Here is a 65,910-nt window from a genome sequence, read left to right as displayed (position 1 = left end):
ACATACAAGGCTTCAAACAGGTCCGCAGACACAGAGCCGGAGGGAATAGGAGGAAGGGGCCGGGGGGTGTCAGGTGACAGCCAGCGTTGCCACAGGCGACAGTGAGGGAGAAAGAGACGTTTTCTTGAACACTCGGACCACTCAGGATTTTTCACAATAAAAGTCTCCAGTGGAGCTTGATGTATGGAGCGACACCCTCTCTGACATCTCTCCCAAGGTCACTGAGGGTCCATACTGAATCCATACTGCGACACACATCGAGAGAGAGAGAGAGAGAGAGAGAGAGAGAGAGAGAGAGAGAGAGAGAGAGAGAGAGAGAGAGTTTCATTTTGAAACTGCTTTGGCAATGTAAATGTGTATTTTATATGCCAAAAAAGCTTTTTAGGTTTTAATTGAAATGAGAGAAAGAAAGAGGAAACATTTATGTATTTTACACATTGAAAAGACTACTGTAATGTTTGTTTGGAGGAGAAAAGTAGATGACACCAATAAAAGGGGGAGGGGGAGCAAGACACAGGGAGGGAGGGAGGGAGGAAGGGAGGGAGAGAGACAAGGAGAGAGAGACAGGGAGAGTCCATCAGATCTGCATTTTGAGGCTGTAATTAATTATTAACGCTATGCAGATCAACCAGCGAATGAAGATACAATGACCACCGCAGGGAAAGAAATAGAGAGAGATAGAGAGAATGAGCGAGAGAGAGGGAGAGAGAAAGAGAGAGAGAGAGAGAGAGTGAGAGAAAGAGAGAGAGAGAGAGAGAGAGAGAATGGGAGAGAGAGAGAGAGAGAGAGAGAGAGAGAGAGAATGGGAGAGGAAGAGAAAAGTGTTTGTTCCAATTGTAAGCAGAAGGAAAGAGGGAGAAAAAGATAGAGCGAGATCGAGAGAGACAGAGAGAGAGGGGGGAGGGGGGGCGTGGACGAGGATGAGTGGGAAGTTGAGAGAAAGTAGGATGATGCCCTAGATACATGAGGATTGTTCCTAATGGAGAGAGGGAAAGGACAGAGGGACAGTGGGGAGAAGAGAGAGGAGAGAGATGAGATGGAGGACGGGGGAGAGAGGAGAGGAGTGGTGAGAGAGAGGAAAGGAGGGAGGAGGGAGAGGAGGGGGGAGGGAGAAGGAGGGAAAGAAAGCGAGAGAAAAGAGAGGATTGGAGGGATGGCCGAGAGGAGAGGAGAGAGGTAAGAGGGGAGGAGAGGGAGGGAGAGAGAGAGAATAGAGTGGACCAGAGAGGTGAACTACAACCCTTGTTGACTAATTAGACCGTCATGGCCCTGGTCAACCCTGAGAGGGGAAGACATGTTAAGGTGAGATGTTTGCCTCAGATGCAAATTCTTATAACAAAGTCCTGTCTAACTAAGCTGGTAAAGCAAGGCATTTACACTGCCGGGGTTAAGAGCTTAATTTCCCTTTTTAACTCAACTGGTGGAGCAAGGCATTAATACTGCCAGGGTAAGGGGTTTGATTCCCACTGGTAGATGAAGGCATCAACACTGGCAGGGTAAGGGATGTTATCCCACTGGTAGATGAAGGCATCAACACTGGCAGGGTAAGGGGTTTTCTCCCACTGGTAGATGAAGGCATTAACACTGGCAGGGTTAGGGGTTGGAATCCCACCAAGCCAGACTTGAACATGGCCAGGGCTAGGGGTTCGATTCCCAGTCGTAGAGAAAGATATTAACCCTGCCATGGTAAGGGGTTTGATTCACACTGAGGCCACACATTCCAAGAATGTTTGTTCTCAACCATGTCTCCAGCAGACACTTTGGATTAAAGTGTCCACCAAAAGGCATGTTCAAATAATAATTAAACAATAATTACAGATGAAACAGCCGACATGGGAACACTGGCCTGATCTTCAGCCGCCGGCCTGGTTTCCAATCAGCCCACGAGATGCATCTGTTTCTTTTGTTGCTCATCGCAGTCTCCATCTCAAAGGGCTGAACAGCCAGGATTACACCCCCTAACCCTGGAAGAGAGCATCCCCCAGCCCCCAGAGTGGAGAGGAGGCACACAGGGGGGCCCTCACTCCAAGGCTGGAGAACACCGAGGGAGAGCGGGAGGAAGAGAGAGCGGTTTGAGTCAGAAAGAGGAGGCTGCTTGTGATGCAAGCCGTGAAGGAATAGTCCAGAGCGCTAAATATCAGAAGCCATATAAACAGGAGTGATTGGCTTTCCCCGGTTTGTTGTATTTTTCGAACGGATTGAGGCGTAGGAGAGATTTCCGCTGGATAAAATGGATTAAATGTCAATCATTATGTTCCAACAAGCCAAAAACTAAAGTTCAGACAGATCTGCAGAAACACACCTGTCAGGATCAGGATTTCTGAAGAGGAGCATGGCCCGTCTCTGTATCCAGTCTAACCTCTACCCGTCTCTGTATTCGCAGACGAACCCCTACCCGTCTCTGTATTCAGTCTAACCCCTACCCATATCTGTATTCACTGTCTAACGCCTAAACGGCTCTGTATCCACTGTCAAAATCCTATACCTGTCTCTGTATTCACCTTCAAACCCCTACCTGTCTCTGTATGCACTGGAAGATATTTTGAATTAAAGGGTGTCCAAATGGTTGAGTTCTAAATGAATGCATCGTAGCTGGGAATACAAGCCATGGATCCGTCTGTAACATTTCAGCAGTGTTGACCGGGTGGGCAGACTGAAGCCAGACTGCAGGCCAGAGAGAAACCTAATATGTTGTGACCACTTCCTGTCAACCTCAGATGGACCTGGCAATCCCTCGCGAGACACGGCCTCCGTGTTTCGACTTCAGCATCACCAGCACCTCTCCCAACGTGTCAAGAGCCATTTAAAGGCACGGCGAGCTGAAAACAGAGCAGGATGTGTGCATGGCAGCCCTGAACCTTTCCTCTCCGCGTAGGAGTTTGGCTTGAGTATGAATAAATGTGTTGTCAGGGACGACAGTGTTTTTGAGAAGAGGAGAGAGTTTGAATAGGAAAAAGAAACGTGTAAATTTAATAGACCGAAATACAGATATACAGATGGACAGAGGAATAGAGGGAGGGGTGGATGGGGTAGATAGAGGTATAGAGGTAGAGAGGACAGATGGATGGATGATAATAGATGGATGAATGACTGGATAGAAGGATAGATAGAGGGATGTAGAAAGGCTGGATTGTTTCTCCCTGGGGTTTACAAGTAGAGGTTATGCATTGCTTGTGGAGGTTGTGGGTGTGATTTCGAATCAACTGACGAAAGCAAGGACACTGCTGGAGTGGGCGAGAGAGAGAGTCATAGTGAGAGAGAAAGACATAAAGAAAGAGAGCGCGAGAGAGAAAGCGTGAGAGAGAGGATCATGGCCATTAGCTTGGATCAAATACGGTTCGTTTTCTGATTAATGGTCTTTGTTTTGTGACTTTGTATCATCACCACAGGATTCCAAGAGTGTGTGTGTGTGTGTGTGTGTGTGTGTGTGTGCGTGTGTGTGTGTGTGTGTAGTACTCAACAACACAATGAACAGTACTACAGAAACCCATTAAGTACAAACAAACCCAACTAAGTCCTGCTGAAAAGACTGTCCACATAGCAGCGTATCAGAGTTTGTCTGTGGAGGGGAACACACTTATCTGTATTTCTCACCACAACAAGACACCCACATGCACAGGCTGTGTGTGCACGTACCTGAGAGAGATGTTCTGTTGATGAGGAGAAGTTGGTTTATTTCTCTCTCTCTCTCTCTCTCTCTCTCTCTCTCTCTCTCTCTCTCTCTCTCTCTCTCTCTCTCTCTCTCTCTCTCTCTCTTCCCTTCTGCCACACCATCTGCGGTTGGGAGATGAGCCCAAAATTCATTAGTAGAGACCATAGAGAAAACAGAGAGATGAAGAGATAGATGGCCAGAGAGAGATGGAGGGAGCGGTGGAGAGTGGGGGTGAAGAGAGATGAAGAGAAATAGAGAGATTTAGAGGAGGAGAAGAGGTGGAGAGGGCAGCAGAAAGGGTATTTGTAATGTCCATTAGTGAAACCTCAAACCATTTTTTTTTTTTAAAGAAAAAATCTGAGCGGAGTGAGGGCAAACTCACAAAGAGAGAGAGAATATGAGAGAGAGAGAGAGAGAGAGAAAGAGAGAGAGAGAGAGGAAGAGAGGGATAGAGAGGGAAAGAGGGAGAGGAAAAGAGGGAGGGACAGGGAGAGGAAGAGAGAGAGAGAGAGATGGGGGAGGGAGATAGCGATAGAGAGGGTGTGTAATGGAGAGAGGAACATTTAGGAGAGAAAATGCAATTTAGAGACAGACGGAGAAAAGAATCGAGCCAATGACCCGGGAGAGGGAGGGGGACAAAAAAAAGACAGAGGAAAGGATCTGGATCTAAACACAGAGAGATATCTCTCATATGCACAAAGATAAATACACCCACACACTCATACTCGCACACACACACACAAACACACACACAGACATGCACACACACACTCAGACACACACACACACTAAGACACACACAAATACACACACACACACACAAATACACTCAAACACGCACATTCAGAGACGCACACCGACACCCAAACACACACACACACAATCAGACACACACGCACACACACACACACACACACACACAATCTGACACACACAAACACACACACACACAGACACGCACACCCACACACCCACACACACACACACGCACAAACACACACTCAGACAGGCACACATACACACACACACTCAAACACACAATCAAACACACACACACACGCACACACACATACACACAATCAGACAAACACACACATACGATCACACAGGCACACACACATGCATGCAGCGGGAAAAGGAGGAGAGGGAAGGGCAGAGGAGAAGAAAAGCAGGGAGATGAAGGAGGAGGGGAGGAGAGGAGACAGGGCTTAACAAGCTAGGGAGTCAGATGGGGTGAGGAGTAGGGGTCATAAAGGGAGAGAAGGAGAGAGAGCGTCAGACAAGTGAAGAAGATAGAAGGAGGGAGAGAATGTGTATTCTGTGTCTGAATGTTTAGATATGCATCAGTTTAAACACACAGGATTTAGCTGAACACTGCTTCAATAGGGACTTACACATGCACACTTATACACAAAGCCACACGCGCACACACACACACCCACACACACACACTGAACTACAAACACTCACACACACAGGCACACACACAGTACTCATACAAACACATACACATGCACACAACCATAGACACATACACACACACACACACACAGTCTTTCTCTCACACACACAAAAACCCAAACCAGACACGGGCAGACAAGCTCTCCTCCCTCTATCTCCTCTCTCTCCTCCCCCTTCTCCCCTTTCTCCTCTCTCCTCCTCTCCTTTCTCTATCTCTGCAGGGGACAGCGGCCCAGTGTCTCATCCTTAAGCCCACAGCCCCTAGAGCACTGTTCATATTTGTAGCACAACCCAAAAGAAGAAAGACAGAAATGGAGCACAGTTGTTTTTTACGCAGCAAAGCTCAGGCAGCGTGAATGTAGCAGCGGTGTTTTTAGCTTTCTTCGAATAAGTGTATTTTGCACGTGGAAATTCTAAAACATTATTTTGCATTCGTCCTAACATGGCAATGAGCTTCGGGCTGTACCTCGTTTATTCTGTAGACACACGCATTCACACACATGCAGACAATTTCAACCACACAAACACACACACACACACACACACACACACATAAGTAGAAACACTCACGCACACTCACACACACAAACATATAAGTACACACACACACACACACACGCGCACACACACACATCGATTGTTAAAGTTACCAGCTGCTACAATCAGACACTAAATTATACATAATGACATGTTGCCAGGGGTGATTGTTATTTTTTGCATTGTTATTATTGGATGATGTGGTTGTTTGTCTAAAAAGAAACACACAGCAAGGAATACTTTGTGATTATTCTTTGCACAAAGGAGTTTGTGATGTCATTAGTTAGATGTGAGATCATCCTGGAGGTGTGAACACAAGCAAATAAACAACACATGTTTTTTTCACAGAAAGCTTTGAAAGATTTTGTATGCATGTATTCATGGGTTCTGTGTCCATGAATGCACATCTGGCTTTGTGACCAACCTGAAACAACAGCCTAATGAATATTGTAATATTGTAATATTGTAATATTGTAATGCTTAACTGTTTAGTTGATGCAGATCAATTAACAGGAGCAAGGGGTTTGTCTGGATTCTTTAGTTTTAGTCAAACTTAGTTTCTGATTGTTTCGGTTTTCCTTTATCGCTTGAATAAGCCTTTAAAGGCTAAGTATACCCCAAAAACAACATCAAGAAAGGTTTGTGAACATTTCCATGATACCATGTTATATCCAGCTAAGATTTATATCATTATTTAAATGTGCTGTATGTAACAAATTTGCTGTACTAAATAATACAATTACCATATGTAATCAGAGATTAAGGAAACACAGCTAAATTAAAATAATGGCTTCTTCAACAACAAGTCAGAATGTTTTCCTTTGAAATTTCCGTTCTGGCGAACTGTTTGTTTTTGTTTTGGCCTGTGTGCCATGATTTCCTATTCTCAGAGTACCCCATGTTGCCAGATATGACACTAATTGTCACAGAAACACAGCATGCAGCAGACATGAAGGAAAGCAATTCAACTGGATCAACAGAGAATGTACTAGATTCTACCTGATCTAAAAAGCCTCAACCTTTTTTGAAAAAACTCCATGACAAGAACCGTTCTGAAATAGAGGTACATCTTTGCGTTGCATTTGAAAGACTGAGACAGCTTAAAGCCCATAACATATGAGCTAGTTCATTATTTAAAGTATACATTAGTGGATCAACTTACAGTGTAGGCTAGCCCAGACAATTCTAGCAGTCCAACATTGGACTGCAATGCCAATTTTAAACACTCAGTGTCATTGGTACATATTGTACCCTTAAAGTAGAGATGGCAGTTTTTTCTGTCTTCATCATAGTGGGCATGGTTACCTTGGCTACTATGACAGAGCTGTTTCCATCTGGCACAGTCAGACAGACAGACAGACGGACAGACAGACAGACAGACAGACAGACAGACAGACAGACAGACAGACAGACAGACAGACAGACAGACAGACAGACAGACAGACAGACAGACAGACAGACAGACAGACAGACAGACAGACAGACAGACAGACAGACAGACAGACAGACAGACAGACAGACAGAGACAGAAAGTTGATCAATAGATAGATGCAGCTATCAATCAAAATAATACAAGATGTGTGACCTTACACACAAACTAAAAGTCATGATATTGAGACACAAACTCACAAATACACACATAAATACATTTAGCAAACGTTACAGGTGCACACACACACACACACACACACACACACACACACACACATAGACACACACACACCCACATACACACACACACACACACACACACACACACACACAAACACTAACACACACAAGCAGTCTGCCGAGCAGGTGTTAGCTGGGTTAGCAGGTGTTGGCTGGGTTGGGGGTGGGTGGGTCGACTAGAACCGTGAATTATCCTGACAGCGGCCCATCCCGGGGTCTCTATCTCTCCCACTCATTCTCTCTTTCTCTCACTCTCTTGCTCTCTCTCTCTCTCTCCCCCCTCTCTCCTTCCTACCCCCCTGAACCAAATAACTTCCTGCCTTCACACACTCTGACACACACACACACACACACACACACACACACACACACACACACACACACACACACACACACACACATACACACACACACACACACACACACACAAGCATGTTGTCCAAATTCCCTAAACAGCAGCGTCTGCTAACTGCTGATTGGCTGAAAGAGAGGGTGATGGATGGAGGAAGGGAGGACCCATAAAGGGGCAGAGATGGAGAGATGAAGAGACACATGCAGAGAGATGGACCAATATTCCAAGATAGATGTAGGAACAGAGCTGTTGGGGTAGAGCTAGAGAGAGGAGGGAGAGAGTTTGAGAAATGAAGGTGGGGATATAGCATGGGAGAGATGGGGGACTGAGATAAAGTCCATTTCCGAGATAGAGCTGGGAAGAATGGGTGGAGAGATGGATGGGCCCAGAGAGCGATGCACAGAGATGGAGAGATTGAGATTGTGAGATAGAGGGGAGAAAGCTGCATGCGTAATTTCTTTGTACTGTCTCTTGTTTTTATTGGTGTAACGCTGCAAACAAAGGAAGTCTATTGATGGCTGTGTTTAGATTGAAGCTCGTTAGTTTGTCAGCCACTAATTACAGCTATTCAGCTCCCTTATTAACTGCTGCTATTACGCTGGTCGCTACCCTTCACACTTACCATATTTCAACGCAGGTTACATTTCTTACACAAAGTGAAGAGGACAATATGCAGATTACCTATTGATGATGACCTCAAAGCTTCCATTACTGTCTTCATACAAAAGAGGTTCAAACAAACATATCAAACAACAGCAACCAATACTTAACTCAATTAGTTGTAGTGGACCTTCGCCAATAGTTCACAAACTTTATTATACACCATGTATTTAACCCCAACTTCCAGACTAAAGTCAGATCAAATATCCCGACTAAGTTGCTCTGACATGACATTCAAGTAGTTTTGGGTGTTTTAGGTTGATGACCCAGGAAATTAAGTGAAAATTACTTTGATAACATTTGGCATTATATCCATATTTAAATCATATCCAGCGGTTGTGTTGGTCTCTTCTCGATTCAGACTCTCAACTCTGTGAAGGTAACAGAAGGCGAAGAGAGTGTATTTCTAGCCTCTCCTTATTCTCCATCTGTCATCACGGTAAGATAAGATAAGATAAGATAAGACAGTGCTTTATTAAACCCAGATGGGAAATGCTGTGTGCCGAAGCAGCAGGTACAGGAGTAGAATAAAAAATAGCTAACATTTGAAAACAATAAAACTCAAAACTCAAAAATATATGTACAGAAAATATGTCTACAGTAACAAAAGCACGAATAAAACAGTATCGGTTGAACAACTTATTGATTTCCACTGTGCTGTACGAAATAGTATAATAGATGCAGCTATGTAGAACTAGATCTATTTATATACCGCTTGATACAGTGTGGGTACTGAGTGCTTAGGTTCGATTCCCCTAATAAACACAACTTGAAAAACCCCAGTTTGTTAATTTCTGAAGCTGAAGCTTTATTTCTTAGAAACCATAACGGTAGTCAAAAACACCAGTTACCGTTACCGTATAAATATATACTATTATACATATTATCTCTGCTCAAAGAGAACATACGATTATATTGTGACTGTTTGTTCACTTACCAAACCATATTTGGATCTGTGTGTGCAATGTGTGTTTTTCGCTTTTGTTTATCTATTGCCATATTATTTATGTTCTGGCTGAGCTGTAGTTGAGGTCAGATATCTCTTGGTTTCCCGGTGCTTTTGAATGCAGGAGAGAGTTCGCGTTTCACAGTCGAAATATAAGGTGTGGTAGGATAGTAAACAAAGAGAAGAAATTACAAATAAGAATAAAACAACCAAAGCATATACAGAAGCAGCTACGTGGGCGGCCTGGATGTTTCCTTTAGACACCTACAGTCTGCAGCCTTTCTCCCCCTGACCTTCAAATGCCAGTGAGGTTCTTCAAAATAAAATCAATGTGAACTTCAAAATAAGAGCCTTGGTTAAACTCTGTTACTCCAGTGTAAACAACGAGTTTCATCACAGAAGAGATAGAGTCAAAACAGTTGGACCACCACCACCCTCACCTCCTCCTCCTCCTCCTCCTCCTCCTCCTCCTCCTCCTCCTTCTCCTCCCATCTTAGACACCCTGATGCCTCCTGCTTTCCCCTCATCAGACCCTCAGCTCCAGAGGAGGAGCCAAGGGTTCCCCTGAGGGAATTCAGGGGAACATAGGCATGAGAAGAGGAGGGAGAGAGGAGCAGGTAAAAAGGGAGGAGCGTGGAGGTGGGGATGAGGGAGACAGAAATGATGAATTTGAGAGATGAGAAGAGAGGAGGAGATAAGGAGGTGAAGAGGAGAGACACATAGACGAGAAGGGATTAGAGAGGAGGAGAGAAAGGAATTATAAGGGAGGGGAGAAGGAGAGAGGAGAAAGGAGGGGATAAGGAGAGGAAGAGGAGGAAAGAGTTGTTTGTTGTTTAAGGTTTAATCCCACTGCATACACTCCCACTGAATATTCACACAGACACACACACACACACACACAAACACACACACACATCCCACAGTGTGCCTGAAGCTGAATGTGATGGCAGTCCTTGGGTCTACATCACCAGGTGCTGAGAGGAGAGTGTGTGTGTGTGTGTGTGTGTGTGTGTGTGTGTGTGTGTATGTGTGTGTGTGTGTGTGTGTCTGTGTGTCTGTGCATATTTAATTGGCTGCAGTGCATTGCTGTTAATTATGTGGCTGATCTTTTGCTGCCGTTTCGCTCTGTACCTGCCGGCCGTCACGCTGGGTCCAGAACAACTCCTCATACTACTGCAGTACAACCCTATTACAACAAACAGTTGTAATAACTCTAATTGCAATACTAACGCAATTCTTATACCACAACTTCAATGCTATAGGGTTACAATACCAGTACTATTGTACTTACATGGGTATAGTACCACGACTATAAAGAGAGCAGATACTGCCACTACTACTGTTAATAGGTGTGTTGTTATACTAAGACCAATAGTTAATGATAAAATTTGTTTTTCAAAGCTCCTCTCCTCCTCCTCTTCCTCCTCCGCCTCTGCTCCTCTTCCTCCTCTTCATGTAGCCCACTAGGACCCAAAAGTCCCAGTGTCACGTCTGCTCCATGTCCGGCCTCTCTGTCCTTCCCCCTCGTCGTCGGGGGGGACGCGGCCCGCAGAAGGAGCGAGAGCTGTGATAGGTCTGCCAGCAGCCCGAGTGATTACAAGCCTGGCGCGTGTACCGCTCGATAGAATACAAATCACGACATCGGCGTCTCGCGGGCGCTGTGCTGTAGCAGCGCTGCCGTGCTTTGTTTTGTGTTTCTGATGAAAGACAGAGAGGCAGGGAGGGAGGGAGGGAGGGAGTGGTGGAGGGAGGGAGGACGCAAGGGAGGGCTGGAGGGAGGGAGTGGTGGAGGGATGGAGGGGAGTTAGACGATACAATGACAGGCTGTAAACTCATGAAATGTTTTTACAAACGAAACAAATCAGGGACACGTGGCTCTGTCACAGGAGCACTTAACACCCCGCCACATGATATACTGCAGAGTGTCTGGGTGTGTGTGTGTGTGTGTGTGTGTGTTTGTGTGTGTGTGTGTGTGTGTGTGTGTGTGTGTGTTTGTGTGTGTGTGTGTGTGTGTGTGTGTGTGTGTGTGTGTGTGTGTGTGTGTGTGTGTGTGTGTGTGTGTGTGTGTGTGTGTGTGTGTGTGTGTGTGTGTGTGTGTGTGTGTGTGTGTGTGTGTGTGTGTGTGTGTGTGTGTGTGTGTGTGTGACAGTCTGTAGTCGTATACTGTTACGGCAGCTGGGACACAAAGGCATTGTGTGGGTCCGACTACACATGCTTTCTTGGTCATTATTCCCCCACGAAAACCCCTGACACCTTAAAGATTCCAAAATCCTGAGCTAACCCTAGCCCGTGTGACGCAACATGTGGCCTTTGGTAGCCACGGTAACGGGGAACAAGCTTTATTCTATCTAACAAGGCTTCAATCTTACTGAAAGGGCTGCATGCTTTTGGCATCCAACTACACTAATTAATCATCCAATAGCAACTATGTTTTCTCTGGTGTTTCCTGTCTGGCGAATGGCAGGTGAACTCATTAAACCAGCGTAGAGAGGCTTTTCCACTATTTTACTCTTCTAGAACATGATGTGTTCCTTTGACAGCGAGACAGCCCAGGAGGACACTAAATTCAACATCAAGCACATAGTGCATCCACACCCACACTGTCCCACTCTGCCTCACACTCTATCTCACACTCTGCACAAACTACCCACTCTCTATATCACACCCTACCTTTGGGTCAGTTCAGTTTGCTTGACTTGCTGTCTTCAAGCGGCATTCGTGATCAAGAAATCTAAATCGAAATGTGTAGTTTTAAACACAATTTCAAACTGCCATTCAATGAATGTCAGTTTGTTTCTTGTTGTGGTCATCTGCACCTCTTTGATAAAAACGTCTGTCTGCCTATGATTGGCTATCGGCTGTCCAATCTGTCCAAAGGCTGTATCTTGGATGATGACATCAACGCCGACAACTGACTGAAAAGGGATCATTGTTTAGTTTGGTAATGTCCCCCAGCCATGTAATCGGAAAACCTTTTCGACAAGCAGCCGATAATAGAGCTGCTAATAAACGCTCTCATCTCTCTATGCAAACAAACCACTAACACATAGCCTCTTCAAAGAAAAAGCCCCCTGACGCCGCTCGCTCAGGTTAGGGTTGTTATGTGAGCCCGGCCGGGCTTTTGCCAGGTGCTGCGCTGGGTTTTGAGTTGTTTCCTCCGAGTTCCTTTCATAACCTCACGGTTATTAATGCTGCAGGCAAGAGCAAATCCCTCCGATATTGAGGTCCTTTAAAGACAAAGGGACGACCGAAGAGAGAGAGACTGGGCGAGAGAGAGAGAGAGAGAGAGAGAGAGAGAGAGTGAGAGAGAGAGAGAGACAGAAAGAGAGAGAGAGAGAGTGAGAGAGAGAAAGAGAGAGTTTGAGAGAGAGAGAGAGAGAGAGAGAGAGAGAGAGATGGTCAGAGAGGGGGAAAGCAAGAGAGGGCTGGCAAAGAGATGGAGAGAGAGAGAAGAGATAGAGTAGAATTGTGATGGAGACATTTATCTGATACAAGCCTTTATTGATAACTGACTGAGATATGAGCAAGATATCAAAGTGCCCCTCCTCTTTATTCATCACATGAGTGTGCCTTTTAGAAAAAACATTGTATAATAATAATATGAAGTCTATAAATATAATTATAGGTAAATAAATATAATAAAACAGTGCTTGGGGCTGTTTTCTTCAGAATGCACCATGTTTGTATTTCTTCTGGTTTGTATTTATATTGTTCAAAGGCATCGTGCTGTGTGTATGTGTGTGTGTGCGTGTGTGTGTGTGTGTGTGTGTGTGTGTGTGTGTGTGTGTGTGTGTGTGTGTGTGTGTGTGTGTTTGTGTGTGTGTGTGTGTGTGTGTGATAATGAGAACAGGGAAGAGGAGTTCTTGGAGCGTGAAATGAAGGGACAGCATCTCGTCCTGCCTACCAACACACACACACACACACACACACACACACACACACACACACACACACACACACAGCCAGTCTCAGCAGAATACAGGATGGAGAAACTACATTATATTGCTTTACAGGCCTTCCTACATCTCTACTATAGTGTTTCCGTCTCTGCTACATCTCTACTATAACTCTGTCATACTGTTTCTGTCTGTACAGAACATCGTTATTATATCTGTACTGTTTCTGTCTCTTCTACATTGCTACTACATCTCTACCAGAACCAAACTGTCTCTAGTACATTGCTACTACATCTCTACTATACAGTCTCTTTACATCTCTATTATACTGTCCCTTCTGTCTCTACTACATCTCTACTATACTGGCTCTACTCCGTAGCCACTTTTTCTCTACTATAATGTCTCTATTGTCTCTACTACATCTACACACATTGTTCTCTCCGAAGAACAAAATGTACTGAACTTGTTCTTTACGGTTTCTACTGCCCTCTACTCCAGTCTTCTGTTCTGTCCTGGTTCAATCACCTGCTGATTTTCCTCTATTAGAGAAAATGCTGACCATTCCTCCTCCTCCTCCTCTCCCCTCTTCCTCTACTCTCTCTCTCTGACCCTCCTCCTCCTCTCCCCTCTTCCTCTACTCTCTCTCTCTGACCCTCCTCCTCCTCCTCCTCTCTAGGCTCCAGTGCAGCAGATCATGGCCACCTGCCTGACAACATCACTGTGTTGGAAGGAGAGAGCGTCATCCTCAGGTAACACAAACACCTGCACCCCCCCCCCCTTTCATCTGTCTCCCTCATGGCTGTTTACCTTCAGTGTTTCACTGCAGTCAAACTGTCAGCCATCAAACAGTAGGACCTCCGGGGGCATCTCTGCAGTTACCCTGTTGGTTGCCGGGGGTGACCCTGGCTGTTGCCAGGGGCGACCCTGGCTGTTGACAGCGGCAACCCTGGCGGACTGTTCACGATGATGATGATTATGATAGGTCCATCCTGGCGCCAGGCCGTTGAGCGATGATGTCACAGCAAGGGAACATCCCATCATAACAAGATCTAGGATATGAGATCTGAGATTTAGTGTGTGACTGTTCCTCAGAGACCTGGGAGAGATGTACATTAAGACAGCAGAAGTTTCCAGAAACATCGGTCTCTCCAGAGGCAGATCTCAGGCATCTTCACTTCTTATTTATTTTCATCCTTTCTAAATCTGTTGAAGGGAGAATAATCTGAGAGGGCAGAGGAAGTCAGATACCGTTTGTTGTTGCCTGGTCTGCAGAAGTTTCCATCGAAATCTGTTAACACAAACAAATAGCAGGCCTCTCTTCATAGGTCATCAAGATGAGATGCCTGGCGGCGGCTCCATCGATCATAATCCTAGACAAGCTGGTGGTTAGCTCCGGTAGAGGTGCTTTATTAAGGCTCAGGGAAATGGTTGAACTGTCTCAGGTGCTCTGCTCAAGATAGAGAAACACAAATGAAAAGAGAGTATGAATAACTAGAAATAAAGAGAATAAAATAATAAAAGATTTACACAAATATATGGTACGGGAAAACGAAAAGATAAAAGCATAATACACACACAACATTTACAAAAATTATTGCTCAAAGATGAACTATGAAGTGGCTTATATGCTATAGGTGTTTGTGGTGACTTTCCAGCTCTTAATGTAACAGCTTTCAACTGCAGCAGAGTTCAACTGTGTGAAAAATATGACAGTTGTGTTTGCTTTTAAAGTTGTGAACGAAGATGTAAGCCCTATATTATGATAAATAAGCTACGATTATAAGATATAAGCTATCCGATTATCGTGTTTACCATCTGCCTTAGGGCTCAAAAGGGCTTCACACATAAGCCTGAATATAAAAACACAACTTGAATTACCGAATGAAATTAATGTCCACTTTAGTTTGAAATCTGTGATTGTGAGCGATGCGACGTGTGATTTGATCGTTTGGTTGTAAATTCTGATGGGTCGATGAGCATTTGGCACGTATCAACAAACGCGAAGTGCAGGTTTAAACGATCAATAATATGATAAAGCTATTTTATGAACGGCTGGAGTGCAGCCCAGGAGCCTCTGCTGAGGGGCCCCTCTGCAGGTCTGTCTTACAGTGGCTACACAATGTAATCGTACATTCATTCTGTCCCTACATGGTGCAGGCTTGTAGCATTAGATGAATAGCAGATTGTGGTTTGTTGCTCAGAGTTGCGAGGCCACACTGTGTTCTGGATTGAGGTTAGAGAACGTCTGGTTAATGGTTGGATTGCTCCTGTGGCTGAGCTGTCCAATCCACCACCATGTCACCGAGCTGACTTCCTGTAGACAATGTGACGTAACTACAGCAGGCTCTGTGGAGTTGAATAGCATTAGATATTAGTTTAATATGAGAGTATTTCTGGAGCATGAACCATATGTTTAGTTTAATATGAGTGTATAAATAGCGCTAAGCACAAGATTTATTAATTAAATAAAAGGTTAAATAGCTCTGGATTCTGACAGCCATCACTGATAAAGCATTTGGTTGAAATACATGGGTCTCCCAGTCCCTCTGCTCTGCAGTAAACAGGAAACCAATGTTCTGGTATGCTGCTCCCACCCCCACATTAACTGGCAGACGGCTGGATTTCCATGTTGACTGAGAGCGGTAGAACAGGCAAAGCTACAGTTTCCAGCACTTCGAGGAACGGCTAATAAAAAACGCCAAAGAGAAAAAAGGGGCTGAATAAAACGAGGAGGTAGCTGCCAGGAGAAAGAGCCAGGAGTCCTGCAGGAGGCGCGTTCATGTGGTGACGTGGGAGGAGGTGGGGGAGAGGAGAGGGCTACCTGCAATAAAACGGACAGGAAGTCAGCCAAGCACGACATCGCTTACAGCGCCTTAAATAAACTATTAGTAGATATTAGTTTAATATGAAAAATATATTTTTTCTATTATCTGTACCATCGGCCATAACAAATTATTTTAATGAGAGTATTAATCAACTCTTAGTAGATATTAGTATAATGTGAGAGGCATTAATAAACCATTAGGAGATATGAGTTTAATATGATATGTCTATAATCGGTAGCATCAAGCATAAAATATTAGTTTAATATAAGAGTATTAATAGTTAGGAACATCATAGGAACAAGAACCCGAGGATTGCGACTAGTAGCCACCTCAATAGAACTTGTTACAATATTACTCGTGAGAAATCAGGAGTTTAACAAGAGGAACTATTATAGAGGATGACATGCACCCAGAATTTTGAGGTTTTGATTTTGATTTTGATTGATTTTGAGGTTGACGAAGGTGAAGCAATGAGTACAATATTATTATTAATGAAAAATAAAGTTTGAACACAAGGGAAGTAGGCTTTTTTATTAGCGCCAGTCGAGTGCACAGCAAGACTTAGTGCATTGCAATAAATTGGTATTTATAATAAGTATTTAAAATTCAGTTTCAGTTTAAAAAAATCCATTTTAGAAATTATCTTTATTCCATTATATTCAGAATCAAACTGAAAACACTATAATTATAACACAACATTAGTTGCTATAGCAAAAAAAAAAAAAAAGCGATTCAGTCTTGCTCCATATCTACTTCGCATTGTTGTTTTTAAATGGCGTCCTAAAAAACACCAAGTAAACGCCGGACAACTGACACAGATGGGACACCCCAGGGGTCAGTAATCCATCCCTATAGGAACCATGGTTAACGTCCAAAGGTTTCTAAACGACTTCATTACTGGACTAGAGGAGGAATTAGGCCATTACCACCAACCCTTTGGACTGTGTAGAACTATCCACACTGTCTTCAGCAGCAGAGGTGATGGAGTAGCTGGTCGTTTAACTCTCACACTAACGTTTCTCGTCTACTCCTGTCTAATACTCACCTCTCAGGCCCTGTTGACATCCTGTAGAAGAAGGAGAAGCAATGTAGTATTAACAAATGAATATCCTCGTTGTTTATTCACCTTAATATTACCAGAATAATTAATGGTTACTAAATAAAATTGTTGAAAGAATAAAACAAAAACTCACTGATTGGGTGAAGCATCATGGGACCACAGGTCTTGAGACCATGTGAATGGTATGTACTCCACCACCTGAGTAGCCGGAAACAAAAGCACTGCAACGTGCACTAAATCCTCACCACGTGCACTTAAGCCACATTCACTTTATCACCCTCAAGTGCACTATATACCCACCACGGAACATATCTGATCAATGGTTGACGCTATATTAATGGTGGGAGTATTTCAGAATGTACAGCAGGTTGACTGGCAATCTTAAGGTTGCTGGTTCAATCCCTGGCTCCTCCTAGTGATGTCCAGGTGGAGAGCAAGAAACCTACCCCTATCTACTCACAACTGTCGGTGTATTGGGCAATTTAATGTGTGTATGAATGGTTGAATGTGAGGCCCTAATTATAAAGCGCTTTGAGTGTTAAAGGTCAGAAATCGCTATATAAATGCAGTCCATTTACCATTTAATGGCCCCTCTTCCTGCAAGAGAGGAAATTACATCAGCACATCCGCACACACCAAGTATGTACCAACAGAATTATTGCAATGTTGAATATCGTATTATAAAGAATTTATCAGTCACCCTCTTATAAGTACTTTTCCAATAGAATGACAGATTTAGCAATGGAAAGAAATGCTCAGCACTCGAAACATGTCCAGGCTCTTTGCTCTTCTGAACTCAAACCATTGACATAAAGTCGAGAAGTGGATTTAAAAGTTTTGCAGTGGATCATTTTTTTCTTTGTTACCACTTTGGCATCTGTCTGGTTCTAGTTTATTATAACACATGTTACAATGATGAAGTACGTACCAACAGAATGAGTACAATATTTTGCAATATGCAAATATGACAGAATATTTATTTATTACTCTTCATAAACTGTATAGAGGCATACCTGCATGCAGTGAAGGCAAAACATCAACAACTAAGTTAACTTAACATCACACTCAAGTATGAGGAGTGTCAAGTCTAGCTAGTAAGCTCATCAGTCACTGCTTACAAGGCTGGTATAATGCATTAAATTACATAAAGGATATGATACTTAGATCCTTAAAAGACTATAACAGGCACATAACTACTAACAAAATATTTTATCACCACTTAGTTCACCACATCAATGTTGTCACAATGATACAAGGAGCAAGGGTGAGAGAGGGAGTGTGAGAGAGGTTGAGAGAGGGTGAGAGAGGGCAAGGGAGACAGAGCTGCATTTCAAACTAACGTTCCTTTCCAAAATAAAATACTAGGCTACGTGTTTAGGAAGGACTGAGTTTTCCTCCTGCTTGAGGGACCTGATCAGCAGACAGAGCGTTACCTTCGATGGCACAAAGTTCCATTGTTGTCCAAAGAAACATTGTTAAGTGATTGCAGCACAGATAAAGAGGACACAGCCCTGAATACGTTCAAAGAAGAATTGTTATTTCAATATCTGCCTAACAATTGCTTAACGCAAAAAATATCAAAATAACCCTTAAGGATTGATTGTGCAAAACAAAATAACAGGGTGTCTGTTTCTGTGTCTGACATGCTTTAATGTGCTTTTGGACAACAGTGCAATTCTTCAACACTGAGGAAGCACATCTTATTTTCAGATCTCAAGACGCTGTGTTTCAAAGGGAAAATAAAAAGCACAATGCAGTTCAAAAACGTCTATGGACAGCGGCAGAGGTTTGGGTTTCCAAATGTGCTTTTGTGCATTTGGAGCAGGGGCGTAGGAATGAGTTTAACATTGGGGGGGACACATATCGGAAACCTGACAGATCCGGTATAATTTTTAGGTGGGACAAATGTGCCTGTCTCCGATATTGGAGGGGACACGTCCCCTCCGTCCCCCCCGGTTCCTACGCCCTTGATTTGGAGTAGTATTGCAGTAGCATAGTTTGGTTTATTATATATACTTAGGGTACCTAACAAGGTCTAGACTTTAAAGGAACAATAATTAGGGGATTAAGGAATTTACTGATAAAGGAGAAGACTTTAGGAGATTAAGGAAATATTAAGACATAAGTGGTTATCCACATATTGATGTTTGAAAATATTTGCAATGCGATTACAACAAATATCATGTTTGATTCACATTTCAGCAAACCAATTTTATTTGGATGCTTTCCTGGCAATATTTCAATGGAAAATGAATACAAATAACTCTATGCCAATCTGTTAATACCATTCTGTCTTTCGAAAACGTATATCAATGCCCCGTCGATTCATTTTGAATCACTTCACATGAGTAATTACATTACATAGCACATTAATATTGCTGAATTCCCTTTCGAAAGCATACCAAAATAACATATTATTTCGGATTCAGCCCTAAACCTCCCATTCCAATAATTTAAGGTTCACCAACCTTAGCAAGCTAGCAAGCTACATTAACACTGGCAGCCAAAGTCATGGGCATAATGTGTTCCTGTATAGCTATGGTAACACTTTTCCGTAATTAGGGTGTTGTGGGTTGGAGCAAGCACGTTATAAACAGTGTCGGCGCTAAGGTGGGGCATTTGGGGCCCGTGCCCCCCCTAGCGGTCATTAATGCCCCTCCTACCACAGGTCATGGCGTGGCCAAAATAAATCCCTTTAAGTTATTCTTTTAATATTAAATATGAAAACTGAAACTTAAATTAAATGAAATAAATGAACGGGGAAATCGCATCATTTTGGTAGTGCATGCATAGCAGGTCAGACTGCTTGGTCAATGTTCATTGGTTGCTGAGTAAACGTGTTACATTTGATTCAACATAACGTTGAGCTGGTTTGAATCGAAAATAATATGGTAGACAGTTTGTCCGCCTATATCATAGACAGTTAGCCTAATTATCAACAAAAAATGGTTTTACGAAAATTGCTTAGCCTTGACACGCAAATGCACAAGCGAATGGAAGGACACAGTTCTTAGACGTTGTTCATTTCACTTCTTGAAGCCAGCCCTGGCTTTCTGTATATGGCCATGTGTCATTTCTGCCTGGTGCGTGGCTTGTCCAATAGGCTACTTGCTACCCGAATACGTGACTAGCGTCAGCGAAACTGTTCTGTTACGTATGTTGTCCAGGGTTTTTTTTGTTGATTGTGGAGGCTGTTGTCTAAGGTTTATAACCAGTGGCAGGCCTACTTAATGTTTGTTTTCAGGTGCATAAACTGTTGAGAGGTGAATAAACTATTTCTGACATATCAGAGTTGGGTGAATTGCATTTATTTGCGTTTAGCCTCCACGACCGCCCTCCGTCTTTTATTTTCGTCTTCGTGAGTGTGGCTGCGTAAACTTTGTGCATAGGGCTACTACCACATAGCCTCGACAACAACAATAACAACATATTGTTGCTAAAAAAATAATTAATATTAGCCTAATAATATAAAGAGAAATATGTTTCGTTTTTAATAGCATTTTCTGCTGTGTTTGACTATGAGGTCACCACTGAGTTAAAATATTTCTCAAACGGCAGTGCTCCCCCGCTGGTGACCCATTCCCCTCCAGTAGATCTGCTCTGGCGCCGACTCTGCATAAACAGAAATATTATTAATTTATCTTGCTTTAAGTACGATAAGAGGACACCTAGTGGTCGGGGATGTAAATGACAAGTCCTAACTTCTGAATCAGACACTATTCAAGTTTTAAGTCCACGCCCAGAAACATGACGGTTCCTTGATAAAGTTCCTGACATGGGCAAAACATGAAAATCATCACAAAGTTTAAGATATGAGTTTGTATGCCTTGAGAAGGTTGTATAGAAAACAGGTATAAAGTTATTATTATTTAGATAAACTTTTTTTTGTCCAAAACACACATAGTGTGATCATATTGTTAAATATGTTTGCATCTTTCATTTGTTTCTTTTTGTCATCTCACTTTACCTCACCTGTATCTCACCTGTACCTTACCTGTACCTTACCCGTACATTTCCTGTATCTCACCTTTATCTTACCTGTACCTTACCTGTATCTCACCTGGGACACACCCATACCTTACCATTACCATACCTGTATCTCAACTGGGACACACCCATATCTCACCTGTACCTTACCTGTACCTCACCTGGGACACACCTGTATCTCACCTGTACCTCACCTGTATGCATCTCACCTGTACCTCACCTCTATGCATTTCACCTGTACCTCACCCGTATCTCACCTGTACCTCACTTGTGTCTCACCTGGGACACACCCGTATCTCACTCGTACCTCCCCTGTATCTCCCCCGTGTCTCACCTGTGCAGGTGTAAGATCGACGAGGAGGTGACCCACAAGGCGTGGTTGAACCGCTCCAACATCCTGTTCACGGGGCGGGACAAGTGGTCGCTGGATAAGCGTGTGTCGCTGGTCAACAGCAACACCAGCCACTTCTCCATCCAGATCAACCCGGTGCATGTGGCCGATGAGGGGCCCTACACCTGCTCCTTTCAGGCCAACAACAAGCCCCGCTCTTTTCCTGTCTACCTCATAGTACAAGGTAGGTACCTGGACCCCCTAGTACACTGTGGCTGTCACCTCTTCATAGAACGAGCTGTGAGGTAGCTCATGAAGAGAAACCCATACCTGCTCCTTAGAGGACAAGCAAACCCCAACGCCATGTATACTGTAGATTGATTTGCAGAAGATAACTCCCTCTCTAGGTCTAACAGATGCTATTGCATGTATAACCGCTCATTGGCTGAGATGGTAACTCGGTCTCCTAAGCCGTTGATACAACACACTTGTCCTTTGCTTATTGTACCTGAATTAAAGAGAGGTGTTTCCAGTGGTAGTTCTGCCCAGGAAATGAATAAAACCTGAAAGTCTTTTTAAAAGGCAGGGTCAGGGGGGTTGGTTCTGCTTTAAAGACCGCTCTTTAGTGGCCGCATAGTTAGCAGTGGGTCTGGGAGGAGATGAGAGTGTAGCGATGCATCCATGATGTCATATCGCTCTGGGACACGAGATCTGTCTGGCGGAAAGTCTGAAAATCACAATGGCTCAAAGAAATAGGTTGTTCGATTGAGGGATGATTATATATATATTTGCCTACTATCAGCTGGCGTGTCTACCGACCCGTCTACAGTCTGTCAGTGTGTCCGCGAGATGGATGTTGTGTATTCTTCAGCTCTGCTGCAATCTCACATCCAATCACGACGCTGAGGCAGCTGCTTTCACCACTCTGACCGCATCAGACAAGAGAGGAGAGGATTTCTGATACGGATGAGGAAAAGCGATCTGGGGTCAAGGCTCATTAAAAGCAATGATAATCGGCCATTTAAATTCAATCCAACTTGTTATCAAATTAACGAGCAGAAAAGTGCTCTGATAAAACAGTGGAAGTTTCAGGAAAACTATTCATAGTTTCCATTAGGGGAAGGGAGACGGTGTTATTGATGTTCCAAGTGGAAGCTCCTGAAGGACGCATATTACATTACCAATCCATTAAATGCATCTGGAGTACCTGATTGGCCATACTGCTGCACACAGACGCATTCATGCACGCACGTACACTCGCACGCACGCAGCCCCCAAACACTCGCACCCACACACAAACATGATTCATCTACAGACTTGGCTTTCCCCGCCTCTTGTTCCAAACACCAACGCCGGGTTTTAAACAAGTGCGGCAGACCCCATGAATAATTCCTGAGTGAATCAGAGGGTTAAAGGTTGTTCTCTTGTCTCCCAGTGCCGGCGCGAATCGTCAACGTTTCCCGCGATGTGTCGGTGAACGAGGGCGACAACGTCAACCTGTTCTGCCTGGCAGTTGGACGCCCCGAACCCACGGTCACCTGGAAGGACCAGAAGTGTAAGGAACCTGCTTCCTGTCTCACTCTCTCACCCTCATGTTCTCGCCCTCTCGTCTACCCATCCTCTCATGCTCTCATGCTCTCATTATCTCACCTCACAACTTCTCGCCCCTAATCTTCTGATCACCTCTCCCTGTTATCCTCTAACCCTCCCAGCTCTCATCCTCTCAGCTCTCCTCCTGCCATCCTCTCATCCTTTTGTTCTTTCACCCTCTTAACATCTCATCCTCTCATCCCATTACCTCTCTTCCTCTCACTCTCTCACCCTCATCCTCTTATCGCTCATCCTCTCACTCTCTTATCCTTTCACCATCTTGTCCTCTCACCATCTATCCTCCTATCCTCTCACTCTCATCCTCTCACCCCTCATCCTCCCCTCCTCTCACCCTTTTCAGCTCTCATCCTCTCACCCTCTATTCATCTCAACCCTCATGTTCTCCCCCCCCCCCTCATCCTTGTGTTCTCTCATTCCTACTTCCTCTCACCCGTTCACCCCCTCCACCTTTCATCTTCTTATGTGCAACGCCCACAGCCTCTGGATGACGCGTGGCAAGTGAGGCGGCCAAATTATTTCCAATGGCTCCCCGTCACACTCCCACCCTCGTCACAGTGTATGTGCCCATACTGCCTCTATACCGTTTCATAACCACGATACAATCCCAACGTGTTTTCCTCCCACGCGGTGTGCAATTATGCCCGGGCGTCGGCGGTAATCGTCAGCATCTGTCTTCGTCCTCGCCAGTCGACAGCCACCACAACGCCTGGCTGGCCCACAGCCACGTTGTCACTGAGGCCGTTATTTATAGTTTCCATCACCGTCACGCACTATCTGAACTGGACCAGTGCGTGATAGATGAAGAGGAAAATGTCTGCCTCTCCCGCACCAATCTTTATTCTATTTCTGCCTCCCCCCCTCCCAGCTGTCTGTGTGTCTGCTGATGTCCACAGTCAGTCATCGGAGGCGGGTATGGCGCACGGCGCGTGCTAAGTGCTGCGGTTTATGAGAAAGTAACCGTGCAGCCTTGGAGATGGATGTGTCAGGTTGTTAGCCTGGCTAATTGGTAGATATTGGATGAACTGCTGCTTTATGTCACCCAGCCTTTCAACGCCGTGCTCCTCGGCTGACGGGGGGACCTTGAGTGGGATGTTCTCAATAAGAGCCATTTGTCACATTAAATCACAGCCCCGTCTTCTGCACAAGCAGTGGTAAGGGTGCAGACGCTCCATCCAGACGTCATCAAACGGTCGAACATGTGTACTCCCTGGGGTGATTTAGACCCCAGTCAGGGCTGAATGTTGTAGCGCGTTAAAGACCAGAGTCGACACATTGGAACCGAATGATCTAAAGGAGGCCAGAGCCAGCATTGTGGAATCCAAAGGAGGTTGAAGCCCCGAGCAGGCGTATGAAAACCAGAGAGATGTAGAGCAATGAGGCCTTCACCTCTACACCACACCTGAGGTCTGACCAGGCTCGACCTCACATGCACGTTTGATGCAGATTTAAGTAGGGCTTTAAGTTTGATTCTGTATTGTGATATTTTGCCTATTGGGTGCTGGATTGTTTGTAAGCCATTTGGTAGGTTGTTTCGATGTTTGGATATATGGTTTGTTGGTTGGTTGGAAGGTCAGCCAGATTGTTGATATCTTGCTTTGATGTGACAACAAAAAAAACACAAAAATATAAAGTTACTAATATTAATATATTACTATATTAGTTGTAAAGTTACGAATGTGACTAGTCTTTCCTAAAATAAGTACTTACTAAGAGAAATAGTTACACATAGCTAGTCTATGGTGGATTCTCTGAGAGATATGTAGTAACTCATGTAACTAGACTCTGTAGTAGATGTGTAGGCTAAGATTCTCAGCAGCAGATGCTTAGTTTCTCATGTAACACGCTTCTGTAGTGTTTGTCAATGCTAAGTAATGTAGAGAAACTTATGCAACAATAGCCTCTGTTGTGGGTGTCTATGCTAAGCGCTGGCTGGGTTCCGGTGAAATGAGAGAGAGATCCATCTCCTTGTACTGTCTAGCTGTTACACCATTGATAGAAGCTACACACACACACACACACACAAACACACACACACACACACACACACACACACATACACATGCCCAGGAAGCACATAAATGACAATTCGGCTTACTCTTTAACAACCACTCACACAAACACAAACGCATATAAAAACACATACACAAACACCTCTGTGCTGTGCCTTTAGCAAATTGTCCTATGTACAAAAGCACACACACACACACACACACACACACACACACACACACACACACACACACACACCAAACACATACCTTCACAAGCACACACACAGACACATATTTCTCCGGTATCAGCAGTAATTCTCACCTCGCACATCTTCCAACAACCATCCCCCTCCCTCTGCTCCTTCTTCCCTTCCCTTCCTTTCTCATTCCCTAGAACATCAGAGAGGGAGAGAGGCACTGAGGGAGGAAGAGAGAGGGAGAGAGGCACTGAGGTAGGAAGAGAGAGGGAGCGCAAAGGAGTGAAACAGACACAGTTAAATAGAGAGAGGAGTTGCTGCGGTTTCCATTACACTGGATCAAAATGTGTGTGTGCGGAAGTGTGTGTATGTGTGTGTGTATGTGTGTGTGTGTTTCTGTGTGTGTGTGTGTGTCTGTGTGTGTGCGTGTGTGTGTGTGTACGTGTGTACGTGTGGGGGTGTGTGTGTATGTGTTTCTGTGTGTGTGTCTGTGTGTGTGTGTGTGTGTGTGTACGTGTGTGGGTGTGTGTGTGTGTTGCAGCCATCTGTTCTCATTACTCAGATGACTATCCACACACACATCTACACACAAACCAACAGCCACGTAGACAGTCATACTAACTCCCACAACCCTCCTGCCTCACTCAAAACAGTCACATTCGAACATCTGTCACTCACTTCAATATTAAAAAAAATATGAATTCCACGAAGAGGATAACTTTACATGATGTCTGACAGCCAATGCCTGTCAAGACTAAATGTATTTAAAATTTTAAATCAAAGATTTTTCCTTAAATATTGTCAAAATGATAACCCTAACCCAATCTCAAACCCTTTTTCCTACTCACTCCTAAAAATAGGGATCCATTAGTAAAGTACAGACTCCCATGGTATTGAAAGTACGCTAGCGCTCTTTAGCTCAGTGATGGTTAGCCCTGTGCTAGCTCTTTAGCCATGTGATTGTTAGCCATCTGCTAGCTCTTTAGCTACTTCCGAACTGGAGTTATCGCGCCCGGCTAGGCAGTTCTTGCAGTATTTAATTAAAAGTATTATAGTTCACCATTTGAAATAGCTGTTCCTCAAATGGCGCAGTAGGAAAAGTAATTTCCCGCTGCGACTGCCTTTTTTCCCGCCATTTTCCCCAGCTCAGCGGTCCTGCTAATAATCCTCCCGTATAATCTCCAATTAGCTCCACGCGCTAATCTGTGACAGGAGCTAGCGTCGCGTTAAGTGTCTTCTTTATGTGTGCTCGCGCCGGTGTCACTAAAAAACTCCCGCCTGAGTGTCTGTGGGCAGGAGGTGAGGCGGGTGAGGACGTGTGAGATGGGGGTTATTTTAAAAGCAAATCGTAAATGTGCCGGGTTTCCTTGTTAGCGGCGAGATTACGTATTGTGTGGCGTTCCACAGCCTGACTCCTTTAATAGGCTGGATGAGAGCGGGGAGAGGGAAGCAGAGAGAGAGGAGAGAGGATAGTGAGTAGAGGCAAGAGAGAGGAGAGGCTGGTAAGAGAAGAGAGGGAGAGAGAGAGAGAGAGAGAGAGAGAGAGAGAGAGAGAGAGAGAGAGATGAGGAGAAAGGAAAGAGAAGACGGCGGAGAGAAGGAAGACTTAATGGCTTCACAGGCGACGAGACAGCTCGGAGCAATTCTCCATTCCTCTTCCTTACTCCGCTCACTCTCGTTTCTGTGGTTTTCTCTCTCTCCATCCCTCCATCCTGTCACCCTAATAGCCCCTGCGGCATCCTCCCAGACAGCACCATAACTCCTCCCTGGTTCCCCCACCCTGGGCAATGTGGTAGAGCTAGCTGGTTCCCTCATGGGCTCTGTGCTGGAGATGGTTACTTAACCATGGGCCCTATGGTAGAGCTGGCTGGTTCCAGCTCCATCAGCCCTGTGGTGGAGCTAGCTGGTTCCCTCATGGGATCGGTGCTGGAGATGGTTACTTAACCATGGGCCCCTGTGATGGAGCTGGTTCCCTAATGGGCTCTGTGCCGGAGATGGTTACTCAGACATCGGCCCTGTGGTGGAGCTGGTTCCCTTATGGGCTCTGTGCCGGAGATGGTTACTTTTACATGGGCCCTGTGGTAGAGCTAGCTGGTACCCTCATGGGCTCAGTGCTGGAGATGGTTAATTAGACATGGGCCCTGTGGTGAAGCTAGCTGATTCCACCATGGGTTCTGTGCTGGAGATGGTCATTGCCATGGGTTCTGTGGTGGAGATGGTTACTTACCCATGGGATCTGTGGTGAAACTAGCTGGTTCCCAAATGGGCACTGTGCTGGAGAAGGTCATTTTGCCATGGATTCTGTGGTGGAGCTAGCGGACTCCCCCACCATTGGTTCCTTAGTGGAGTGAGCTGTAGTCTGGCGTCGGAGGAGGAAGAAATGTACTTCCATTCCAATGCGCCAGACAAAGAATTCTCATCAGGGACCCCTGAGAGTTTGTCAACACCAGACACCAGACTCTTATTCCACTCCCTCCCCCCTCCCCTGCCGAGTCACACCTGTTAGCTACGCTCTCATTTCCTGTGAGAACGAGCCGGTAATTATGTTGTTCCTGTCAATTCACTTTGTCCTCATACTGTCACACAATGATTAAATACATTTGCAACACCCACACACACACTGACAACACGATATATTGATAGAATTGCTGCAAATACAAAAATGAAGAACCCCACAATGATGATTATAATAATTATATATATAAATAAGTAAATAAAAATAAGCATTGTATTTATTACCACATATATTTATACCACTCAACATCAAACAAACGCACAGGTATAGTAGGGATTGGCTCTGATTGGTTGTTGCTTGCTTGGGAATGTATCACTGTACTGATTGGTCTGTACCTATTGGGAAAGGTGTCTCTGTACTGATTGGTCTGTGCCTATTGGGGAAGGTATCTCTATACTGATTGGTTGTGCCAATGGGGGCAAACTCTTGGAGAGACTTGACATTTCAACTCTGTGTTTTCACCTTGTCAACAGTTAACAGGACAACACTAAACCCAAACCATTTTAGATTCAACAAATGATGTTTGATGTAGAACAGGACATTAGACATAACTAGATATTAGATGAGTATGTTGACCTACCATGGTCATGCTGGAGATCAGAAAATCTATAACAGCAAACAAGATGTCTCTCTCGCTTTGTCACTTGTGGAAAAGAGAGAGAAAAGGATTGTGGTAGCGCTGTGTACCCGGTTCATACATCCATGGGTTCAAATCAGCCATCCAATCATCTGAATGACCTCTGCCGTGACCTGTGACCTTGTGGTGAATGCTGCAGACGGCCTCGTGAGCGAGGGGGAGTTCCTGGACATCACAGAGATCCAGCGGCAGCAGGGCGAGGACTTCGAGTGCATCACCAACAACGGCGTGGCCCCGCCCGACCGGCACAAGGTCAAGGTCACCGTCAACTGTGAGTCACTCTCCACACACCGTCGCACAACTAGGACATAAGCTAGCTTCACATGCACACTGACAACACAAGCACACACCGAGAACACACACACACTAGTTAGATACATGCACACTAACAACACAAACACACACTGAGAACACACACACAAGTTAGACACACAAAACCAAACAACACAAACACACACTGAGAACACACACACAGACACACTGGTTAGACACACAAACACACTAACATCAAAAACAGACACTAACAACAGACACACACTGAGAACACACACACACTAGTTAGACACAAACACACAAACAAAACAAACACGCACTGAGAACACACATAAACACTAGTTAGACACACACACACACACAAACACACACTGAGAACCCACACACACACTAGTTAGAAACACACACACAAACAACACAAGCACACACACTAGTTAGACACACACACACTTACAACACCAACACATACCGAGAACACACAAACACATTAGATAGACACACACACTAACAACACAAAAACATACTGCAACACACACACACACACACACACACACACACACACACACACACACACACACACACACACACACGCTAACAACAACACCCCTGGCTGGGCTTTGACCCAAAAACACAGACCCAATGTGTTAATGAAATATGCTAATCATTATGCTAATGACTGGATGTCCTCCTCCTCCATCGCCAGACCCCCCCTCCATCACGGAGGTGAAGAACACGCCAGCCCAGCTGGGCAAGATGACCGTGCTGCGGTGTGAGGCCATGGCCGTACCCTCCGCTGCCTTCGAGTGGTACCGCGATGAGCGCAGGTGAGCCATCCAAACCCAGCGACGGAGCACCTGCAGTCAGTTTGCGCAGTGCTCACTATGCTAGTGAGCACTAGCATACATGTCAATCACGTGGTACTAGCACTAGCAGTGGGCGGTCGATACCTGCACAGCAATGGGGGCAAGCTAGCATCGACACTTGACGTATCGACACAAGCCAACGGACAAAACCCGGAAGGGTTGTTTATAAACGGGGCTCAATCATGGACATAAAAAGAAGGCTCAATCCGTTTTGGTTTTGATTTCATTGAACGCAGCCTGTTCTTTCGCACAAACAAAGCCATTGGAAACACGTCTAAAAGCACTGATGAATGCATATGTAACCCAGTTCCTGTTAGGGACTCTTATTCTGAATGACGAGAACGGAAGTGTCTGCGTGTGGGTCGCTGTTTTGACTCTGTGTTGGGAGCGCTGGAAATAATGTGGATTGCCCCGTTCAGTGAATGGAGTTAACCGATTCTTCTTTCATATATTACCCAAGTATAGGCAACAATAAAACGCTCGGTTACGCTTATATTTTTGTTTTCACATATGTTAAAGTAATTATCACCTACAAAACTAATCCTATATTGATGAAAGCCCCCCCCCCCCCCCCTTCTAACGTTTATTAGCTCACGTTAGCCATCAATCTAAAGCCACAAATATAATATATCATATAATATATAATATCTGATCAATCTTTGTTCATTAGATTATAATTCATAAATTAGAAAACAAAAGGACATTGTAAATACTCGGGAATAGCATGGGAATGAATGAAACGCGCATGCGCATTTAAAAGACAGCGTTTTGAGGAAGTGTGTCATTATTGCACATCTAGGACCCCGAGTCGATCCAGCAGCCGAGTCAATCCGGTACCCACAACGGCATAGCATTCAGTACTAGCAATGATAGAATAACATCCAGTACTACCCCCTAGCATAGCAATGAGTACTAGCATAGCAGTATATACCAGCATAACAAAACACCAATAGTGTAAAATCTTAGCCTATTAGAGAGCACTAGCAGTAAATAATTGCACTTTGCACCAGCACTAGCATAGCATAGCGGCCGGAGTAGATATATAACTAAAGGCTTAGTTATGGTTCCACGTCGACGAAACACAAGGAGGTTTCCGCACCCCCTTGCATTGGGGACTGACGTGTGCCTCCCAAAAATGTTATTCTTGCAGCAAGGGCTGTGATTGGTCCGCTCACTAAACGCCGAAGCAGAACCAAAACAGGTTCACGACTGCGTCGAAGCGTCTGCATGGGCATTGTGTTGCGTCGACGTGGGACCATAACTGAGCCTTAACCCTCCCCCCCTCCCCCCTCAGGCCGGTGGAGGGCGACAACACCCTGAGCATTAAGAACGACAAGACGCGCTCCCTGCTCATCTTCAACAACGTGACAGAGAAACACTTCGGGAACTACACCTGTTTTGCCTACAACCGTCTGGGGGCCAGCAACGCTAGCATGCTGCTATTCAGTACGTATACACACACATTCAAACACACTCCGCAAGAACAAATACACAGACCCATTGTTCTTTACTTTTCTTCTTTTCTCATTGTTTTGTCTTCCCTCTCTGTCCTCTCTCTCTCTCTCTCTCTCTCTCAGGGCCGGGGGCGGTCTACGGTCGAGGGACGGTCCACCATGTTGGTGGGTTCAGTGTTGGGGTTGCCGCGGTGATCACCTTCTCCATCTCGCTGCTCAGCATATAAACAACCACACCCTACTCACCCTTACCCCCTCCTCCTTCTCCTCAGCCTATACCTGCCCCCCCCCCTTACCTTAATCCTGCCCCTCCTCCCCTTAACCCCGGCCCTAAACCCCCCCCGCCCCAATCCTCTTCTGCCGAAACTCAAACCCTCACCCCGACCTCACCTCCTACTCACCTTTCCCCACCCCCCCCCCTAACTCCACCCCTCACCCTTACCCAACCTCCTCACCCAGTCCTCCCTCCTCCCAGTGTGAAGACGTCAGGTGAGAGGGAGGAGGTGGAGGACGAAGAGGAGTTGTGAACCCGTCACTGTGAACTAAGAGAATATAAGAATATGCATTAATCCAGGAGCCATCAAAAACATCGCTACACAAACTATGAACCTTGACACCCACCTGGCCATTGTGTCACCTGGCCCTTGTCTCACCTGGTCTGGTCTCACCTGGTCTGGTCTCACCTGGTCTGGCCTAACCCCAGATCAGCTGCACCAACTGTCTCTCTCTCTCTCTCCCTTTCTCTCTCACTTCATACTTTTTGTCTGTGTCTTATTTTGGCTTTTTGCTCTCCATCTCTCTCTCTCTCTCTCTCTCTCTCTCTCTCTCTCTCTCTCTCTCACTCTCTCTCTCTTTCTCTCTTTCTCTCTCTCTCTCTCTCTCTCTCTCTCTCACTCTCGCTCTCTCTCTCACTCTCTCGCTCTTTCTCTCTTTAGTTTTTCCACTTGTGTCATTGTTGTCGATGTGTGTAAATTAATGATGATTATTGTGTTGTTGATCAATGAGATAAAAGATATTCTAACACCCACGGGCCATATGTTATGTAATATAATAATATGAGATGATGACCTGATGTACACTAACTGACTTCCATGCTCTGCCTTATGGAAATGATACTTAAAGTGGGCGTGGCCTCCTCTGATCACATCAGGTCATGTGACCTCTTGGAAGCTGTCCCATGGCCTGCCAGGCCACACACACACACACACACACACACACACACACACACACACACACACACACACACACAGACATGCACACAAACACACACACCCCCAACCGAAACAAACCAACACACATACATATACAAATAAACACATACATATACATGTATGCACGAATGCACACACACACACACACACAAACACACACACCCCCAACCGAAACAAACAAACCAACACACATACATACATGAACACACACACATACATGCACACACACACACGTGCATGTACACACACACCTCATGATTCTGGCTATAGGCCGGTGCGGTACCACGCTGCTGCCAATGATGTCAAAATGTACCGAGAAGGGGGAGAGGGGGGAAGTCAGCACCCTGTCAGAGGAGTGGTGGGGGTCGCATGTGTGGCGGACCCCCCATCACCACCACCACCACCCCCTCCCCTGCCTCGCCCCCTCCCCTCCCTCATTGCTTGTGGTCCCTGTTCCTCTCCAATGTAAATATGCACAGTTCACACAAACAACATTACCCATAAGTCTCTGCTTCCCCCACCCCACCCCGCTGTGTGGCTTGTTGATAGCATGTACTGGTTAGAGATGTCGTGGCCCCTCACCAACCCCTCACCCCACCTCATCCCCCTCTGTGTCTGTTTGTTCTCTGCAAGATTAACTGCTTCTTCTTCGTTGGTGTGAATAATATTGATAATAATACTACCATGACGACAAGGACGATGATGATGATGAAGATTATGGTGAAGATGATGATGATGAGGATGATGATGATGATGATGATGTGTGTCCATGAAGTATTATAAATGAGTAACTATGAAGAGTTCATCTGTGATTGTAACACGCTTTGTGAGGCAGGACAATAGCTGAATTTTTTTGTACTTTTTGCTGAGGAGGCTGTGTTCTGACGTGTGTGTGTGTGTGTGTGTGTGTGTGTTCAAAGTGATGTGTATCGCTCTTCCTCTAACCACACACTCCTCACGCTTCCACAGACTCAACTCTTCTTTTTTTCCAACACACCAGGAACCGTCACTGAAGGTGTACCGTATGATTTGTAACGTTTACTGTGTTTGACTTTCCCGGGAGCGTTTGTTTCGTGCTCATGTCGTTGGTTCACTTCCGACAAAAAACCACGTCCAGCGTCCGTCGTCTGTCGATCGCAAAAGGCAAGCAAATACCTGGGGTTGCCCCCGACGACCAGCGGCAGTCGAACTCAGACCCCGACCGTGACGCGACCCCCCCCCCCCTCCCCTCGCTGCCCCGCCCATTCCCCTCGCATAGTGACACTGGCGTCCCCGGGGTCGTAGGTCCCGACCCCTGATTGACCCCTCCGACGGGGGTGTGTTCAGACGACTGGACGTGTACCTGTGTGGAATTTTATTTTCTAAAGCAGCAATAACTCCTGACTCTGCCATGCTGGGACCCTGCTGTGGTGTCTGTACTCTGAGAGCTCCCTTTCTATTGGCTGCCCGGGCGGCCAATCACAGCGCGCTTGTGCACGTATCACCTCGCTTCATAGATAAGGATGGATCCAAATACTCCAAGCACAAGAGACATCCCTGCTCTCCCCCTCTCGCTCTTTCTCTCTCTCACTCTCTATCTCTCTCTCTCTCTCTCTCTTGCTCTCTCTCTCTTGCTCTCTCAGTGTGTTAATGTGTATGTACATAATCTGTCCCTGCTGTCCGTTCTCCTGTCGCACGTCAATGTTATGGTGGATTTTAAAGAAAAGAAACAAAAACGTAATGTCTGGAGTCCTTGTCGATGTTCATGGGGGGACGGGGGTACCCAACCGAGGACACACTGACACGCACAAGCACAAATGCGTACACGCACACATATGAACAAATACACATATCTGCAACGACACAAATTTGATCGAAAACACATCCGCACGTCCAGATGCACACACACACCTGACCTCCTTTTCTACCTGACCTGATAAACTGGTCAACTGAGGCCGAGAAGTTCTGAGAAGGAGAGGGAGAAGAAGAGAGGAAGAAAAGGAGTGAGGCAGGGAAAAACAGGGAACACAAATCTCGCAGCTCTTCCTAACTATCGGATACGAAAGCCCTCCCCCAGAGACACTTGGTAGCCTGACACCCCTAGCATTAGCATAGCTGAGATCACAAACACAGTTTGGCCTACTTAGCGTGTAAAAATAACGTTGGGCTGCTGCAAGCTGCGTTAACAGGAACATAATGAACCCTCTGTGGCCTTACAAGAGTGTATTGAAACAAACCTGATAAACGATGTTCTCTATACTGAAGACAGCGTCATGATGAGTTAGATGTCAAAGGTTTCTGTTTGAAAAATATTGTTTCCCCCCCCCCCAAGAGAGCTTTGATAGGTTGGTCTGGTTTAGATATCGATAACGCAAGTCTGCAGTTTGCCAGCCATGAATGGAGGCTGTTGGGATGAAGAATAATAGAGAAATCATTAAAGTGGTGGCGGGTGTTTCATCATGTATATAAGCAGGGATTGGTGGGAGAGAATAGCCCTTAATGAGTGCCCAGTGTGCTGAGGGCTCTGGGTCTTTCACTAGAGATATAATGTGATTAGAAAGTCTTTTAGCCGCCCCTCCTTCCCCAGCAGGGAACAATCAAACGCTGAATCACGTCTCTAAAAACAGAGCCGGGGTGCGATGCTGGTCGATTTAAAACACGCTGGAATGCGGGTCTCTCCAAAAACACCAGTGACACACGTTCAATTCAAAATAGAACGGGTAATCGATACCTTCGACTGAACAGTTTCAGAACAGAGCAATTCCTCCCTGCTGGCTTCGAGCAAGGTTCCCAGAAGCGATTGATCGGAGTGTCTATAGCTGAGCGGGGAGGAGCGATCCATCATGGCTGATACACCACTCCTCTAATTGTCAATCGATCGCTACAGCCTTCCCAGGGCTCCGGGAGCTAGTGGTTCCGCCAGGACCGTAAACTGTGTGTTCTCTGACACACAAGCAGGAATAATTACGACACCACCACTCCGCGGTGTCGCTCATCTCCGCTCACACTGCTGTATTTACTCCCAAAACAATCGATTTATTGGCCACACTGTGTGGCATCCTAAACAGCACTTAATGAAATGAACAAGATGATCGTGGGATGATTTTAGGTATTCACAGAGTATCTATTGATACCTATTGTTATTGTAAGGATTATTATTCTTATTATTCTAGATTGATAATGCCTATAGTTAACCCCTTGACTGCACTTTTGGTCAACCACATTTCATATTCCCGGTAAGGAAGTCTTCGAAACGTTTGAAACCATATTGGATAATAGGGGCTGGTATTATTCGCAGTCAAATTCAAAGAATACTCCCCGATGGAGGAAGATTCATAATGAACAAAGACTCAAACAAATTATGTCCTTGGATAGATTTCTCTGTAGGCCTACAGTGAGAGTTTTGGGAAAACTTCCAAAATCTTCTTCTAAATGACCACACGTAAATGACACACAATTTGTTACACATGCTCTTACATTAAAACTAAAGCGGGTTTCAAACCCAACACTTTTTAGTTAGAAAGGTACTGATTTATTTTTTTGATTACTTTTTGTATATATATATATCTTTTATTTATTACTTTTTGGGTATTCCTTTTTCAGGATCACTTTTTTATATAACCTTTATTGGGATAACTTATTATCTTTATTATTACTTTTTTTGTATACATTTCTCTGTTACATTCTTTGATAAAAAAAAAAGAACACCCTCATTATGTGTTTTTCATAGATCTTTTGAATTATCTAACTCTAAATAGCATCCACTGAATCTCTGTAGTTTAAAAAAACTGATGTTTATAAACTAAAACTGGTAAAAATGCTTTTAGTATAAAAGGAATAGATTGCTTTTCGGATACATTTTTTTGACTACTTTTTTTTATCCTTATTTTGGATAACCATTTTAACTAAAAGGGACTATGCATCAACAAGACAGAAAACCACCAGACAGAAAATTTGGTTTATAATTGGGTATTATAGGAAGAACAGTGTATTTTCACTGTATCTCCAGAGTTGTTCCTTCTAGCTCAACTGGTTGTGCAAAGCATTAACACTGCCAAGGTCAGGTGTTTGGTCACTGCTTTCTTCAGGAGACTTATGAACATCAACCAAATTTCATGGAATACATTTCAACTAAAGTAAGTTTCAAACAGATTACTTTCTAGGGTTAATCTTTTGCAACAAAAAAAAAAAAGACAACTTTTGGGGCTAACTTTTTAGAATACATTTTAGGATAACTATTTTTTGGATCAATTTTTATTTTATTTATTTTATTTTTATTTTTTATAATTTTTCGAATAAAAAGATAACACCCTCATTAGGTGTTTTCCTTTTAGATGCGTACTATTAACGCGGCCAAGGTCAGTCGCACTGTGTTTTTGACACAAACAAGCATCAACCAGATTTTTTGTGTTAAAAAAGTAGGTTTAGACCAAACACACTAGACCATGGTCTAAATAACAATGAGGAACATACTAATCAAACCTCATGCATAGCATTAAAACTATACTTAGTTTAAAACCAAACAATGATTTTAGTTCGAGGGAACAGATTACGTTTTGGATTACTTTTTTGGCAGACTTTTCTTATTTTTTTTCCAACTTTTTAGATAATATATGGGGATCACTTTTTGGATACATTTTTGTGTATACCTTTTTAGGATTACTTTTTAAATTACTTGATACAATTTTTTTTTTGTTCTGTTATATTCTTTGACAAAAAAAATTGTGTTTTCTTCATATTTGCTCAGTGATCCCATCCAGCTCAAGATTTCTCTGTACAGTGAATGTTCTGGGAAATCTTCAGAAATCTTCTAAATAACCACAGATGCAAATGACACTCAATCGTGGACACTTTTCCTTTGAACTTTCCTGATTCATAAAATGGAAGAGATTTTTGATTAAACAACAATATGGCTGAGTTATGCCAAAATCAAAATACGGGAATTAGCAAACATTATTATATTAATCACAAGTATGCTTAAGAAGATGCCAGAAATACCTCAAAACTTATCTTGAACATAGAGAACATCTCCTTTAACAAGTGTAGCAAGTTTTGTGGCAATAGCTTGATCGAGCTATCGACACTCAGTTATGCCAAAATCGAAATACGTGAATCAGCGAACATTATTACATGAATCAAAAGTATGCTTAAGAAGATGCCAGAAATACCTGGAAACTTATCTTGAACATAGAGAACATCTCCTTTAACAAGTGTAGCAAGTTTTGTGTTGATAGCTCAATTGATGACGTAACAGTGTCAATTACAAAAAGTGTTCAGTTAAGTGGTAGGAACCACTTGGCCTGCAGGGGGCGCAAAATGTCACATAAACACCATGTGCTGTAAAACTGTGACCTGGATTCACACCATATCCTTGGGGAATACTTATCTCATTGCCCTCGACTGATGTGCCTCCGCACATTGCGGAAAAGGGTAGTCGCAGCGGTGAAGATTGCTAGCTGTTCTAATCTTTCTCAGATGGAAGTTTTAAAGACTGTAAACCTTTAGTGTGTGTTTGTGTTTGTGTGTCTATGTCTGTGTCAGTGTGTGTGCGTGTGTATGTGTCTGTGTATGTCTGTGTTAGTGTGCGTGTGCGTGTGTGTGTGTGTGTGTGTGTGTGTGAGCAACTTGTTTGGCTCCCTCATGAGGACTGCAGACAGGAAAGGGAAAATGGCAAGGGTTAAATCTGTGACCAACAGATAAGGAAATAAACTAATGAGAAGGAGATGGTGATGAAAAAAGGACTCCTCCCTTTCGTCATGACATAAACGCCACCAGACGACGACCATCTCTGTCAGGGTGAAGATTATGATTGGCATAATTGTAGATAGCCTAGCTAGCCCTTTAGACAGACAGACAGACGGCTTAAATGTCACACCGCCCTAATTATTGCTTGCTTGGGTGTGCACTGCATTGTGTTTACTGTGTATGTGTGTGTGTGCGTGTGCACAAGTGTGTGCGTGTGAGTCTCTCACAGGGTTGGCATGCCGCAGCTGTAGTGAATACCAGTACACTTTGCCACGAGCCCTGCCAACAGCACTTCAATAGATAATATGTGGATAGGATAGATGGATAAGATAAAGATGGATGGGCTGCGTGTGTCACTCCTGCGACAACAACATCCATACAACAACATAAACGTGTGTTCTGTTGACCAGAGAGCGCTCGCTCCATCCAGCTCACCTCCACAACAACACCACAGATGGTGTGGCGCTGTCAATCACAGCGTCTCACTGGAAACGAGCGCGGTGCCAATCAACGAAGGCTCACTTCCCCCCAGCCTGCCAGTGGTTGATCGGCGCTCCGGGCTAGCCTGATCCCACCAGACGACGGCGGAGGAGGCGTCCCCCTCCGCGCACATGCTTGCTGCTCGGTCATTACGCTCCGAACACAAGCCCACGCCTGTCCCCCCCGCCGTCACTCAACCGCCCCGTAACTATCAGTTGTGTCTTAGGCGACTGGAAACACTGGGCTGCAGGGGCTGGGCATCCTGCCATGCTCCCAGCAGGTAGAGGGAGAGGGGGTCTGGGGGGGTGGGTGGGGGAGGAGGGAAGGAGGGGAGGAGGGGAGGAGGGGAGGAAGGAAGGGGGAGGGGGGGAGTTGAGGAGAAGAGGAGGGGAGAAGGAGAGGAGGGGAGGTGGGGAGAAGGAGAGGAGGGGAGGGGGATGAGTGGAGGAGAAGGGGAGGGGAGAAGGAGAGGAGGGGAGGGGGGAGGGGGGGAGTTGAGGAGAAGAGGAGGGGAGGAGAGAAGGAGAGGGGGGAGGAGGTGAGGGAGGACGATTGGAGGAGAGGGGGGAGGAGAGGAGTGGAGGAGGAGAGGGGGGGAGGAGGGGAGAAGGAGAGGAGAAGGAGAGAAGTGTAGAAGGAGATGGGGGAGGAGGAGAGAAGGAGAGGAGTGGAGGAGGGGAGAAGAGGGGCGAAGGAGGGGAGAAGGAGAGGGAGGAGGTGGAGGAGAGGAGGGTGTAATGGCTGTGTGAGGTGAAGCTGGGGTGGCGGCGTACGGAAGGCGGCTGTCAGCTACGGGACCGCCCAACTCCAAACACACTGAGATACAACCACCAGAAAACATATTCTGCTGCGGTTGGAAGCCGACAGGATGAGCAGTAGAGCAGAGCCTGATGCTGATCCTGTCGGCCTGTCTGTCCCTCTCTCTGTCTGTCTGTCCATCTGTCTGCCTTTCTGCCAGTCCATCTGTCCGCCTGTCTGCCTCTCTGTCCATCTGTCTGCCTGTCTGTCTGCCGGTCTGTCTGTTTGTTTCAGGTACTAAATTATTGTATTAGTCTCACATTCACCCACGTAGGCAAATACATTCACATCCTTTGAAAAATACCTAACTACTATAACTAACTACTATAAAATATGAAATTATTTCATTCATTTCTCGTAATTGAATCAAAACCTGATAAAGAGCAGCTATACCCGATCAGGTAGCAGGTACAGAAACCCTGACGACAGCATCCAGCTAGGAGAGCACCAAGCGCGGGATTGGCTGACTGGTAACGACTCGTGTTTGGAGCCCAGGATTGGCTGAGGATGCTCAGGATTTGCTGAGCAATAACGACTTGTGTTCGGGGTACTGAGTGATAACGACTCGTGTTTGGAGTACATGATTGGCTGAGTGCTACCCACTCATGCTTGGAGCACAGAATTGTCTGAGGGAGCTCACCCAGCACTCACCCACCCCTGGTAATCCATGTTGGATTCTGGGTATTATATCTGTCCTGAACCACGACCAACTGCGGCGTCAGAACCTTCTGTTGTTCTCTTGGGCCGATGACTCTTCTTCACATTCCCCCCCTCATCTGTATTCCCCACTCCTCTGCATTCCCCCCATACCCCCCCCCCCCCCCCCTTTCCTTAGCCATGTGAATTCGCCTCCGACTTCATCTTTCTGCCCGAGTGGCTTCATGACAGATCTAGAAATAATCTCACGCAGCGTTGCGATCGATCGCTCCTTGGGAAGAGAAAGTCTGCAGAAAACACCAAGAGAAATATTATGTGCAGGCTCTTCATGCGGAAGAGCAAGCTTCCTCTGCCTGGTCCGTGCTCCCTCAACTCCACCCCACCTCAGTCAGCCCCCGTTCTACCTACATGACCACGATCCACCTCCATCATCCCCACCCCACCCCCTACATCAGCGCCACCCTTCCATCTTCAACCCCACCCTACCCCACCCACATTCCCCCGAGCTAGCTACATTTCCCCCTCCCTATCCACATGACCCCCACCCTACCCACATGACCCACTTCCCTCCCCTACCCTCACCCCCCCCCACTCTATCTACATCACACCCACCCTATCGACATCCCCCCCTCACTATCAAACTCAACCACGAATCCCCGACCTCCACCCCCCCCACCTTACATATATCACCCCCACCCTGGCTACACCACACCCACCCCGACGATATCACCCTCACCCCTAGGGGGTGTTAGGGAGGGTGGGTACGGGGCCGGGGTTAGGAGGGTGGGGTTGGCAAGTGTAAGTGAGGTAGTGAGGTGTAGGTTAGAGGAAGGTGCAGCAGCAACTCCACTCAAGGCTGAACGCAATCCTGTGGACCCTCTGAGCCGTCACAGGGCTGTACAGGTGAAGACCTGAGATCCTGGATACAAGGACCAGGACCACAGGGTCAACGAGAACACAGACCACCTCCAGACCTACTCTCGACCTCTAGTCGTCGACCAAAACAAACAAACACAGGGGCGGTTTCCTCTATTGAAGAATAAACTTACCGGCAGGTCAAACGTCAGCACTCCATCTTAGTCTCCATGGCGACTCCTCGTGACCTGAACCAATGTTCCTCCGAACGTGTTCGGACCCTTAGAAACACACACACACACACACACACACACACACACACACACACACACACACACACACACACACACACACACACACATATAATCAAAAGCACACATACACACACACACACACACACACACACACACACACACACACACACACACACAAACATTTCATACACAAAAAAAACAATTCTATTCCCTCCAACCCACACACCCACACAGGAAAACAAACACACGCAAGCCGTTTAATCACTCCTCCACTTGTCTCGACTGGCCCTGGTTATTAACAGTAAACATTGACCTATCACAACCTTCCAGGAAGTACAAGGTTAAATATGATGGAAAACAAAGAGCGTTTGTGTATGTGTATGTGTGTGGGTGTGTGGGCGCATATCTCACAAAAACACACACACATACACACATAAACACACATATATAAATGTATGCATTCATTATTACATTTGTGCTACACCCGCATACTATAAGGAATCTGATTTGTAAAAGAGGTTGAAGAATAAAAAGCCTTTCAGTACCTGAGATCGTTGGAGTGAATTCCTCTACAAATATCGGCTCATGAATTCCTTTTCCGGCTGTTGATCGTGTTGTTTGTTGTCAATAGTGTGGGTTGACACAATCTGCTTTAGAGGAGACTTTCAAAGTCAGTGAAAGAACCATTGTCTGCTTTCTTTATCCGTTGTTTGTTCAATTCCAGTGCCATACAATGCTGATAGAATTAGCAATCCATCCAGGGTTTATAAAGCAACCCTCTCTCCAGCACAATGTGCACATTATTCGTCCTACATGAGCTGTAGTTTTGGACTTTGTAATCTAGAACTAGTCTGGAGTAAATCAGCGTTACAGAGACATATCTCTTAAACCAGGACTAATACAATTTGAAATACTCTATAACATTGAAACAAATTTCTACCGCAAAACAGGCCTTTGTCTTTTATTTGAAGTGACTTGTAAATTTCATGAAGGAGCAGGTAGGGGTAAAGGCATCTTGCTCTAGGATGACCACAGGCGAGACTATGGGGTTCAAAACACATAGATACATATACACACATACAAACTAGTGCCATGATGTCTCCATTTTGATGATAGAAAATAGAATAGAATTTAATTTTCATTCCCCCCCAGGGGACTTTATCCTTCACATCAAAAAGGTGAAAAATGTAAAACAGCAGTTCAGTCATAAGAGATACAACAAATGTCCCATACAAACCCCTAGTACACAGGCAGACTGTACACCACTAAACTAAACAATATCCACGTAGAAGAGAAGTCCGCCCTCTCTCTTGTTTTATTTTGTTTTACCGACTCACATCCATTTAAAGTCCAGAAGATATCGATACTTAGCAACATTCAACGCTGTAAGGTGTATGTAAAAGTGGATGCAGGTAGATTAAGGTATTTTAAGGTTTGTCTATGTGCACAAAATTGTTATTTTTTTCTGTGCTAACGGATGAGATTAGAAATTGCTCTATTTGCGTGGAGACTCTGTTTGTTGGCCCCTTGACTCAACTTTGTAACACTATTTTGTAAAGACAAATATCATCTGTTGAAAAGCCCATTCAGAGATGTCCTTAAGCAAGACAGTCTACGAGTGAATGGCTCTATGCACGTTTACCGCTCCAGTTAAAACTCAGATAGCACCTGGAGAAGTCCAATTCGAATAACTCTTGTTTTGACGCGTCGATTTCCATTTTCTGTGTCTCTAATCTTGGCAGGAAGTTACCCAGCAGATTATCAGGCAAACATGTAGACCTGTAAACACACAATGCGCCTCAATACAGGTGTGATACCTTCTCTGTGACGTGCATTTCAACAAACAGGAGGAAAAAAGTAACTTGTCTTTTCCCAACCCTTCAGATAGCATCATGACAGCGCTAAGATAGTGCCAGATAGCTTCAGATAGCGGCAGACAGCGTCAAGGTAGCATCGGATAGCTTTAGATACCATCAGATCCCATCAGATGATAGCTTCAGCTAGCACTAAGATAGCACTGAGATAGCGTCAAAATAGCATCAAGATAGCATCCCGATAGCACTGAGCTAGCTTTAGATAGGGTCAAATAGCATCAAGATAGCATCCCGATAGCACTGATTTAGCATCAGACAGGGTAAAATAGCATCAAGATAGCATCCCGATAGCACTGAGCTAGCTTTAGATAGGGTCAAATAGCATCAAGATAGCATCCCGATAGCACTGAGTTAGCGTCAGATAGGGTCAAATAGCATCAAGATAGCATCCCGATAGCACTGAGCTAGGGTCAGATCGGGTCAAAGAGCATCAAGATAGCATCCCGATAGCACTGAGCTAGGGTCAGATAGGGTCAAATAGCATAATGGCTGATAAAATTGTGCTAGCGGCTAACCCTAACCCTAATCTAACGTCAGATAGCGCTCATCTCCTCCTGTCTCTGGGCGTTCTCCGGGCAGGGCGGTTTCCTGCGGCTCCAGGGACACAGGCTGGCGGAGCCCGCCCAGCACCCGGCCAGCCTTCTCCTGGCCCCCTGCACCACGCTGCCCACCACGCCCCGCAGCGCCGCCGACGACAGGTAGAAGATGAGCGGGTCCAGGCAGGCATTGAAGGTGCTGAAGAGCAGGGCCTTGTCGCGCCAGTCGGGGCTCCGCCACGTGACGAAGCCCACCAGGTGGGACACGTTGTAGGGCACAAAGCACACAGTGAACACCAGCAGGGTGCCCAGGGCCATGCCGATGGCGCGCAGCTTCCTCCGGCGGCTGATATGCTGCAGCCGCGACAGGATGCGGATGAAGTTGATGTAGCAGAAGCTGCAGATGAGGAAAGGGATGCAGAAGAGCACCAGGCCCAGCTCCAGCCTTACCGGCAGCAGGACGTTTAGCTGGACCGGCGTGAAGTTCTCATAGCACACCGCCTCACTGCGGTGGAGCTCCAGGAGGCTCGAGGGGTCCTCCTGGAGCATCTCCAACGCCCAGCCGCCGCCGCCGCCGCCGCTGCCGCCGCCGCTGCCGCTGCCGCTGCCGCTGCCGCTGCCGCCATCGCTGCCTGTATCATTGAGGTTGCTGCCGTGGGTGGTGTTGCCAGCGGAGGTTCCCTCGGTGCCAATGAAGGGCATGATGAAGACGATGCTGAGCTGGACGATGGAGAAGACCCAGAAGAAGAGGCTGGCCAGCACGGCGTAGAGCGGCCGACGGCGCAGCGTGTGCTGGATGGGGAAGGCCACGCCCAGGTAGCGCTCCACGCTGACGGCGGTCAGGAAGAAGGTGCTGTTGTAGATGGTGGTGTAGAAGATGAAGCCCGAGAGCGGGCAGAGCGCGTAGGGCATCTCCCACATCATGTTGTTCATCACCTCCTGCATCTTGAAGGGCAGGAAGAGCAGGAAGAGCAGGTCCGAGATGGTGAGGTTGAGCAGGAGGATGTCGATGGGCGTGGGTTTCTTGAGCACCTTGCGGCAGAAGGTGTAGAAGGCAAGCACGTTGATGGGGAAGCCCGTCACGAAGGTGATGACGTAGACCGAGAGGCACACCCCCGTGTGGCACTCCTGCATGGCTGCGCTGGCGATGGGTGGTGGCTGGGTGCTTGGGGTGGGGGGCGCGTCGCATTACATCACATCTGCCCCCCCCCCCCGGAGAGCGATGGGGGGCGGTGGAGCGCGGCGTCCACGTGTCACACGGCCAGCTCCTCACGCCGGTCAACAGCGTGGAACAAACGGAGACGGGCAGCGCTGGGGTCCCCCGTCACTGCTGGTGAGGCGGCGGCTCGCTAGCTGCCCCGGGACGGCGGCTCGGCTGATGGAAGAGAACGGCGGGATTAGAGCGGGAGGGGGAGGGGCCAGATTACGGCTCTTCGCTTCCCCAGCAGCCCGTGTGTCCAGGCGAGTCATTTGTGAGCTCTGCCGCTGTGTCGAGCCGAACACAAATGTTGGTCTGGATGTGTGAGTCAGGACTCAGAGGGGGGCGTCAGAAGATGTTCAGAGCCACCTCTATCAAAGAGGGAGGCTGCCAGGGGCGGCCGGGTTTGTACAAACACCGGCGCCGCTTATTGCTTCCTCGCTGCCATAAATACGGAACAATAAGGCCTTATCACAAATGGCCGGCTATCTCCTATTTACCGACAGCGAACAGGTTGTGGAAATAATGATCTTCGTAAATGAAATGACGACTCACACTCAAACAGCTGTTATTGACTGCTGCCTTTTCTATTCCGCCCCCCCCCCCCCCCCCCCCCCCATCAGTCTTATAATACGAATGAATAGTTTAGATTACTCCTAGAGTATCAAATATCTATTTTTCACTAATATGAAAACGTTCAGGAGGATAAAACAGTAACACCACAAGGGGCTTTAATATAAGTTCATTCAGCACGAACTAAATGGGTATACGTGGGACGTAAAGAGGTGAACATTAAGACAAATGTTAATTAAGACTTTCCTTTATCAGACAAAGAGCCCTTCTTCAACCACTATAGGAAGAGTTGATCTGAACCTGGCACACATTCATTCTATACCTGCATACAAACACCTGTATTCACCAACTCTTCTCACTATAAATAACTCAAACACTTCGTACATACATCCCATGATTCCCCTTAAACATACACACCTTGTACTTCTCTAATTATAAGAACATGCTCGAGAAAAGTTGTGATGAACAGAATTAAATTAAAGTACCTTGTGGCTCGGTGAGAAGTAACACATGCTGCGAGACGCTCGCTCCACCCTTCTCTCTCTCTCTCTCTCTCTTCGGCTGTCTCTGCGAGGCCGCTGTCTGCACCACTCCTGTGTGCGCCACTCCTGTCTGCACCACTCCTGTGTGCAATACTCTGCAACTCGGCTTCCGTCTGCTTGCTCGCTAAAGCGATGCTAATTCAAACGTCCACTCCAGATAACGGACACCATCGTTAGGGGTGTCACCGTCACCGTTTATCTCCCACCGCCGTCAGAACAGCAGTTTCCGTGGTAACGAGCAGGCGGTCGCCTCCCGGGCTGGCCTGGTGGTCTCCGGTGGGTACGTTGGTGCAGGTGGTGGATTTGGCGGACTTTATTCAACCATCTGGTCGCTGGTGGTCGGTTCTCGGGTCAGGGATGTACGCTTCAGGCTGTACTACCGCGGTATGATAGACTGTATGCTGCCGCCCTATGTGTATGCGTGTGTGTATGTGTGTGTGGGGGTGGGGTCAGGAGGCCGTGGTGCAACAAGACGAACACGGCTGTGCTGTTTGCTGGCCATTATGTTGAGCCTTTATAATCTCCGTTACGTCCGGCCCCCTTGCGCCTATACGGGGTGTGCCCAGCGTCTCTCTATTCTATACCGTCCGCCCAGAGTCAATTTCCTGCCCGGGAAATGACCGGTGTGTGTGTGCGAAGTGCCACGATTGTGTTGGCACAGAGGTCTTTTGAAATATGGAGTGAACTATGCAGATGGGGTCGAGGAGGAGTGATTGCAGGAGACTCTCTGTGTTCCGTCAAAACATTGGATATGATTTTGATTACACTGTGTGAGGTCACTCGGGGACTTAAAGGAAGTTTTGACACATCATCCCTTTGATGTTTGAAGAGCCGGTTCCTATCCCTCTCCTTTCTTTCTTCGCCTCACCCAAAGGTTTTAACAATGAGCGTTATGTAAATATATATATATATATATATATATATATATATATATATATATATATATATATATATATATATATATATATATATATATATATATATATAATGAATCACAGCTCGGAGGAGGCGCGGCGGCGGCGAACAGAAACTCAATTAGAGAGCGTTCAAATATTTATAAGGAGCAGGACTCCGGGACTGAACTAACTAATTTACACTTCTCAAAACCACATTTCTGGTTAAATATTAAATAAGTGTGTTTTATCAGAAAATTTACCTCAACTTATTTTACAGGGGTTCAAGTGGAGTGATGACCAAGCCTCTCCACTGAAACAAAACATCTCCATCTCCAAGGCGGAGATGACAGGTGAATTTCTATGTTTGGTACATTCACAAAAGATTAGAAGTAGGGAGTGATTACAGATACAGGTCACTGAGGAGCAGGTAGGGGTTGGACAGTGAATGCACTGACAGGTCACTGAGGAGCAGGTAGGGGTTGGACAGTGAATGCACACGGGTCATTAAGGAGAAGGTAGGAGTTAGACATTGACTAAAGAGATAGGACATTAAGGAGCATACAAAGGGTTAGACATTGGGGAAACTAGACATTAAAGGAAACTAGAAGTTGCCACCTACGGCAGAGGTGTTTGTGGTTGACAAACTCATCCATGCGTCACACATCGCCTGACATTTTGACCTATGAAAGAGGAAGGACATTTGATTTCCCCGAGACAGAAGGTGGGGGCTACAGAATGAGCGAGGGAGTCAGACGGAGATGGAGAGAGAAAGAGAGATAGAGTGGAGCAGTATGTATTCAATTTGATCCTCGCCGTTTTGGGTAATTGAAATCATTTTACTGTGAAAATGTAATCACTGCACTTATTGCGTTGGAATTCTCCAATTTAAAAGTCAGGATTCAAATGTCGGGACCGAGAAGTTAACTGAACTGACATGTTCAAATTTGTTTGTCGACTGGGACATTAAATCAGAGTCATTTGGCTTTCTCACCACTGCTGAGTTGTGGTGGACCACATTCTAAATCAGATAATATCCATCATTCAAAATCAGATAATATCCATCATTTTATTCACCCGCGCTAACTGGAACGAGACAATACCTCAGGCTGATTGTTTTGTCGTGTTCTAACCTGCTCTCGTCAAAACTCAGGAGGCAGTGTGGTCTGTATTCTACCGCTGGTATCGACCGTGAAACGCACTCGGAGATCTGGGGGGGGGGTGAATCCCAAACACGGCGCTGTGTTTGTCAGAATATCGTCTAACATGGTTACAATCCCGCCGTTAAACCTCCGTCCACGGAACCACGCACTGTTTGTTAACTGAGCCGAGAGAGAAAGAGAACCAGGCTCCTCAGCCCGTCAGTGGCGATGTTGATCGTATTTGATCCTACCGTTGATGTGTGTATGCACCTAATGTTCTCCTAGCCCTGGGAGAGCCGGAGAAGAATCATCACAGGAGGGGGACACCTCCCTGGAGGGAGCCCTCTTCTACGATCCGTCTCTGTGTATCTTCTGGGGGAGTTCTTCCTTTGAGTTCTTTAGGGGGCTTAGGGTTACTAGGGGACGTCGTATAGCACAGGGGCCTGAGAAGCCCCTTTGAGAGAAGCCAACTATGATTAAGGGCTCAAGCGTACAAATAAAAGACAACTTAATTTAAAGGATGGAGAGATGAAAGGCTCTCTTTTTACCCCAGACGGCCACCCCTAAGAGCAGATAGCACTCTGCAGTCATGGGAGACGTTCACGTTCGCTCGCGTTCACTTTCGACGGATGCGCTGCCACGTGGAAGACAGGATCGTTTTTTTAACTACGCCTGTCCCTTTTTTGTTGTGTTGTTGTCCCAAGTCAAAAGGTCAGCGGGCAATGGGTCCAGATCGACCAATAGGGAGAGAAAGAAGTGATGTCATCCCTTGTAAATCGGGCCAATCCAACCCGAGGGGATTGAGGCCAAATCACACGTTTGAAGAATGGATCCTGTCAGCGGTTATATCGAGTGGGATTCCCACAGGCGCCTGAGAGCTAAAGATCAGGGGAGTGTTTTGAGTTTACTTTTACGAAGAGACGGGAAAACATGGCAAATGTTTTCTGGAGTTAACTGGGTTACCATGAGACACTGGTGTCCTGACTCCACCCTGGCACAACACGAGCCAGTCAGAGGAACAACAACGTGCAGTGACCTCCGTTAATGACCTCTGCGTAGAAACTCTATTGTCAAACTAATCGGTGACCTTTACGTACAACCTCTGTGAATAAACAAATGGCCTTTACGTAAGACCTCTATCCTCCACCTCCTCTGCCGCCCGCAGCTTCAAATGCGGAAAAACGTCTGCCAGCGAGAGAGAGAGAGCGAGAGGATGTTTTTTAACTACTGTGATATCGAGTGATTGACAAGAAAAGCCCAATGTTGTTGTGCTCCGGGATCAGAGACGAGAGCTGACTGGAGGAACACCACTAAGAGGAGACACACTCTCAGCATCTTCTGTGCCTCCCGATAAGCACTGTGGTGTCTTTTAACATGCTTTTTACAACAACAAAAATGTCACTATTTTACATCAGCCTTTGCCTTTTTTTCTATAACCACGTCAGAGCCTCAGCCCAGCACGGCAAATATTCCATCTATCAAGTGAAGAGTAAACAGCTAAGGGAGATAGCGTGCCTGTGTTAGCGAGTCTGCTGACGCTGTCAGAACAGAAAAATACAGCTGATTAATTTTCAAGTCACCGGCAAAATAAATAAACAAGTAAGCAACTGGGCAGCACGTTCTGTATGGTGAAATGATATTATCTAGATGGAAAGTTGATAAAATATTAAAAAAGCTACTTTGCAGCGCAAATGCGAACTGAATTCAAATGAGAGTCGTACAGACAGTTTGGAGGTAAGTGCAACACGTACACACACACACACACACACACACACACACAATATTCAAAGTAAATACAGGAAGATTGAATTAAACTCTGATTGAGGACAGGTTACCAATAACTTAAAAGACGTCACCACATGAACACGTTTTTTGCAGGCCCCCCCGTCTCTTTTTCCTGGCTCATTTTTCTTCTTTATCCGTGAACGCCTTAGATGAAACGTTCAAAACGCCATGAGTTTTCTCCTCTGCCGCTGTGACATCAGAGGGATGTCAGCAACTATTCCAATTACGATTTTTATACGTTTGTTACATTTTCACCCCAAAATACAATTCCAGACTAAAAGTGTAATGTATTCCTAATAAAAAGTGTTTATTTTTTCCATTTGAAACAAACATGTCAAACCATAAACACAGCAGAAAAAGCATCTGACATCTGGCTGCCACCATTTTCACATTAATAGAAAATGTCGCTTTTGAAGACATTTCCGTCCGGAGCGCTTGTCCTCATCAGACACCGCAGAGCGGGATGAGACAGCCCCGTCTCCAAATGTCAGCCGGCCTTACAGAACACTGCAGGCCTTTCTTCTAAACGTCCGTCTGGTTAGTCGGGATTAGGCCCGGACAAGGATGCAAGGATGGGAAAGAAAATGGTTGATATATTTAAAAAGCAAGAAACATTTGTGTCTAGTGCTGTCTTGACTGTTTATCTAGGAACTTTCTGTACGTTTGTCTTAACAAACATTAATTCACTTTAGTTTGATCCACTCTTCTGTTAAAACTAAATAATGTTCCACAGAAAGTCTTCTCTCTCTCTCCTTATCCTACCTCATATCTCTATTTAGCATGGACCGAGCACACCTCATCATAGACACTAAAGGTATGCTCAGATAAAACAAAGTCTTTAATAATATGTGCAAATCAAAATTGGTTCCTTTAATGAATTAATGTATATTTGTTAGTGTAGGTGTCTAATGTGACTTCATTGTATTTATTTTATGATTAGGTCATATAACTAGAATATATTATGTAATTATATAACATATGAAACTACACTTTTCCACATAAACTCTTAATACTGTTTTACTCAACACGTGATCTGAGGAAAATTGTTAATCTCTCGCAGATATATTTTGATATGCATCCTGTATGTGCTTGTGACAATTAGGTTGTCACAAGCACACTTGAATATGAATTTGAAGGAAGTAGACAGAAAGAGGAGGTGATGTCAAGTATCTTGTGATCTTCTCTAAACGTCTTCCTTGAACTATGCGTGTGTATTTATAACCCGTCTTTATGTCTCCTTTCTTGTATATAAAGACAGACAAGAGGACTTAAAACGAGGACTTAATAAGGGGTTTACCGGCTGGGATTGATGTATTATGTACAGTCTTAAATATAAAATATTTGAACAGAACTTAAGGGGTATTAATAGCCAACCGTGAAGTTTGGCACATCCTTCATAAAGGCTTAGAGTTTGCGGACAGTTTCAATTAAATCTATTATATTCATATATATTATTATATTATATCAATTAAATATATAAATATATAGTCTAACATATAGAGATTAACATTCAGAATATAAATATTTGATTCTACTAGTATCACTACTGTGAATGGTGGTGTATTGGTGTTATTTTGTGTGTGTGTCTGTGTGTGTGTGTGTGTGTGTGTGTGCGTGTGTGTGTGTGTCTCTCCATGTTTTGTGTTACGCCTCAAAGACTCTGGCTAGCTCTCTTGAACCCAAGTGTTCATGAGCACCAGTGCACTGCTAATGTTGGAAATCTAAACGAAAAGGGTTTATTTTAGCACAGCTACGTATGCTACAGTAAATCTGTAATATTGTAATTTCCACTCAGCGGTAACGTAGAACACAATGTAGTGAAATACAGTGAGAATATTCAGCAGAGTGACATTACAACCAGGAGGTCCTCCATTGTGGATGAGCTGTAATCATACACCAGGGTCCCCTACACTCTGATATAGAATTATGTTTGCCTTTCATTTGGAGCTCCGAAGGGATGCAAAAACAATCGCCATTAGTCACAGTGGCCGCGTCGCCACACAGAGACACATCTACATGCTAATCAGAGGCAGGGGCCGCTTGCACGTAAAGCCAACGCGCACACACACACGCACACACGCGCACACACACACACACACTTTTTATTTTTCACACTATGAACGGAAATACCAAACTGATGCCTGTACTTATTCGCACATCAGCAGAAGATCTAGCAGAAGTGGCTGTCTGTTCATCTCTTACTATCAGAGGTGTTGAGAAACGAAATAGCACATGACGTGTGAAGGACAAATAAGAGAAGGAACTTTACAGAGAAGATGTGAAAAAGTCAGACTCCTGTTTCAGAACAGAAGTTCAGACGGCTTTATTAGGTATTCTGTATGTGCAGACAGAGCAAGTCTAAACAGATCATTTGATTTCTAAGGCTCTTGTTCTTCTAAATAGTCCTGTGAGGCAAAATCCTATACAGACCATAAAATACATCTTAATTAAAACCCATCAGATATATCTATACATACACACATACCTAGTAACCCAGTAACCCAGTAACCGGCAGCATTAGCACACTTATGATTCTGAGAGTGGCCACTCCCTGACAGCAGATAGTGATCTTAATTCCAGCTCCTCTGTAGCTCAAACTAGTCTTTCTTGAATACTGTACAAACAAACACACAAACAACAAGCCCGCCTCCAATATTATTTACCCCCACAGATCATTTTAGACGCATAAAAAAGGAATTATAATATATAAATAATGTCATCGTTTTGTTTCTCACCAGATAACATAAGGGGGGCCCAGTGGTGGTTTTAGGCACGGGCGAACCAGGCAGCCGCCCGGGGCGCCATATTTGTAGGTGGTGCGAAATCACATGGGGGGGCGCCACGAGCAGTAAAAAATAAAAAGTGTAAGTAGTACATAACATCGTGTGGGGAATTGGTATATTGGCGCCCCCTCTGGCTGCAGGCGCACACCTGTTCGTTGAGAAGGTGCCGTGCACGGACGGAATAAAACCCCCACTGAAGTCCGTAGGGTCATGATACCCCCCCCCCCCCCCACCCCCTTGGAGGAAGTCTTGCCCGGGGCGTAACTGGATGTAGAACCGCCACTGGGGGGGCCAATAAGGGCCCAGCGTTAGTAAATAGTTAATAGGCCGGGCGCAGGATAGCATTGACATTGGCAATCGTGTAGCGGCAGCCTATGCCAACACTAAATGCAAGTAAATGGCGACTCAAATAACTCTCCTTAGACCGTGGGTTTTTCAATACCGCAGAGTTCAGTATTTTCTAAGTGCCATCTATTTTTAATGCATATCGTGCCCTGATGCATAGTGAGTTTCCATTGCGGGACGATAAAATATGAGCTTTACGGGTTGCGGTTGCGTATGTAATGCATCTTTTGGTTATCGTTTGATTAAATCCCTCACACTACAGAGAAGGCCCTCATTGCCCAGCTGTCTCAACAACTTCGAGAGGTAATTGGGGGATTTTGGATGTTACTTATCGTACTCTTGACATTCAAAAGTTGTTGTTTTTTTGCCAAAGAAATTATTGCAGTTATTAAAATGCTTGCATCCATTTAAATGTCATATAAACTATGTCCTACATGTCATGGAAGAGATTTAAATAAGAATAGGGGTTAACGTTAAACCGATTATAAAACCTCTTTGTTCACTCTACAATCATTCCCTGAGAGTAAACAATCACAAAGAATGGCAGTAAATAACAAACGCTAAATCACATTCCCTGTGTCTTCCTCCCAGTGTCTTGGTGCGTTAACCACATTTATTTCCCATCCGGTCGAGGCGGTGTTACGGCGGGTGACTCCGTGGCGACCCCATGCTGTGATTACCCAATCATTTAAGAACCATAAAAAGGGATTAGTTAACAAGCGCTTACTGTTGGCCCCTCCCGGGCCCCTCTGCTGAGGCCCCGTAAAAGCAGACCATTAGATAAAAATACTTCCAGGTAATAAACAGCCTCGGTCGTACCGTAACTCCTGTGATCATGTCCTCCTCTTCCTCTTGAAGCTCTTCCAGTATGTGTAGTTATACCATGCTTTGGCCAGGAGGAGGCCGGGGATTGGAGAGGCCTCTCCTCTGTTAGGTCATGTGATGCATAGCTCCTGAGGGAAAGCCCAGGAACGACCACGCCCTTGTGTCACACACTGCTTACAACGCCTCTTAAATCAACTCTCAATAGTAGCATTAATACTCAACAGGACAGGACAGGCTAAGAGGTGGAGACGGGTCTTCCTGCCTGATCCGGGCCCCTGATGTCACAGGCCCCTGGAGTAACGTGGCCGTACACAGGGACATTGTTCATCAATGAGGCCTATCTCTGCGAGTCTGGTTCTGGAGAAACACAGAAGAAGAAAGCCTGAGTTAGGGACACGTCATGGTTGACAAACTGCTCTGAAATGCCACTTTAGCAGCACCGTCACCGTAATCACCATCACTGCCATCACGACCACCACTAACAAGTGAGAGCATACAGAAGAGTGGTGGAGGCTTTGGCCCCGTCCCATTACTCCCCCTAGCCCTAGAATTTGCTCATTCCCGCGGAGGGGTAGGTTGTTCCAATACTTAAGGACCAAGAGGAAGTGCCTATTTCCCCTTAAAGTCATCCCTTGGCAGCTATCCAGCTCGGTACCTCACTTGCAGCTAAAGGAGTAGCACAAATTACCCAGGATACCTTGCAAACTCAGCAAGCGGCAATTTTTCCATGTTTCTCAATTATAGATTATGTTAAATTATTTAACCATTGACCGGATTCAACTATACGATCTGAATGTGTAGGTCGTCTTATTTTCGACACAAGGGTCACATTTTCAAACGTGAAAGAAAATAGTAGTAGGCTTCTTCCTGTAGTGTAGACACGTCGATGCTGTCGCTACGCTAATTTGCATAATATGAATTATAGTGGTGTCCCATTTCATAGGAAAAGATCTTCACTCTCACTTCCCTCTTTGAGAGGACATTACAGTGGAGGGGAACTCAAAGCAAGTGTTTGAGACAGGGCCTTGGTGATGCTCACCTGGTGGGGGTTGCCGTGGTGACCTTGGGCGCGGTGGCCGTGGGGGGCGTGGCCCGTGGTTCTAGGACGGTGCGGGTCGGCCTGCAGGTGGAGGCGCTGGCCGGCGGGCAGGTGGGCGGTGGGCCGGGGGGCGGGTCTGTTGGGGGGCCGGTCTTGAATCCGCTCCCGGGGCAGCTCCTTGAACCGGCTCATGGGGATGACCTGGGGAGGGGGTGGGGGCCGCTGCAGGGCAGCCTGGGTCTGCTGGTTCCGGTTCTGGAAGGTCTGGGCGCGCTTGGTGTGGCTCTGAAGAGCCTCCTGGGTCAGTGGGTTCCCGTTTGGCCGGGGGGCGGTGTTACCTTGGTGACGGTGGTTTGTGGGTGGGGACACCACCGTCTGGGGGCGGGGCTGGACCGGTTGGGTCTGGGGGCGGGGCTGGACCGGTTGGGTCTGGGGGCGGGGCTGGAGCAGGTCCTGGGATGGTCGGGTCTGTAGGAGGTGGTTGGGGTCAGCCATGGCTCTTGCATCCAGGCTCCGTGTCGTCATCGGTTGCTGCTGAGTCACATGACCTCTTGGCTCGGTGGCGGTCTCCCTGGCGACCGGTTGGGGACTGTAGTCGTGTGTGCGCTCCCTCTGTGCGCGAGGGGCATCCTGCGAGTGGTGTGACAGGGAAGTGGGGGGGCGGGACCGCGCCTGCCTGGTGTCTGACATCACTTCCTGTCTGCCCCGGCCCTCACGGTCGACCCTGCCCGGTTCGGAAGTCCTGTTCGGGGCTAGCGGGGGATTCTGGGTAGTGTAGTCCGAGCCCTCCGACCTGGCGCCGTTGGGGTACGACGGCGTCCCCCGCAGGAGGTCCCAGGGGGCGTGGCCTTGGGAGCGGCTGCTGGTTCGGCCGCCACCCCCAGACCCTCGCTCTCGCCGGTCGGCGTGGGCGTCGCTGCTTCGATGGGAGGGGTGCGAGTTGCTGAGAGGGTCAGTGTGTCGTTGGAAGGGGTGTGTGTTGCTGAGAGGGTTAGTGTGCCGTTGGGAGGGGTGTGTGTTGCTGAGAGGGTCAGTGTGCCATTGGGAGGGGTGTGTGTCGGCCCTGGGACTGCTCCTGTGGGAGTATCCAGTAGGAACCAGCGATCGTCCGCCGGGATCCTCCAACACTCGCCCCGCAGGGTCGGAGCGTTGCCTTCTGGGATCGTCGCCGGAACGCCGATCGTCGCCGGAACGCTGATCGTCGCCGGATCGCCGAGCGCCGCCCGGTGGGGTGTGGCTTGTCTCGGCACCGGGGGGGGGCTGAGCGCCGGGGGGGAAGGAGTTGAGGTTAAAGTGCATGGTGGGCAGCGTTCCCGTGGCGCCCCCCGGCTGAGGTCCGAGGTTGACCTGGACGGTCGGGGGCTGGGAGCCGTCCGGTGCGGCCCCCTGGATCAGGATGTTGGAGTTCTGAGGTGCTGTGCGTGACAGCGTGTTCACCGCCGCTGCAGGAGAGAAGCCCGGGTTGTCAATGCCGTCGTCGGGGAAGGTGGCTGGTAGGAGCCGAGCGTTGCCCTGGTGACGGCGGTACGGAGGCGGGAGGTTCGGGTCCCTGTCCGGGGGGAGGGTGGTGTTGTTGGGGGCTCGGTGGTTGTATTGCTGGGGGAGGGTGTACTGGTGGTTGGGCTGGTGGAGAGGGGGGTCCGATCCCTGGACCACCACCCCGTTTCCCAGAGGAACTGGGGGCTTCAGAAGAATAAAACAGAGAGGAAGGGGAGGAGGGGGCAGTTACTCATGAGCAGCTCTTTAGCGCCATCCCATGGACAACATGAAGACCAACATGGAGGCCACATCACATGTAAACACAGAGTCCAACAGAACATATAAACATGGAGACCAAGAGAACATGGTAACATGGGGACCAACATGGAGACTAACAGAACACGGTAATATGAAGACCAACATGGGGACCAACATGGAGACCAACAGAACATGTGACCAGAACATCTCACCACTTACAACAGGTGTGTGCGTGTGAGAGTGAGTGGTCGTCTCACCCCTCCTCCAGTGCACCAGAAGAAGAATGAGCAGGATGATCAGGAGCAGCGCGGCCAGGGAGCCAATCACAATGCCCGCAACCTCCCCTCCACTCAGACACGTCTCTGGTATGGGGGGGGGGGGGGCGAGAGAGAGAGAATCATAACGTGCTGCTTTGTTCAAATGCTTTAACAACAAATAATCACATATTGTATTTGATATATGACCTGCTAATAAAGTGAATATACTGAATTTAAATCGAGAGGTAGAGGGAGAGATGGGCGAAGAGAAAAAAGAGAAGCGGTTCTAAAAACATAATGATTAAATGATAGCCTGAAAGAGTGAAAGAGAGAGAGACGTAGTGAAGTAGATTAGCAGAAAGTTGCTGAAAGACTTTTACTCCGAGCACATTCTCCTCGGATCAATCTTCAGGGACAACATGACGGTTACCCACAATCCACCTCTTCCAGAGGTCACCCAGCGGTCGTTACTCACGCACGACTTCCACTTCAGTCGACTGCTCCGACGTGCCCCCCGTGATGGCGTTTCGGGCCAGGCAGGTGTAGCGGCCGCTCTGATTGGCCGAGACCGCCTGCACGCCCAGCACGCCGCTGTCTGGTTGGACGGTGGCCACGGGTCGCCCATCTTGTTGCCATGAGAACAGGGCGGGGGGGAGGGACACTGACACGCAGGTGAGGGTGATGGTCTGCCCCAGCACGGTGTCACCTCTGCCCACACAGTCCACCGGGAGATCTTTGGTCAGCACCGGAGTGTCTGGGCCATCTACACACACACACACACACACACACACACACACACACACATACACACACACACACTATTACTACATTACAGTTAAAGAATGGTTGTAATAGTACACGGTATTACAGTACTGTAGTGCTATAATAGAACTAACAGTACTGCAGTACAATGGCTCAGTACTCACAGTAGACGGTGAGGGTCTGCTTGGCGCTGCGGGCGCTGACAGCGTTGCTAACGGTACACGAGTACTCCCCAGCGTCGCCGCGGCGACCCGGGTCGATGACCAGCGAGCCTCCCGAGATGCTGATCCGGGGGCCGGCGGTGAGGGCCGCGCCCTTGAAGCCCCAGGCCACACTCACCTCCGTCCCCGTGGCGAAGGAGCAGGTAAGAGAGATGTTACTACCCTCCACCGCCACCGGGGGCACCGACAGACTCACCCCGGACACCGCCACTGAGAGGAGACAAGACGAGGTGGGGCTTTATTAGAGTCTACTTATCTCCGTTTAGCGGTAGTGTCGGGAGATGGATGAGATAGGATGAGGTTGTACTTCATTAATCTCATTAATAAAGTCCTATCATTATTACTATCTACTACTTTTCTCAATTTAGCAGCAGTGTAGGAGACTCACCCCCAACACCGCCACCATCTTAATGAATGCTGAGTGACTGGCTGAATACTTAGTTACATTTTACACAGCAGAGAGCAGAGGTCAGGGGACAGCTAGAATGTTCTTGTTTTCTGTTCAGTGTATCGTTTGGTGGTGAATCTGAGGAAAAGGGTTGAGGTATTTTTTATCCATCCGAGGACAGGACCTTGAAAAACCAAATACCCGAGCATGTAGCATATCAAAGAAATACTCTGGGACTGGGAGGGACCAGAACATGCTAAGCATTGCGAAATGCTATGGACCCCAACACGAAGCACTCCTTTAGCGGTACAGGGTTACATCTCGGCTAATCACTGAACCACCGTGATTAGCCGAGATGTAAGCTAGGGACCTGGGATGGTTTAAATAGCATTGTTAAGTTAAATTTCACATTTGTCCTTGACGAACCACAGGACTCAAAGCTCGGCCGGGCGAGGTAGCAGGTTTCCCTGAAGGAACATTAACAGAGTTTCATTCCTCTCCCGCGAGGAGATCCTCGGGGAACGATCCAGAGATGGCTCGAGGACCACAACATCTGGAGAAGCTAAACACTCAATACCAGCACCGTCCACCAGAAGGCGCAACACATGTTACAATGCTGACCAGGGAGTCATTATCATTTCAGGACTACTCAACTGCATGGCATTAGGATAATATAATTAAACCCAAATTGTTGATTAATTATATTATTCATCACACCCTAACCCCTTGCTGGTTCAAAGGTGGACTTGAGACTGCAGCCCATAGACCGACCCCGCGCTAAGCCATGCCTCCTTACCGAACACCTGGAGCTGGACGGATTTCGAGTTAGTGGCTAGGCCTGTGCTGATGCTGGGGTTGACCTGGACTCTGTAGCTCCCGGCGTCGGCCAGCTGAGCGTTGCTGATACGGAGCTGGTTGCGGGTAACGGAGACCCGGCCCAAGTACTGGGGGGGCGGGTTGACCGTCCCAGACCCTCCGGACCAAATAGCCAAAGAGGTGCTGCCCCCAGGGGAATCCCAATTCACCAGCACCACGTCGGGGAGGTTGATGATGGTGAAGAGGATGTCCGTGCCGGTTTGGACCAGAACCGGGTCGGTCTGGAACTCGATGGAGACCGGCTCCTGGGACAGACTGAACCGCACCAGGACTAGACAGGACAGGTTTATAATTAGAACAATTTACAACTATGGAAACTACTGGGATACACTTCGTAAACAGATTTATTCTTCAGCAAGGCGGTAGGGGTAAGACATCTTGCCAAAGGAGGCCTACGGGTAGACTGTGGTCATTGGGGTTCAAACCATGTCCCTTTGGGTGGGAGTCAGAGACCCTTACCTCTAGAGTCTAGAATATCATAAATATGGGGTATAAACTGGTGACATTTGGGTGTATTTCTTTTTTTTGGTGTGGACTATCACTGCCTTTCACTGTCTCTCTCACTCTCCAGAATTTTGTCACATCACTGAATGCAAAAGTTCCCTAAACACTCTCATCCATCCCTGAACGTGTCTGTTGACTTTGTCCTTTTACAGAAAATATCTTCTAGATCCATGTACAAGTAAAAACCAAAACATGACACATAATTGTTCAGGTAATGTCACCATTTGGATCTAAATCTAACTCTTCGATGGGCGACGAACCCATCTTGTACCCCGTACGGAGGAGTGGTCTACATAGGATCATAAAACAATCCCGATGAAATAGCTAATCGATACGTCCTTGACGGGTTGAGCGATTCGTTTTACGAGGTTGGCATCGCGGAGCGGAGTTACATCAGCCAACATTAAGATAGATTGTTTTCCCACGGCATGACCCTTGTCTATTACCATAAAACACAACACATCCGTGTTGGTGTCAGTATAAAAATACTCTTAAGAAATTCTTTAGTCTGGGTAGACGACAACGCCCACAAATACTAAAGTCCATCCGTGGGAAGTGGCTCCACTGGTTTTACAGTCTCGTCAAAGTGTCAAGCTTTTCAGAAATAGAAACGTGGGAAAACGGTTAGATCTTTTCTATGTTTTAAACATCAGTGAACGTTTCACATGTTGCTTAAATGGTGCAGTGAGGATGATGATGATGATGAGATTAATATTTCACCTGTCAGAGAGACGAGGAGCAGCGGGTTCATCTCTTCAGTCCGGGCGAACTGAAGACGAACCATGTTAAACATTTACTTTCACAATATAACACTGCAAGAAGTATCACACAGATATGGTAGGCCAATGCTATTAATAATTATTCACAGTTAATTATAGACCCTTTTCACACAGGCACCATCGTAGGATTTGAGTGTTATGAGCGACAACTGTTATTGTGCTACGATGAAGCCTCTGTGAAAAGGGTGTTAGTCATTGACTTACCAAATTCTCCTTTCCCAGCCGTCATGTTTTAAAGTACGGGGTTTGTTAAAACTTCGTAACTATCTTGTTTGGCTTGAATCTGCTTCCTCTTAGTCCGAGGCGGGCTACCTGTCGACGCACCTGTCTCTTAAAGGGACCGTAGCGTTTATTTCCCTAGCATACTTTCGTCACCATATAGACGTTGATTGTTAAAAAACTGTGAAGAAAGCGTAGCTATTATTTTTAAATGTATGTCGATTATTTTACTTGGACTTTGACACATGTCAAAAGTCCGAGCCATAGGCCTATGCTTTTATGATAATGAGTTTAGTTGAAATGCGAAATATTAATGCATTGGTTAAGTGCAATCAAATGCGTCTAATAGGCTACACAACAGATATTTCGACTTGTTATTACAACAAAAGTCAACAAAATGTCAACTTATTTACTTACTTGGGAAGGGAAAGGGGAAGAAATAAAGTTGTTTTTCTGTCTGGTATTTTACCGCCATCTGCTGTTTGGATAGATACCTGCACGGATTCCAATAACGTGACACAATTAACACTTCTTTGTACTGCGACTCTCTGTTGTTTATATTGAGGATAGAAAGCTTTTGAAAATGAGGAACAAATAAAGGCCTGTATATTCTAAGGCCCCAATGATTAAACTAAGATAAAATACACACACAGGCTAATACCCACTGTACAAAAACAGCGTAGCGATAAATTATCTACGAGTTATGCCCGCCCGGACACAAACATTATTCATCCGTAGGAGAATGGACGGTTGGACTTGCTGTACAAAGACTTTTATACGGCGGGAACCCTGACATTGTTTACCGTTTCCCCTTCAAATAATACAGTATTATGCTGCTGGCGTTCTTTATCTGGTTAAGTTCTCACCATAGAAAGACACGGATAACATAGTCCATAAGGAGAGAGAGAGAGAGAGAGAGAGAGAGAGAGAGAGAGAGAGAGAGAGAGAGAGAGAGAGAGAGAGAGAGAGAGAGAGAGAGAGAGAGAGAGAGAGAGAGAGAGAGAGAGAGAGAGAGAGAGAGACTTATAACGGTATACAGTACAGTACTTTAGTAGGCTACACTCAGGCAGGGATGGTCGGGCTGTACTCTACTAAAGTAGGCCTACAGTAGAGTACAGAAAGGGGAGGGGGCGTACCCTTAAGTAAACAAGCGACGCCTTTAGCTTTGGACGTGCAGGGAGATAAAGGGAAGTTGAATGCAGTGAGAGAGAGCGAGGTTATAGTTGTGTTAGTGTAGCAGTAGATATCGGTGAAGAAACGCGGATAGTGCTAGTTATAGAAGTAAACGGCACTAGCAGTGTTATTTATTTTGAGCGCTCTCTCTCTCTCTCTCTCTCTCTCTCGCTCTCTGTCCCTCCTCGTTCCCTCTCTCCCCCCATCGTCTGGAAAAGGAGACGGTAGGTTTGTTTTGTTTGGTTGAAATAAGCGTTACGGTGTTACTGTCGATTCTCTCATTTTAGTGCACGGGCTGTTTTCTGATATGTCTTACGTTAATACTTTAGAAAGGGTTTTATATTGCGTTAACTTCACTCTGACGAGAGAGGGAGAGAGATTGGGAGAGGGAAAGAAAGAGGGGTGGATGAGAGAGAAAGGGGAAGTAGAGAGAGGTGTGTGTGTTTGTGTGTGTGTGTGTGTGTGTGTGTGTGTGTGTGTGTGTGTGTGTGTGTGTGTGTGTGTGTGTGTGAGCGAATAGAGAGAGACATTCCTGTTGTGTTCAATTCTCATTAGCAGGACTGATGGATCTGCAGGCAGCAGCAGCTACATTACTTCTACTAGGTAACGCACAAACACACACATATCCCCCCCCCACACACACACACACACACACCTGTAACCCTAGATATCCTGCCTTTGTTCTGTGTGTTATGATGTGATGTGTGTGTGTGTGTAGGTGTGTGTGTGTGTGTTGTGATGTGTGTGTGTGTGTGTGTGTGTGTGTGTGTGTTGTGATGTGTGTGTGTGTGTGTGTTGTGATGTGTGTGTGTGTGTGTGTGTTGTGATGTGTGTGTGTGTGTGTTATGTGTGTGTGTGTGTGTGTGTGTGTGTGTGTGTGTTGTTCTGGAACATGTGTGGTATGTTGGGTCTCTGATGTGATCGGGATATGCATGTGTGCGTTACGCTGTGTGTCATCTGTATTTGTGTGTGTTGCCTGCAGTGTGCGGGGCAAACTGTTTGTCCGTGACCATCCTGAACCTCGACCCCTCCCATGTGATCCGGGGCTCCAATCTGGTCCTCCATGCCCGCATCGACCACGGGCCCCTGGAGACGGTTGCTACGGTAACCTGGGAGCGGGAGCCAGAGACGGGGGACGCTAAGGGTAGAGAGGTGCTGGCCTCCTGCTCCCCGGGGGGTCCGGCGTGCCCTGGTCACATGACCCTTGACGGGCAGCTTACGTCGTTAAGTGTCAATTCGTTCAGTGGAGACGACGGAGGAATTTACTCGCTGACAGTGTCGGACCAGAGGGGAGTGCCCACAAGGGCCTACTGCGTCGTCCGCGAATATGGTAGGACTACCTGTCATACTGGTTAGAATACTGTAGGACTACCTGTCATACTGGTTAGAATACTGTAGGACTACCTGTCATACTGGTTAGAATACTGTAGGACTACCTGTCATACTGGTTAGAATACTGTTGGACTACCTGTCATACTGGTTAGAATACTGTAGGACTACCTGTCATACTGGTTAGAATACTGTAGGACTACCTGTCATACTGGTTATAATACTGTTGGACTACCTGTCATACTGGTTAGAATACTGTAGGTCTACCTGTCATACTGGTTATAATACTGTTGGACTACCTGTCATACTGGTTAGAATACTGTAGGACTACCTGTCATACTGGTTATAATACTGTAGGACGACCTCTCATACTGGTTAGAATACTGTTGGACTACCACTCATACTGGTTGGAATACTGTAGGACTACCTGTCATACTGGTTAGAATACTGTAGGACTACCTGTCATACTGGTTAGAATACTGTAGGACTACCTGTCATACTGGTTAGAATACTAAAGGACAACCTGTCATACTGGTTAGAATACTGTAGGACTCCCTGTCATACTGGTTATAATACTGTAGGACGACCTCTCATACTGGTTAAAATACAGTAGGATTACCTCTCATACTGGTTAGAATACTGTAGGACTACCTGTCATACTGGTTAGATAACAGTAGGCCTAGCTCTCATACCTGTCATACTGGATAGAATACGGTAGGACTACCTGTCATACTAGTTAGAATACTGTAGGACTTCCCCCTATACTGGTTAGAATACAGGAGGCCTATCTCTGATTCTGGTTAGAATGCAGTAGGCCCTCATCTCGTACTCTTTAGAATGCAGTAGGACTATCTCATTCTGGTTAGAATACGTGAGGACTAACTCTCATACTGTTTAGATTAGAATATATCAGGCCTTCCTTACCTACTGGTTAGAATGTGATATGACTACCACATCTCGTACTGTCTGTTTTTAGACTAAAGTAGGACAACCTCTCAAAATGGGTTGGAACATGGTGGAACTACCTTACAGACTCTTTACAATAGGGTAGGAGTCACTCACAATACTACATAGTATAAAAGTCTGTACTTTTTATCCAATAAACCATTAACTATGATATAGATAAAACAGCCAGGACCACATTACATAAGTTACTGCTATCTGCAGATAACCTATGATACATGGTCTGAATAAAAATGTTGGCCTGTCTCCCATTTATGTCCTCACACGTGCAGGCGTGTCCTTCTATGTGGGGTCTGTCCTCTCCCTGTGTGGGCTGGTCCTCAATGTGGGCACATCCCCAGTGTAGGCGTGTCGTCACCCTGTGTGGGCGTGTACTCTCCCTGTGTGGGCGTGTCCTCTCCCAGTGTGGGCGTGTCCTCTGCCGGTGCGGGCGTGTCCTCTGCCGTTGTGGGCGTGTCCTCTGCCAGTGTGGGCGTGTCCTCTCCCAGTGTGGGCGTGTCCTCTGCCGGTGTGGGCGTGTCCTCTCCGTGTGGTAGTGGCCTCTGCCGGTGTGGGCGTGTCCTCACCTATAATGGCCTGTGTCCTACAGAGCCGGTGCATCACGTGTCAGTGGGCGTCAACGACTCCTACTCGTCACTGGTCTGCACCGAGGCCTGGGGTACCGACCCCACCTTCAGCTGGCTCCACGAGAGAGCCGCCGTCACCGCCGTGCTGGGCCGCGTCTCCCCCGACGGCAGGACGCTGGTGGTCAGCCACTCACCGCTCTGCGGACACTTCACCTGCTTGGTCAGCAACAAGCTAGGCTACAGCTCGGCGACGTACACCGCAGGTAAACACGCCAGGATGCCAACGGGTGCCACTATATACAACCTGCAGGTCAGAAAACCTAGGCTACAGCATATTAAGACGTTTCATATCGACCACGTCTAGTGATATCACAATCAGTTATGGATCACTGGAGGTGTTTAGAAGCAGGCTGTTTTTTTTCAACCTGTCGACCTTTCAAATGCACTGTTTTTACCCTGTGGTTACAGCGCCTTGCGAGGCCGTGGAGTCAAGCGGTCTCACGATAGTGGTGGTGTGTATCGTTATGCTGCTGCTGCTGGCTATGGGGATGGCAGCTCTAATGTGGTGGTACGGTACTGGTTATGTTGACTGATTAATGTTACTAGTTATATTACTAGTTATGTAACTAGTTATAGTTACTAGTTATGCAACTAGTTCCTTTGAACTCAACTTTTTATTTTTTTTATACTAGTTTGATCTTTGGTTTGGTTTTTTTGCAGGAGGTGGCGGCTACTCCGCAGCAGAGGAGAATGTCTGCACAACCTGCTGGAAAACATCTAGAGTCACCCGCCCATACAGGAAGTGGCCTGACCACTAGGGTGGGACTTCCTGTCCATTCAGTGCTTTGGACAATGTGAAGTGTGAACGGATTCTAATGATGGACTTATTCATTTTTATACTTCACAAACACGACTAACCCTGTATTCCAATCAGAACTAATTTTGTAACGCATTTTTTACATGGTATTGGACTAATGGGAGGCAGAATAAAGCCCTGCAATGTGACTCCCTCACCAAAGCAGCTTATTTTTGGCAATCAAAGATAAGAATAATGAAGTGTAATAGCTTAGTGGGATGCTTCTAATTGGAAGACAAGTCAATATTTTCTTAAATCCCCTCCAAGCCCTTTGTTTCCCATGTCCTTCTCTACACGTTCCGAATCACGTGTTCAAGTGTTTCGGAAATGAGACTGTCCTGCCTTGGTTTTCCGCGCAACAGTAAAGTTGACAGACTCTAAATGGAACCTGGGTGTAGAGAGAGATTGGCGACAGACAGGAGGCAGTAAGGGGAGAGTTCATGTTGAGGACGGGGGTGCGACAGGAACGGTTACCATCTGTCACTCTGCCACATCAGGGACTCAAAGCCAGAGATCAGATCTGCTCTGCGCTGTTATTCTGAAATCTACTCTTGGAGGAAGTAAGTGCTGATAAAAGCAACTGGCCCTGCAGAGCTCAAAACAGACGGACGGAACAATTAAAGACCGTAGTTGTTCCCTTGGGGACGGTAGAGCAGGATAACTTGTAACCTGTACCTGCTGTTTATAAACCACACTATTAACACTTTACTAAAATCTTGATTCTACAAAATAAAAACAATTCAGTAAGCCTAAAACTCTCACACTGGCCATAACAGCAGTCGTTGATGCCTAAAAAGAACATGTCTGAAATAGAAATGTCCACTGTGAGCTTTCTCAGTGCAACACA

At 46.3% G+C, this 65,910-nt stretch overlaps 4 protein-coding genes across 10 annotated transcripts in view; 2 read left to right on the top strand and 2 right to left on the bottom strand.

Moving 5' to 3' along the window:
- iglon5 (IgLON family member 5) overlaps positions 1 to 31,146 on the top strand; it is a gene marked incomplete at its 3' end in the record, with an annotated part of 81,737 nt that extends 50,591 nt beyond the window's left edge. Inside the window, exons 2-8 of the mRNA XM_079755840.1 lie at positions 13,852 to 13,924; positions 21,390 to 21,622; positions 22,814 to 22,933; positions 28,469 to 28,600; positions 29,306 to 29,426; positions 30,760 to 30,911; positions 31,043 to 31,146. Coding sequence (XP_079611966.1) covers positions 13,852 to 13,924; positions 21,390 to 21,622; positions 22,814 to 22,933; positions 28,469 to 28,600; positions 29,306 to 29,426; positions 30,760 to 30,911; positions 31,043 to 31,146 — 935 coding nt within the window. The remainder of the gene's footprint in view (positions 1 to 13,851; positions 13,925 to 21,389; positions 21,623 to 22,813; positions 22,934 to 28,468; positions 28,601 to 29,305; positions 29,427 to 30,759; positions 30,912 to 31,042) is intronic.
- A 10,908-nt stretch (positions 31,147 to 42,054) lies between these two features.
- Positions 42,055 to 45,782, bottom strand: LOC307082288 (free fatty acid receptor 2). Its single transcript, XM_079745805.1, is given in 3 exon segments — positions 42,055 to 44,466; positions 44,468 to 44,683; positions 45,565 to 45,782. Coding segments are annotated over 2 exon segments (1,191 nt in total). The 5' UTR covers positions 44,498 to 44,683; positions 45,565 to 45,782; the 3' UTR covers positions 42,055 to 43,305.
- Positions 45,783 to 52,466: 6,684 nt separating this feature from the next.
- LOC307070484 (uncharacterized protein) lies at positions 52,467 to 61,000 on the bottom strand. 3 transcript variants are annotated; one of them, XR_013811562.1, is made up of 8 exons: positions 59,899 to 60,152; positions 58,595 to 58,945; positions 57,354 to 57,620; positions 56,903 to 57,190; positions 56,390 to 56,532; positions 54,434 to 56,116; positions 53,389 to 53,751; positions 52,467 to 53,239 (listed from the first exon to the last, which is right to left on the bottom strand). XR_013811562.1 is itself a non-coding variant. In XM_079728972.1 (8 exons), exons 2-8 carry the CDS (start codon positions 59,927 to 59,929, stop codon positions 53,722 to 53,724), a joined length of 2,793 nt encoding a protein of 930 aa, XP_079585098.1. In that variant the 5' UTR covers positions 59,930 to 59,947; positions 60,162 to 61,000; the 3' UTR covers positions 52,467 to 53,721. The 3 variants fall into 3 exon arrangements, 2 of the variants coding, with proteins under 2 accessions (XP_079585098.1, XP_079585097.1); XM_079728972.1 differs by adding an exon at positions 60,162 to 61,000 and having other exon boundaries at positions 52,467 to 53,751; positions 59,899 to 59,947; XM_079728971.1 differs by having other exon boundaries at positions 52,467 to 53,751.
- LOC307070497 (uncharacterized protein) lies at positions 59,723 to 65,212 on the top strand. Of its 5 annotated transcripts, XM_079728999.1 has the most exons (7): positions 59,723 to 59,801; positions 59,906 to 60,015; positions 61,905 to 61,952; positions 62,332 to 62,679; positions 64,231 to 64,470; positions 64,676 to 64,775; positions 64,928 to 65,212. In XM_079728999.1, exons 2-7 carry the CDS (start codon positions 59,961 to 59,963, stop codon positions 64,986 to 64,988), a joined length of 852 nt encoding a protein of 283 aa, XP_079585125.1. In that variant the 5' UTR covers positions 59,723 to 59,801; positions 59,906 to 59,960; the 3' UTR covers positions 64,989 to 65,212. The 5 variants fall into 5 exon arrangements, with proteins under 5 accessions (XP_079585125.1, XP_079585126.1, XP_079585124.1 ...); XM_079729000.1 differs by lacking the exon at positions 59,723 to 59,801 and having other exon boundaries at positions 59,808 to 60,015; positions 61,908 to 61,952; XM_079728998.1 differs by lacking the exon at positions 59,723 to 59,801 and having other exon boundaries at positions 59,808 to 60,015.
- The last annotated feature ends 698 nt before the right edge of the window (positions 65,213 to 65,910 follow it).

Source organism: Pollachius pollachius (genome assembly GCF_949987615.1).
Source record: "Pollachius pollachius genome assembly, chromosome: 1".
Classification (NCBI taxonomy): domain Eukaryota; kingdom Metazoa; phylum Chordata; class Actinopteri; order Gadiformes; family Gadidae; genus Pollachius; species Pollachius pollachius.
Note: the sequence above shows the minus strand (reverse complement) of the source record. Positions and strands in the feature narration are given on the sequence as shown.

Coding starts and splice junctions, on each gene's coding strand:
- LOC307070497 (XM_079728999.1), top strand. CDS start 59,961: ATGTTAAACATTTACTTTCACAATATAACACTGCAAGAAGTATCACAC. Junction 61,953..62,331: donor AGCTACATTACTTCTACTAG/GTAACGCACAAA, acceptor TGTTGCCTGCAG/TGTGCGGGGCAAACTGTTTG. Junction 62,680..64,230: donor CTGCGTCGTCCGCGAATATG/GTAGGACTACCT, acceptor TGTGTCCTACAG/AGCCGGTGCATCACGTGTCA.
- LOC307070484 (XM_079728971.1), bottom strand. CDS start 59,971: ATGTTTAACATGGTTCGTCTTCAGTTCGCCCGGACTGAAGAGATGAAC. Junction 58,946..59,898: donor GCTCCTCGTCTCTCTGACAG/GTGAAATATTAA, acceptor TGTCCTGTCTAG/TCCTGGTGCGGTTCAGTCTG. Junction 53,752..54,433: donor ACCACGGCAACCCCCACCAG/GTGAGCATCACC, acceptor GTGTTTCTCCAG/AACCAGACTCGCAGAGATAG.